Below are 69941 nucleotides of genomic sequence, written 5' to 3' on the forward strand. Positions count from 1 at the left end.
GAGTCCTCTTAACATCAACGTTAAATATTGGGGCCACTTAACATCAACATCGATTCAAAATGATCCCCCAAACAAAGTAGTCATCATTATCTATGAAAACTTTGTTGTACAGATCAACTGAATAAATATTTTCATACTGATATAAGTTAGAAAGAGCAAATTTTTATGAAATTGTCGCATCTTAAATGGTTAACAAATAACAATCCATATAAATGAAAGTTAACTCAAAATAGGAAGCAAGAGTCAGCATCTGCAACTAATAGAGACAGAAGAAACAATATGGGCACCGGATATTTAATATAATCATAGAAGAAATTTTGGGAATCCTGCTTTACCACAAGTCCTAAATATTTTTCATTTTCTGACTACAAGATGAGAAGACAAATCAGATCATCTTAATATGCAAAAAATATAACTTTTACCCAGACTTAGGTTCATTTGTTGGGACATTCTCACATATATTATTACCCATGGAGTTTATAATATTTATCAAAATGTCATTTTATATATAAAAAAATTTTCCTTCAAATTTGGTTTGGGGGGCACCCCCAGCCCCCCTAAATTCGCCTCTGACTTCAGCCTCGGATGTTCAAATCGAGTATTTTTTTTTAATTCCACGTAGCTTTTCGAGTACTGGGAGGATTGTTTTTTAGTGTTGGAAAATAAAAATAAGAATATGAATCAAATAACGTCATTAACAAAGATAAAATATAACAAACAAGACACAAGGAAGTACTTTTTCGGGGGGGAAATTTGACTAGCGTATAGATCTTGAAAAGTTATGTGAAATAAAAAAATTACCTAATTCAAACATCCGAACAAAATGTTATGACTTTCGAAAATTTTACGCTAAAATTTTGTGACACATGTCACAAAATAACGAGTTATCAAAGTCACTGTCAGTGGCCATGAGTTTGATGACCTTAGAAAATGTGCCACATGGCAAACCATACTCGCTACAACTACCAGTGAGTTTGAAACCATGGCATTTTAGTAAAATTTTTGAACTCATGACATTTCAATAATTTTTTTTTTCATAAAAATGTCACATTGCCTAATGTTCCCTTTTTTGAAATTATGTACTGAAATGCAATGAAATTGCTTTCTATTAAGTCACATCACAAATTCTCATTGTTCCATCTTCATTCCTATATAAACCATTGTCAATATATGTATGGAACTAACCCCAGGTGTAGTTCAAGCATACTGTAACTTAAGATTTGTGATTTGTGATTGATGAATTCATGAGTTCGATTTTTACAAGAAACATTTTAAGATTAGTGGTGAAAATTGTTACTCTGCAAACTATGAAGGAATTAGTTTCTTCCTATGGAGTTTTAAATTTGTGCTATCGGTGCACATTTCAATGAGTGGGCCCGAATAGAGAGGAGGAGAGAGAAAAGTGAAAAAAGAAAAATATTTTTTTTCACGAAATGTCACATTTTTAGTAAAAAACCATCGTAGGTCACGACCACATTAAATTTTTCCATGGAGGTGAGACAGGGATATATGAGTTTACTCAAAAAATATATATATATATATATTTATTGAACTTTTTACTTTTAGAATTATTTTGAAGAGATTTTTCTTGTGCGAAGACATCATCAGTAATCTCTCACAACGCATTAAAATACATATTGAAAATTAACTTTGGTGTTTCTTTCTTACATCTCCATGGAATCAAGTATAAACTTTACCAAATACATTATGAGAAAAGTGTTTATCCTTTTAAATGACACAACTTATATTCTTTCATTCTCACAAGGACGTGTGATCTACTCCTTTATTTTTTTGTCAACTCTCTTTCCTTCTTTATCTATTTCTTTCTCTCTCTTAAAATGACACAACTTTATATCCTTTAAAATGACACACATTTTTCCCCGTACATTATAATATATAATGAATCCCTTACGAGTTCCATAAAAAAGTTGCTTTTGTTAGCAATTGAATCTTCAACAGAGGAGAATGACGCATAAAAAAATTGCTACTTGACAAGTGTGGGAATAGTCTTACTACGTGCTAGATATGAGTGTCCCACAACTACTCTTCTTATCTCTTAACAGTTGAGATAACTGTCTTAGTCTTCTATAAATGGTGCGTGAAGACGAAGAGGTAGAACAAGAAGCACAATAAAAATATATATATATATATAATCCATTTTCACTCCGCACTTGTAATTTTAAAATTATTTTCCAATATTATAAAAGTGAGTTAATTTTGTTATCCACTTTTCTCTTTAATTAAGAGTACATAATAAAAATATAATCCAATATTTTCCAATATAATCTCCGCTCTTACCTTACTTTCATGTTGTTGTATATATTAGTTTTAAATTTTTCATTTTTCATTCTATCAACACAACACTGCAACTTTTATTGGGCCACATGATAAAGAAGTAATCTCGTTGGTAGTTTCAACAAGATGCAATTTACCAAACGCCCCTAACGTGGTATTACAAGAAAAATTTTCCCATCCGATCCCATAGCTTTTAGATACATGATTTCAACTTGTGCCCAGCAGTCTTGTATTTTCTTTTAGAACTGCAGGGATCCAAATTCGAAAACAACTTGCGTAGCCTATTGTTTTTCTGCTAAGCTGTCTCCATCGAAGAGCTATACTTTGCACTTCTCCTTTTCACTGATTTCCTCATGTCTTTAGTTTACCACGTGTAACAAGTATAAAATCCATTACCGTTAGAACACAAATATTTTATTCTCTTCTCTTTATATATGTTGTTGGATCTAACAGTTATCACTAGGCCGAAAGCAATAGCTGTTAGCATGTTAGTCAGGGTGCAATGCTTAAGCATCATGATTTAATTTGATTTTAATTCATACTGAGGCAGGATATTGACTTCAGCAATGATTATCTCAATATCTATCTTTCGCAAAGCGTCATATTAGGGAAATGAATTAATGATCTCGATTCTGATACCAAGTGTTGAATAAAACACTTACCACTAAATCCAATTTTTTTTTTACTTATCCTTATTAGCCGAATCGTCATAATTTAATTTTACTCCAACTCATAGCATAACTTCCTAAGACAAGGATGTTGGTCTTATCAACATATTATTTATCTATTTATATAAGGATTTTTAAACATTAATAAGTGAAAATATTATTAAACCTTTGGCTTTGAATCACTTGATAAAGAATTTTGATCGTAATTTTTGTATACATTAAAAAAATAACACAGTAATTTATTATACCTAGCTAGCTAGGAATAATAAAAAGTGGCAGCATGTATCGCCTGACATCCCAATAGACAGCCAGCTGAATCTCTGTAGTGGTTTCATGGTAAGCTAATGCGCTGAAATCTGAATCCTGGATGGATGGATTCAGGGAGTAGCAACGTAGCGTGGCCCACGCCTCCCCTCAATTTTTTTATGTACAAAAAAGTAATATTTATTTAATTCTTATCACTAATACTTATCACATGAATTTAACTTCCAATTGTAAAGCCCATATATTTTAGTATTTATATTTCGGGTTAAGATGAGAAAACACACACAATAATGATATGGGTCCCATATTCTTCTCATATAAGAAGTCTTATATTTCAACGTAATTCTACATTTCTAAATCTATTATTTAAGTTTATATACTTTCTCTCGTTTTATATTTTCTAAATCCGTCCCGGCTGAATCCCAATACTTTTTGTCAGTTGCCACTTGCCACACACTTTTTGTCCCTTCAACTGTACTTATGCTTGTTGCCCTTTGTTTGAGAAAAACAACAGGCTTTGAGAAAAAAAAGTATGTATGAAACCACTTCCTATATCCTATAAAAGAAAAAACAGCGGAGCTCAAAACATATTTTTTAACAAAATATTGTTAAAACGAGAGTGTTTGGTGATTTATCTATATTCCTCTATCATTTTGACACTATTGGGTTTAGCAACATTCTGACTCAACCAAAAACAGAGAAAAATGGCTTTCATGATTTCCAGAGCTGAATCAGAGACAGAGATGGGTAGCCTTGATCACCTCGAGGACAAGGACTCTGCAACAGTTGGTGCCATCTCAAGCCAGCTCCACTTGAAGTCTTCGTTGTCATCCAAAGACTCATCTCAAACCTTGAACAAACAGGTTGTCCTCCAACGCATTCGCCACCGTAAGTCCCTAAACAAAATCAAAAGCGCTCTTGAAGTTCTTTTGGGCAGCTCAGAAGGCAATACAGTCTCAACCCAAGAGCAGAAGTGGCTCCAACAAGATGACGCTTTCTCTGCACCTTAAGTAGAAGCAACTCACTGACTAGTATATTCCGATATGATCCATGTACCCATATGACTATTGCCTTAATGCTAAATTGCTTCTAATGTAATTTACCATTTGCATATTAAACATTTTAATACTAAACTTAGAAACTGCATCATCATTCATCAGGTTGACCCATCCTTAAACGTTAAATACATGTTTGTAATCAAATTTGAGTTTCGGATGTTATTAAAAAGATACTTCTAGGAAGAGAAATTTCAGTGTTATTCCCTCATCTAAAAGTAATTCAAGGTTTGAGGAGCGTGTTCTATGCGGCAAAGAGCACGAGTGGATAATTAACTGTAACTAACATTTAGGATATCTTTATGTTACAATTCAGTTCACAAGACCAACAGAAGCACCAAAGATAACAAGTTAAAAATAAGTATTGCAACACTAACACCTCATTCTTTTTGGTAAATATATAAAAATCCTCATTTCCGGCGTAGCACCCCTGACCTAGAGAGGAGACGCAATGCTTGGTTGGAATTGTTCAAAACTGAAGACGATCTTTGAACTGACAGTTTCCTTTTTTTTAAGAACTCTAACGCGCTCTGTAAGCATTGAGGAGGACCTACTTCGCTCAAAATAAGAGGTTCAAAACTGCAAATCACAATAGGAGTATAGTTAATTACAGGACTAAAAGCAACACGAATGGATCATTATAGAATTAGAAAGGCTGAAATCCCTAACCCTGACTTCTTTGATTTTTTCTTCCTTGAAGCGGTAGGCTTCATTTCATCTTTCTCCTCGTCACTGTCAGATAAGAACACTTGTCTGCAAATGAATTATAGCCTCTTAAATATGTGCGGAAAAACTCATGCATATTAGGACGAGATAGAGGTCATACATACTTCTCGCGAGCTGCAAGCATTTGGACAATGTTGTCGGGAAGAAACCCCGCAGCTGTATTTGATTCTTGCTGAGGTTCAGTGCCTGAAACATCTTGAGAGTTTTCATCAGCTTTGGATGGTCGAGATTGGGCCAATTTCCTCCGACGTTCTTTTCTTTCACGAACAACCCTGCCAGGAAAAGTCACATTAGGCACCACTGACTTTGATTGGTTTGCATGAGTACAAAAATAAATCCTACTGGTGATTTCAGCAAAGCTGAAGAGCATGCAATCACATCTTAACCTATGATTAAAGCACAGAAAAAAAGAGTGACATGTAGGTTGATATTTGCAAGAACAATTGAACAGATGTCAAATGTTAGCACATAGCGATCAATGCGATGAAGCAGTTGGTCTATAAATTAAGAAACTGATGACATCCTTACATAAATATGCAAACTCTCATCTTACAAACACAAATGATGTTGAGCTAAAAAGCCCTTTTTTATATACATTGAGGTGACCTAAGTTTGTTCAAATTTAATGAAACTCTTTTCAAACACATTCTTCGAAACCATTAAGCCCCTTAATCCTAATTAATTAATATAAAGCACAATGAGAAGCTCGCATTGTCGCATCTTTCAACAAAATAGTGTGTGTAATTCTACTCGGTAAATTTTTCTGTCCCTATCCCCCCACCCCACCCATCCCCTCAGTAGAACTTAGACCAACAGAATCCATATTACAATTCTGGTGAATCCTATTGCAGAGATTAAAGCAATACCTAATTAAACACAGGTTAAAGCAATACCTGGCCTTATTTTCTCTTTGAATCTTTCGAATCTCTTCGTCTTGTTGAATACCCTGCGAAGTTCACGCTGGTATTAAGTATCGATTTTCTTCCAAACAAAAAAAAAAAAAATTGATTTTGATTTGATTCATTGAATCAAAAATAAGAAAATAGAACGAGACCTGCTCAGCTGTGAATTCCTCAGGGGCGTCGGAATCGTTGTCTTCTCTATCTGACATTGTTGCGATTTCGAGTTTCCCTCAGTCTCTTTGAAATCCAATCAGTTGAGCGCGACAAACTTTAGGGTTTAAGCACCATGCCACAGTTTTTATCTCTTTTGCCATAACCACCCATGTGAAACTGGGAATGGAACACTGTCTTTGGGCCGTTGGGCTCGTGCACATTACTGAAAAAGCCCATTGGGCTTTTAAGATTGATCTAACAAGTCTAAGTCTTTTCTTTACTGAAAAAAGCGTATTGGGGTTAGTGTACTCAAAAAAAAAAAAAGGCCTATTGGCCCGCGCCTTTGGTGATCGTAAAAGTGATTTCAGATTTTCACCAAAAAAATGATTCCAAGATCACGGGAGGAAAAAAGTTAATATTTATTTTATTGACTTTTTAATAAGTACATATATTATACTTAGAACCCATTTTTTTTTTTTACAATCATATCTTAATCGTTGATTTTCGTCAATTAACAATTATCATTTATAGCTAATTAATAATTAATTAATGAGTTTTATTTGCGAAAATAATAATTGTTGATTGATGGAAGTTAACTGTTAAGATATGATTGTAAGAGATTGTAAACGAAAATAGATTGTAAGTATAACCTTACTCTATAACTATTTCTTAAACTTTAGGAATTTTGCAGATGATCTAATTTTGATTCCTTTTGAACATGAAATTTTATTGCCTACCTATAAATTTTGATTATGATAATAATTATATTAGGAAGATGTTATAGTTACTATCTTTTTTTCTTACTACTTGTTATTACCAAATTTTAACCGTTGATTTCCGTCAATCTAACGGTTACAATTTATTAGAATTAATAATTAATTAATAAATGTGACCCAATAAATTATAACCGTTAGATTGACAGAAATCAACTGTTAATGTTTGGTAGTAACAAGTAGTAAGAAAAAAAGTAGTAACTATAACTTTCCCATTATATTAACATCAAATTATTTTTAAAATTATGCAATAACACATTATTAAGTTATATACAAATTCATATTTTCTGAGAATTAAAATTAAATACTTATAAAAAATGAGTTCAAAGAGTAACGCATAGTATTATAAGTTTTGACAAGACTATAAATTCGTATCGAGGAGAGAGAAGAGATACTAATCCTATAATCATGTGACACTTATTCAACGTTTGGCGAAGAGAAAGGAGAGTGCACGTGTATTTATATCTTGACGGTGTATAAATGAAGTGGTTGTTTGATTTATTTTTCCATTTCGGTCATAGTAAATAAAAGTTGGTATGTTCAGTGAAACCGTAAATTTAGTGTGTTTTTTTTTCAAGATGAGAAATTAACCACTGAAATTGTTTTTAAAAAATATATATTAATATTCATTTGTAAGAAATTTATTTAATATTCAATCATTTCATTTTTAAAATTCGAATTAAATTCATATAAATTCGAACTTGCAGATTTTTAGCCACACCATGTGATCGCGTATGTGATCAAGCATCTTCGTCGTCATCTTCCAATTAATGGGAACGCAATGATGGAGTGGGAGAATAATCTTCATATTCCATTCCCGTAGAATCAGTACCCGCCATTTTAAGCCTAAAATATAACAACATTTCAAAGTGGGGGCCTAAAAATATTTATATCCCATTACCAAATTCTTTTTTTTTTCCTTCATTCAAACTGAAACATGAAAACAAAATATTTTTTTATTTTTTACTTTGTTATCATTGTAATTTTTCCTTACATTTTCTTATTGTATGAAAATGAAATGTCAACCTTTTTTTTTTTTTTGATAACAGAAATGTCAATCTTTAGTGTAAGATTGGACAACAACTACTAACTAGTTGTGAATAAAAGAAAAAATGGCGTTGGAGAATTCTCAGGCTTACGTAACATTTCATGAGAGACCTCCTCGCATTAATTTTCTCCGAGTTACCCCTGACTTTCTGCATCTCATTAAATGGTGATTAGCTCACATGACGATGTTATTTATACAAAGTTCCTCCAAAGTCCTTTGAATAATAGTGAATGATGATAACATGAAAATATGACATAAATATATGATCAACATGATATAAGAAGATTGGATTAGTCAATTCAAATGTCATAAAAAAAATTATATGAAAAGGAGCCTAATTTGTAATTGACCTGATGCATTGTGTTATGGCCCAATTTGTGAGTCCCATAATCTTTATAGCCCATGACAGATGATAGGGAAGAAATATAATTAAAGAATATTGCATAATAAGATATAAATCTTACCATATCACCAGTATATCTAGTATTGGGCCCCAAGTATTTATAAAAAGTCTAGAATTTCACTTCTACCAGGTAATCATCTATAAATAAAAGGTTAAACTAGTCAGATACACATTTTTATACTCTTTCTCTAACTGTCATTGTGCACATCCCCACTCTCTCACCATGCTATTTATCACAGTGCACAAAGATATGCACACTTGTCGGGTTTCGTATAACTTGCCAAGTGTGGGAAAAAGATAAACTTCAATCCCTACTTCTCGATGGTGAACACGCGAAACACCGCAAATAGCCACCAGCTGCCTCCCCAGAACCGCTGCACAGAGAACCTGCATAACAGCCCAAGCACAGAATATGAGCCCGATCACGTGGTCGAGATGAACAATGTCTACATCAACGACACCTTATTAGATTCAGCCTCCCTTCGAACCACCCGAGTCCATTTGATCAGCAGCTCAACCCCATCCAACCAAGCTTATAGCCCGACATGGACAACCGTATAATGCAAACTGCCCTCCACACAATTCCATGGCGAATGTAGAACAGATTCCTAACACAAAGCTGGGTTGACACTCAAATGATAGATGAGCTAAAAAGCCAACTCCTCAAGGCGAAAGAGATCGTGAACAAAGAAAAAAGTAGGAGAAGGAGCGATATAGAGAAACGGGTCAGAGCCGAGTTAAAGGACATACACAACTAAGGCAAAAAGGCCGATATAAAGATAGAGGCCGAACTGATGACCTCTGAACTGAATGATACACTTACGGTGACACTTTCCAACGACAGTTTTGTCGAGGCATATACAACAATAGTCCATTCACGGACAAGATTATCAATGTGCCCTACCAACTACGGTGGACATCGGCAAATGTGCCAAATTATAATGTAAGCCAAGACCCCGAGATCCATTTGGAGGGTTTTGACACAAAGATGTGTGTGAAAGGGATAGACGAGCCATCATCTCGAGGATTTTCACGTCTACTTTGACAAGGGCTATCATGACCTGATTCTCCAGGTTACCAAGAAACTTTATTGATTCATTCGAGGAGTTTGCAGACAAGTTTCTCTCCAACTTCGCAATTAGCAAGGTACATCCCATGTCAGAGCTCACCTTGGGGGCTATCCGGCAAGAACAAGACGAGCCCATTTGCAAATATCTCAATCAATTCAAATCGATCGCTCTCCGGGTCCAAGGCATGCCCGAAAGCGTGCACTTGTACATGATCATTGCGGGCCTAAATGGGAACTCCCCTTTGGCAAAGATCCCAATTCATAACCTAGAAGAATTTAGGGAAAGAACCATCAAATATTTGGCCCGGGAAGGTAGATTGGATATGAGGGCAGCCTCCTCAACGTCGTCTCTACCACTGCTGCTGCTTTGCATGGATGATGCACCTCTTCCTTCACTTAGGCCTCTCCTACTCATTTATCAGAATGCATAGAACCTAAATTATTCTTTAAAGAGAAAAACTACTAGAAACTACGAACATATACCAAAAATACCTAAGGCTACCCAGATTTCCCAGAAAATTAAAGGCAAATAACAAAAAAGCAAAACAAAGAAAGGGATGTTATGTGTTTAAGAGTACCTATTTCATCTAAGAAGAAGTGAAGGTGGAAAACTTCGTTGACGAAAAGACACCCAAAGCGCTCCTAGTGGAAATGACAAACCCAAAGGAACAACAAGAACACCCAGAAAGAAGGGGATGCAAACCAAGAAATCCTGAGCATTGAAGAGAAAATGACACACACGCTTAAGAAACTCGAAGACAAAATGATATAAGTGAGACAAAATGGTAATGGGTAGCATGTAAAAGTCACCTTTTAGGCGTGAAATTGAAGAGACAAGGGAAAAGTGGGCATTTCACATGGGACAAACAACCCTAACACAGACGTTTGCGACAAACCATCATTGAGAACAAAGCGCAAGGGCGGCATACGTTCTCCAACACACAACCACCAAAAAGGGACTTGAGAAGGCCAAAAGGTCACCATTTTGGACTAACCCCATAGGTCGACACAAGAACACATAAGGAGAGTGGGAAGGCCAAAAGGCCACCATCCTGAACAGTGTAAACAAGTTGGCACAAGAGCCTGGAAAGTGGTGTGAACTCCAGTTTAAGGCATGCTGGCTGATCTTTGAACAGGACCTCGACTAAGAGCGTCGAAGCAAGAGAAGCGCCAATAAGGCTGAAAGTAACCCGGCACAAAGGACTAAGGCTTGATGCGAAAGTTAGGCCTTGTCACGCTGATGAGGAACAACTTGCAAAGGAAGACAGATAGGACGACCCAAGAACACCAAGCAGATGCCAACTAAACGAGATCCTCAAACTGAATACACCCAGACATGGTCGAGATCCAAGAAAAATATTTAGCCCGACAGTCCAAATACTCAGGCTGTCAATCTATGGGGCAACTGTTATGGGCCCCACATTTTTTGATAGCCCATGACAGACGACAACTGAGAGGTATAATGAAATAATCTTGCCTAATAAGATATCAATCTTACCATATCACTAGTGGATCAAGTATTGGGCCATCAATATTCCTGAGAGATCCAGAATTCTACTCATATCAGGTAACCATCTATAAATAAAATGTTAAGCCAACCAGATACACATTTTTACACTCTCTTTTATTTGTCGCTATATATACATCACACTTTCTGACAACACTATTTACCATACTACACAACGATTTGCAACCTTCTAGGTTATCTCCCTCATTGATATTCGAGAACATAATAATCTTACGTAGATTCAATAATCTTTTACCGGACATCTCAATTCCTATGTATCGAACACATTAACAATTGATATCTTATTCCTTATGGGTTCTTTGGTAGGAAGAAAAATTTTAGAATACTGGGAATGTGGGATTGGGAATGTTACTTTCCCACGTTTGGTACAAGAAAAGTAAAAATTTACCCAAAAATCTTGCTTTCCTGGATTTTGGAAACATGAACAAAAATGACTAAAAATTCCAAAGAATAATCCCACCCCGCACATGGTATTCTACAAATCCCACTCTATGGGAAAATAATTGAAATTGATTCAGACAAAAATGCCCTGAGGCTTTAGCAGCGACTTGTTCCTCTTCTTCACACTTGTGCCTTCTTGTTCCTCCTTTTTCACACGACGTCGTTGAGCCTTTGTTGCTGGTGGTGGATTAGATCTACCATCTAGCTTGCCCCGTGTCTCCTGTTCATTACAAGTTCAACCCAGTCAAGACTCAAGACTAATTATTGACTCAAGAAGGCATTTGTTTTACTGTGAAGCCTGAGAGCAACAGTACCTCCAACTAAGGATGAAACTGTGGATCGCCTTCAATGGAAAGACTACAAACCTGGAAAATGTATTGTTTGCCAAATGCATAATATATTGAAGATGAAAGAAAGGGAAGAAACAATGTAGGAAAGAAGGATCCATTTGTGAGAAGTTGTTGGCTTCACCAATTGATAGATAAGAATCCTTCCTCAACTCGCCAAGTCAAAATGCAAAATGAAAAATAATGAAGGAGGATGGAGGAGTTATTTTTGTAAAATAACTCTTCATAATCAACCAAATATAGAATTAGTAATCTTCATCCAACCTTTCTAGTAATATTTTAATCTATCGAACAATTTTTTGATAATATTTCTGAAAAATTTACTTTCTCGTTACATTTCCAAAAATTGTGATTTTCGGATAATTTTTTTTTTATCCTCTAACAATCATAAATAATCTTGGCGTTGCTAGGAATACAGGCAGCGTTTTGTATAATGGAAAGACACGCACTTGTCTAATCTAACAATGCCAAAAAGCAAAAGCACGGTGACAGAAATTGAAAAAGAAGGCCAAACAAAGCGAATGCAAGTCAAGTCTCGAGAGCTGCACATGGCTATGAATTATCTGGCTGATGGCTTTATCTACCCTCTTATCTGTACACGTATTAAAAAACAGCTTTTTTGTGCTAACCTCTTTTTTATTTAAACTACTTCTCTTATAAAAAAAATTAAAAGCTTCTGTTTTTTACTCGGTGGCTCGAGGCTTTGAATTTCTATTAAGATTTATGAAATTTAACCAAACATAATTTATTATTTAGTATTAAGAGTGGATGTTTCCACAGCATATGATCGGGTTTATAACTGTGCTCACTAGTCGTACGTAGTCTTTTCACCAGTTTCGTTATTAACTTATTAAGAGTTAAGACAGTCAAATAATACTGCGTGCGTTTTAATCAATTAAAGTTTCTATCCCTAATTGCAATAACTGTCCTTAATCTCAACCCCAATCTCATCCATCCCTTGTTAGCCTAAGCAACACTATGATATTGAAAGTTAATTAATTGAAACTTCGCTATTTTACTTTTCTTTATGTGATCATATAAGGAAAAATGGAGATTAATAGCAATCAAAACTCAGAAAACTTGTCTTTCTCCATTTTTCTAGTGTTTATGTTTTAATGACTACGGATTGATTTTTCTCTTACTACTTTTTTCATTTATCCATTTTTTTTTCAATTATCTGACTTAATTTAATTTAAGTATGATCCGACCAATATAGGAATGATTCTCCCGAAACCATTTTTTAAATTAAGAAGTTTCTTGTTAAAAAACAATTTTCTTATCATTTCAATTAATAATTATTAATGTCTTTTATTATTATCTTTAAATCAAATTAGAAGACGTGAAGCATAGTCAAAGGTGGCTTGTTTATGCACATTCCACTTCCTCCCGTTACTCTGGTCAAGCCATTTTACAATGTATTGGCTGACTATAGCCACCATCTTCACCTCTACTTTTCCCTCATTAAAAAAAAAATGTCTTTTCTTTTATTCAGCTGCGTTTTTATTTTCTTAATCATTATTTAATCTTTCCTGATCTATAAATGTTATTCAAATTTCCCTTCATACCCTATTGTGCTCCTCCTTAACCAATTTTAGGTGTCTATTTAGCCGCAAATGTCGCTTCACTTAAAACTGCGCATTCAGTGATTCAGACAATGTAATAATATCTGAACAAAGTTTCTTAATGTATTTGCAGGGCAATGAATTGACAATTATATAATTTTATTAAAAAAAATTGACACAGATAAATGAATGAGATTAATTAATTTTATTATTTAATCTTAACTTGGCACAGCCGCACGTATAATATGATAGTCAATTATTTTGGCGCTAGATAAATAAACAATAGTACTATTTAAATAATATTTTAATTAATAAACAGTTGCTCGAATCTGGTCTTTGGTGTGTCGCACTTGCCATCTTGCAAAGTATCTGACAAAAATCCACCGCCACGGCGCGACGGGGTCAATCCTCATCATCACGTTCACGGCAGCTCCAATTAATTGATTAATGTTTTCAATACTTCCTTTGTAAATTTTTAAAAATAAAGAATAGAGTAAAATAAAATAATATTCTTATAATTAATAGTGAAAATACATTAACTAAAAAAAGTAAAAATAAACCAAATAGACTTTTAAATATGTCCTGTTTGAAAAAATACTTTTTAATTTTATTAATAATTATAAACACATAACATTATTTTCACTTTTTTTATTTTTTTAAAATTATATGGAAAATTAAACAATAATTTTTTTATAAATAAAGCAAATAGGTTCTTATATTTCTATTTTGGTTCACACCTTAAACCTTCTTTTGGTCTCGCAACCATATTTCTTGATTATAATCAACTCGTCATAACAGACCTAAATGAAACATGCTTTTGGTCTGGAGACATAAATAGCAAAATTTTATTTCAATAATGCAATCCCATGAATCCGGCTGTGATTCTGTGAATAGACAAACGGACATATTTCATTTTTTTTCCCAAGTTGATATGATATATGGGTGTGACATATTTTTTAATTCAACCCAGAATAATTAAGCCACTAAAAGTAAATTGATACGGTGATAAGTTAAATCTCCATTAAAAAGAAACAAATCAATGTAAAATGATTGAGTTTTTAAAAGTCTAATCATGGAATGCAGATTTAAAAAGCAAACACTGGGTAGGCCTGAAACCAGACAAGCTCTCTCCGATTAGTCAAACATTATATGATTTGCCTTGTGCTGACTAAAAACATTATGTGCAGTGCAGGTAATTTGCCGTAGAGAACAGGGGCATTTTGTGCAGAAGAAAAATCAGTGAAGGGTATATTCGCCATTTAACAAGAAAAAGAATAAAAAAAGAAAAAGAAAAAGAAAAAGAAAAAAGATGTCGACGGTCACATGTATTTTACATTCTACTTCAAGGACAGACTCACACAGATGCCACAGAACAAGTGTGAATAAACGAAGGTTCACAATACCCTTCAAGTAGCTACATATGCTTATGCGGTTATGCCACTGATTCATTATTTTGTATTCGGTTGGAGAACAACGTTAAGCTGACAAAGGAGAACTCTCTTCTTTTTCTGTTGTTGTTTTTTTTTTAATGCAAATTTATTATTCTGTCTCATCTAATTCAATTTCAAACTCGATCCTCGAGCGGTGTGGTGTGGTGTGGTGAATTACTTCTCCAACTGCTACAGGCTACAGCCATTAATTTCAACCTTTGCAGAGCCTTGAAGGTATGCATATTTATGGCTCACAATCGCAACAATTACTTTCAAGTTTTCAATTTTTATTTTATTTTTATCTTTTAAAAAAATCCTTTTCCATTGAAAACAAAATCAAAACTTTATTGTTACTGGTTCTTTTCTATGAGTGAGCATTTATTAAGATAGATGGCTACCCAACGGCATCTATCACAAGCTTTAATTTCTCATTCAATCCATCATCTGATGCTCCACAAAACATTACTGTGTATGATTTTTCTAATTTCTCAAAAGCTAAAAGGTAACAACTCAGCTTTACTTTTTTGGTTGCAGAAGGGTGATGATATTGATTACCCTGTTCCAAAAATGTTTCTTCATCACCGGACAAATTTCGCTATCGTGCTCACAATCTTCATGGCGTGGACAACAACAAGAGCACAAAACTTCGAAACATGCCAGAGCCGTTGCGGAGGAAAGTCCCTGCAGTACCCTTTAGGCTTCTCTGAAGGTTGTGGAGTTCAACTAAACTGTAACAACAACCAAGTCCAATTAGGTGGTTTTCTGGTCCAGAACGTAACCAGTAACAGTATATTCATCAATCTCCCTGCGAAATGCAACCGTAGCATGCATTCGATGATCCCTCTTTTCGGTGACAACTTTGCTCCCACATGGAACAATAGCTTTCTGGTGCAAGATTGTGCAGCTCCACTTGATGGCTGCGTTATTCCTACCTCCACTTTTATGGGGAGCCAGATTGAGCTTGGAAACTGCGATAGCAGAAGTGGTAATATCAGTTGCTTTTCGCGGCAGCCACGTAATCAAACGTTGGATGTTGTGACATACGATGAATTGAACCGAACTGGTTGCAACTACATGTTCTCAGCAGTTGCTATTGGACAGAGCAAAGATATTTCATTACAGTTTCAGGTGGTTGAGTTGGAATGGTGGCTTCAAGGGCCGTGCCAATGTTCTTCCAACGCTACCTGCACACCGGTTCTTCTCCGAGGACGGAGCTCCGGGTTCCGGTGCCAGTGTGACGATGGTTTCAGGGGAGACGGCTTCACCGGTGGCACTGGTTGCCGGCGAGGTTAGTTCAGATTAAAATTTTGTTTATCATACTTTATCGATTCTTCACAAAACGTCATTTCTTTGATTATTATACTTTTATTCTTTGTTCATGGAATAATTATAAATTTATAATGGTTTTTTAACGGGGTAATTGGGAATGTAACACCTGGTTACGGCTTTATGTGCTGGCCAACCATGTAGCGACACCTCAATTCTATCTCGTAGAAAAGGATGCTCTTGTTCAACTTGCTAGGAGCCTAGTATATGAATTTTTCAGAGTCTTACATCTGTGCACAGGACTTAAAAATTTCGTTATGTGCAGAATTATAGTCTTGAAAAATGACATGAAAGATTCGAATTTAAGACTGGGTTTTAATTGAAAAGTTTGGGAATGGTCTAAAGGTCAGTTTGTACTTTATTAAGGGGTGAATGAGGCTTATCAACTTTTCCTCTGTGAGAAGCAAAAGGCTCGTTATTTTGATTCTTGAAGACTTTGTAGACCATGAGGGCCCTCTTAAGGCTCCTTAAATTTGAAGAGATGTTGCAGTAAAGCAACTGCTTTTTTTTTTTGTTCCTGTTTAAATTTTATGCGTACTGATTTTTATGTTCCTTCTGATGAATTCATTTTAATGGGAAATGGGTATGTTCTTGTTTTCATTTTTTGTTTTGTTTTTGGTTTTCGATCTTGTTTTGAATGGTAACTTAATCAAAGAAAGAATCCTTAAAAAATCAAAAGTCAACACGTTGTGGCTGCACATGTGTGGTGGGATGGATTTGAATATTTCTTTCTGTATTCGTTGTGGTCAAAGAAGAGAGATAGGTGATGAGAGGAATTAAAATTTAGGAAATGACAAAAAGAAGAAACAAACGTGAAACAGTTGTTGCTGTGCCACGTTAATTGTAGTAAGTTATGTAATTGAGTTAAGTTCTTTTTGACTCAATCAACAAGGAACATTTCAGATGCTGCATATCCAGGTCATCCAAATCGGTTGGTTGAGTATAGCTATTAATCATCGAATGGTTATTAATATTTTGTGTGTGTTCCATCAGTAAGAATATATAATGTGTAAAATAGTCAATGGATTATATAGCCAATACAACATCCTAGTGACATTGTCACGGGCAGTGCTCACCGTTCGAGGTTTTTCTTTGATTTATTAGAAATTCTCACTATCTATTGAAGAGTTTTCATTTTATTTTATTTTTAAAATAATTTGATGGATTGTATAAATGTGGACTGTTAAAACAGTACATCTCACGAAAATTACATAGTTGTGATAGACATAGTGTAAACATTTTTTTTTTCTTAAATAGTAAAGGAAGAAATAATATATCTTTATTTACTTGTAGACATGGCTTTCCTTTTCAAAATATTGTCACTCTTCTAATTCTTTCTCTATAATTGCCTTGCAATCAGTTCCAAGTTGCAGTGCTTCAACACTAACGTCTGGGGGATGTGGGAAAGCAACCGAAATCGGTGTTATTGTTGGAGGTATAACCTTACATCTGTATCGCCTACTCTTCTTTTCGGACTAACTTATGCCAATATAGGATCCTATACATATCAGATTGCATAGATTTGTTACGTACGAGAATCTTTGTTAATGTGTTATTATACATAATATCATTGAATGCATGTTTCCCCATGATCCTGATACAAAAGTGCATAGAAAAATGTACTTCTGAAATTTTGTGATGAAGAATTTGGATTAATGCTATATGATTTTTCACACTTACAGTGATCGTAACTGGAGCTTTGGTCGTGGCTGCTTTGTTTCTTCTATGCTACTGTGTGAGGCGCCGTTCTACTTGGTTGAGAAAACATACGAGAGTAAAGCGCCTATTACGTGAAGCTGCAGGCAACTCTAGTGTACCTTTCTACCCTTACAAAGAAATAGAAAGAGCCACAAATTCTTTCTCTGAGAAGTTGAGGCTGGGAACCGGGGCATTTGGTACAGTTTATTCTGGAAAACTTCACAATGATGAATGGGTTGCTATAAAGAAGTTAAGGTATAGAGACAACAGTGTTGACCAGGTAATGAATGAGATCAAGCTCCTTTCTTCGGTGAGTCACCAAAATTTAGTTCGCCTCCTAGGTTGCTGCATAGAGGAGGGAGAGCAGATCCTTGTTTATGAATATATGCCAAATGGAACGCTATCTCAGCATTTGCAAAGAGAGAGGGGTAAAGGTCTACCATGGACTATAAGACTTACCATTGCTACTGAAACTGCTAATGCCATAGCATATCTCCACTCTGCAATTAATCCCCCAATTTACCATAGAGACATAAAATCCAGTAATATACTATTGGATTATAGCTTCAAATCCAAAGTAGCTGATTTTGGTCTTTCTAGGCTTGGCATGACCGAAACATCACATATCTCAACAGCCCCACAAGGGACTCCGGGTTATGTTGATCCCCAATACCACCAGAACTTCCATCTTTCTGATAAAAGTGATGTCTACAGTTTTGGAGTGGTTTTGGTAGAGATAATAACTGCCCAGAAAGTGGTTGATTTTTCTCGACCTCAGAGTGAGGTTAATTTAGCTGCACTTGCTGTTGATAGGATTAGGAGGGGTTCTGTAGATGAGATCATAGATCCCTTCCTTGAACCAAATAGAGATGCTTGGACTCTATATTCTATTCATAAGTTGGCTGAGCTTGCATTTAGATGCCTTGCTTTTCATAGTGACATGAGGCCTACTATGATGGAAGTGGCAGAAGAGCTAGAACACATCAGGCGCAGTGGATGGGCAACTATGGAGGAAACTTTAATGGCTTCTCCAGTTGGATCTGCAAGTTCATCGCCTCGCAACGGAAGTGAGAAGTCACTGAGTGGTATCAAGGTTAAGAGAGCAGGGCAAGGGAGTGAGAGATTGATAGTTCCAGATAAGGCCGAGATCTTTTTGGATTCTATGGAGGTCAAGGATAGCTCTCCTGTATCAGTGCAGGATCCTTGGTTAAGTGGACATAGCTCACCTTCAACAAGCAGCTTGTTGGGAAATGTCGTTCGGTGACATACACTTGCTTTGGGTGGAAAGCCTCCAGCAATGTGAATAATAAAGGCATTTAACAGTTTTTCTTTCTCTTTCGCAGTTATTGCTATAGCTTTTTTTTTTGTGTATTGTTGTAATTAGGATTCTGCTTTACTAACAACTACCATAGCTTATATGCATAAATCATCAGTAATCAATACACAGAATTCACTGTGCAGACAGAATGGAACCTACGAATATTTACTGTGTATAATTATGGCTGGAAATAATCAAAACCTATAGGCTGTAATGGTCTCTTTAGCCAGTGCAACTGAAGATGTAAATTCGCAAAATTACAGGGCTTTTGGCATCTCAGTAAACTGCGTTATGCCTTAGTAAAGGTAGCACTGGACGCCATAAGACGCTGCTTCGGTTTAGTCTTTGGTTTTGTCAGTAAGCCTAGCTCTGGTAAATTTCTTGAATACATCGGATGTACCCGTTAGGGTACGTCTTTTTTCTAAATAAAGAAATTATTTTTCCATTTAAATTCTTGTTTTTTCTTTATTTTTGCCACTAAATACCAAAAACTTTCCCTATTAGGCAAAATGTAGGTACAGCTATGTTCCAAAGGTTTTCTCGTTTCATATTTAAAGAAAGAAAGAAAGATTGTTTCTATTAAGCGGATGATGTTTTGAAACAGCATATACATCAAAAGTTTCAGCTATGTTCTGAAAGGTCATTTTAAAATAGCTGAACCTGAAGACATTGGCACCTATAACTAGATGAATGTCCAACCATAAGGAAGATAGAACATAGAAATTTTGCAGATGAGTTGTTTGTCTCTTCAGATGTTTCTCACAGACAAATCAAACGAGTTACTATAAAATAGTAAAAGAAGGCACTTTATGCTGTCATCTAACCATGACTTCTTGGATCAACAACTTGATGCACCTTCCTTGCTTCAGCACTGGAATATTGGCCTACAACACGAGCATGAGGCACAGATGCTTCTCCACGAGCAAGGGCATCCACATTTTCAAGCAGGAACTTACTTGGAAGCCTACCTACTACGTTGCCCTCCTCATTCCCTTCTTTATCAAGGAATGCAAAGTGTGGAATACCCTCCACACCAAACTCATCAAGCTCTTGCTCCCATTTTGTGTTATCAACATTCAACATTACAAAATTCACTCGATCCCTGTTTCGAGAAGTAAATGGTGTTAAGATTGTACACACCAAAAGTCACAAGCAGATCCATTTTAAGTGGTGATATTTCCCAGAACACAAGGAAACATGTGAGGAATAGAAGTGATTACTTGTACTGCTGCTCTACTTTGTAGACATCAGGAGCTAATTCTCGACATACCTCACACCAATCTGCATAAAACTCCACTACAGTAGGCTTTCCATTCGAGAGAGCCTGGAACATCCAACACCAAAGTACAATTACTATAATGAGAAAATATGGAGCAGATATGATGTAATGTAACAACCGCAAATGAAACTAAAAAACTTGGTGAGCACTAACACAGTAATTAACATAGCAAGTTCAAAGAATGGCTCTTTTTTATTTTTATTTTGTTGGAACATAACTACTTGTGTTTAGGGCATAACCTAATTATCCATGTGTGGGTGTGTGGGGAGCAAGAAAGAAGAGAAATAGTGAAAGGGGTAAGCAAGGAAAAGAAACCTCTTCGTAAGGCAATGCAATGGAAGAGAGATCCTTCAAAGAAACACCAAAATCCAATCTTGTAGATAAGAAAAGTCCCAAAGCTGCTAAGGTAGAAACAACTGCGATTTTCTTGTTGATATCTTTGCTTGGGAATTGAGGGGGTGAACTTGTTGCCTTACTGGTCTGACCATTGACCGTGCTAGGCTCAACCACCAATTTTTCTTGCTGAGACTGAGACAAGAGGTTAAGGTAGTTAAGATACAAAACAAACAACCTCGTCGAATGTTTTTGTTATCGTAAGAGCTAAGATTAGAAAGCAAAAAAGGGAAATTTACCGTAGTTGAGGTATCATTTTCGTCGAGGTTTGGATTTGTTTGGGAAAACAAGGTCTGGAATTTGCGAGTGTTGATGTTAGGATTTGCAATGAATTGCGGGGTTTGAGGAATTCGTATGAAGGGTCGGAATCTATGGAAACCGATGGGGTTTGAAGAGAGGCGAGCCATCCTCTGCTATCGTGTACCAAGCAACCGCTGCTCTCTTCTCAGCTTATTGCAACCGCTAATAAGATTTTTTGTTTTTTACCCTCTCTATCTCGCTTTGGTATAAAATTAATTAAATAAATTCTGTATCAATTTAAATTAATACTCTTGTTCACCCTCTCTATCCGTCTATGGATTTTTTTTTTATAGACAATTTTTTTAACTTCTTAAAAGAATCTAAAGAAATACCATTTTGTTAAAATCATTTTTTTACCAACATAAACCTAGTCTTCTACTTAAAAATTGTGAGAATACTGGAAGAATGACAAAAAAATAAAACAAAATAAAACTCTTTGTTCTTACGTGTTGATAAAAATCAATATTAATATTAATTTACTTTCTTTTCATTCTCAATGTTAATTTTTTTAAATTAGTAATTCAGTAAAATGTATTACTTATTTTTCATATTAATTTTCACAACTAAAGTTATCATTTTATTTTTGCATAGTTGCCTTAAATTTCCAAAAAATTGAATAGAAAGAGAAGCCGTTTAAGCTATACTTATTATTAGTAAGCAGTGTTGTTATCAAAGATTGAAAGGGAAAACTTATATTAACAGTTATTTAATAGAAAAAGTACATAGACCTCATGTGTAACCGTCACAACCAATTTTAAAATCATTCCAATTACTTTTTAAATTTAAATAACTATATTAAGGGGACGGTTATACTTACCACCAGATAAGTTTACCACCCTTACAACCAATCTTATCACCGTTAGATTTGAATTAAATCTAATGGTTCATAATTATCTATTATAATCCTAATTTTTACTCTCACATTCCCTCTTTCTCTCTCTAGATTTGGTATATGCACATCTCTCTTCAAATTCTTCTCTTTGCAGCGCTCTATAGAAATTGAAATTGAAATTGAAGGTGAGTTCCTATTATCATTATCATTCAGAGTCACTATCATTCAAATATCAAACATGGATCAAACGAAAAATTAAGGAACCGATTCTATGGAAAGAGTCAGAAAAAGAGATCGAAATGCAAAGTATTGAATTTAATTTAACTTTTATCATGGATCCTAAATCGAAATGAAAAAGAACCGATTGATTCTGTCGAGGTTTGAATAGTGTAACTTTAAAGGAAAAAGAATGGATCGAAAACACTATCCAAGAACCGATTAACTTTTATCATGAATTTAATTTAACTTTTATCACTCTGATACCATTAATTCAGCCAAACATGGATCGAAATGAAAAAGAATCGATTCAAAGATCAATGATCGATTTCCAGTTTTATTAATTGTTTGCACCTGTTAATGGTTTGCACCTGTTAATGGTTTGCACCTGTTGCAAAAAAAAAAAAGAATGGAAAGAATGAGTTCAGATGTTTGATTATTTGCTTTTGTGAGATATTTTTGCTGGAACTAAAGATCAAAGTGCTATAACGATGAAGAGAGGTGATTCCCAAACTTAGAGAGAGGTTTGCAGATACCAAACCTAGAGAGGGAGGGAATGAGAGAGTAAAAATTAGGATTATAAAGGATAATTATGAACAGTTATATTTAATTCAAATTTAACCGTGATGAGATTGGTTGTAAGGGTAGAAAACTTACCTGGTGGTAAGTATAACCGTCTCCCTATATTAATAGACAGTTTCATCCACGAGAGTTGCGTGGTTAAAAACTTAAAATCGAACCATTCAATTATTTACTTTATGTTTTGAACAATAAAATATTGACCTGTAACGAAAATAAAGTTTCTTATATTATAGAAGAAAAAAATTATATGATTAATGTTTATCATGTGCGAGATAATTTTATTTCTCACACATTATAAAAATGCGTGGGTCTCCATACTTGTAGGAAATAAAATTATCTCCTATAATATGAGAAACAAAAACTAAATATATATGTGTTTGAATACTTATTTTTAACTTATCGGACTAAGAATACTCAGTCAGTGATCAGTCCAATAATTATTGGGTTAGATCACACACAATTAAACCTGCTATTGTTGTTGAATGCTTGGGTTGAGGTGCTATCTGCGAGATAATGGAGCTAATACCAGTTCTTTGGAGTGATTTGAGGAGACTAGGGATATCTGCAAGACTCTGGTGCTTAAGTTAGTAAGGATTCAACGTGTTCAATTATTGATGGGAAGATAATCCTACCCAGGTTCAATGCCTCAGTATTTGTAGTAGATTGATGTCTTGTTTGTGTCGTCTTATTATGGTGGTGCTTATTCTTATTTGTAGAGAATGTTAGCTTCCATAGGCTACGTTGTGAGCGAGGTGCATGTGGTTAGGAAGGTACTATCCTTGAGTTAGTTCATGTAGAGATCAAGTTGTTTTGAAAATCTTATATCATTTAGTCCAATTGTTTGAACAACTAGTTGCATGTGTCATGGGATTGCGAGATCCTTACGTTACGCGAGATGGACATGTTTTTCTTTTTTCTAAACAATTATTTTTTGGGCTTATTAAGCCTTTCTTTGGTTTCGGGCTTCTATTTCGCACAAGTAAAGTCAAATCAATCAATACGTTATTTGTAGATATAATTAATGTGTTTATTGTTTCTCATGTTGTAGAAGATAAATTTATTTTCTACAGACACATAAAAAGGCAATTTTATGCAATTGATGATGGATTTCAAGGAGAAAAACTTTAATGTACCGGAAGTACTGAATTTAATAGAATTTTTTTTAAGACTTAAATAAAAACATAAAAAAAATATGGGTCAAAAGGCAATTTTTTTTTTCCTATTTTATGAAAGGAAACACCAAATTTGATGCTTCCAATGCATTGAAGTTTTTCTCGACTCAACTAAATTCTTATTTGATTGTGTGTTTTTACTAACAAAAGTGAGTGACTTTTTCAAGAAAAATAAATATGATAAAACGAAAGTTAGTGTCCTTAAAAATTATTTTACAAACTACCAAAACATTTATTATAAAATCCTTAAAAATTATGTATTTTATTTTATAAATGAGGAGAGATATTTTGATGCCGATGTAAGATTTAAAAGTCTTAATCTCTAATCCTAATAGTTGGTTTCTCAATACCACGTACACAAGGTAGTAAGCCTACATTCAAAGATCAATGGTTGAAAAGAAAAATAAGACTTTTAAATCTTATACTGAATTCAATTTTTTTTCCCTTTATAAATTTATAAATAATAAGTTTTTTTTTTGTATAGATTATAAATAATAAGTTTAACTTGTTTTATTAATGTTAGTATTTAGAGTTTACGAATATTCAATTATTTTGTAAACTTTAATATTTTGTTCAAGTTGTAAACAATGGGTAAGGATATTCTTACTGTCATATTTTTTTACTATAAACTTATTACTATTCTAATATAATTATATATTTCGAAAAATTCATTATAAATTGTTAAAGTGGAATTCAACATAATTAAAGTGATAGTAACTTGATATCCTACACAGTAAACAATATATAGGTAATCAAACTCTTTTATTAATTTTGATTAAATACCTTTTTTTTTCCTCAGCAAATTTCACGATACTCGTTTTAGTACCTAGCAAATAAAAAGGCTTATCGTGATTCCTAAGAAATTCAAAATGGACCCATTTAGTTGAAATTATGGTACCTTACAAATTCAAAAAAGATCCATATTAGTCTCTGAAAGAACTAAAATGAGTTCATTTTGAATTTCTTAGACACCACGATGGACCTTTTTATTTGCTAGGGAATAAAGCGAGCATCGTGAAATTTGCTGAGGATCAAAAATAATATTTACTCTTTAATTTTTTTTTCTAATCCTTAAAACTTTGGGACAGGTGTAAGAGTTAGAAGTCATACACTCAATCTTGACCATTGAGCCATTAGATATAAATGAAATTAACGGACAAGATTAATAATATAAGTTACACCGATGTAAAATCATCGTCACCCTACAACTTTCATAAACAAATAGATTGGAAAAAGCAAATGTTATAGCAGGAGTAGTAACAAAAGTCAAACCTAGGACTAACCCTAATCGGACAACAATAAATGTCTGGTAAGAACGAAATTAGTTTCTGGACATAAGAACAAGCCGATTGGAATAGTTACCTGATTCATTCACAATTTCACATGATATGATGACACAGCTGCAAAGCTAAACACATAAAGAAGGCACAACGTTACAGACTTACAGAGTGACAGGATAATTTTTCACACATATATATCCAATTGAATGGTGATGAAGATGATGATATGCATGGACAATAATGTACTGGACATTACATTAGTCATGAGTTATGACTTTTGAGCTTCAGGCCCCAAAATACCGTTGACCACCGCCGTTGCAATCAAAACGCCCAAAGCCTCTGCTCCACCAACCACTCCCGCCTGCGCCAAACCCCCAAAACTCACTGCAGACGATACCTCCCTCTCTGCCGTCTCTATTCCCTTCTCCGCCGCTTCCAGCCCCTTGTCCGCGGCTTCAAAGCCCTCCTTCACAATCTCCTCAGCTTCTTCCTCAACTTTCTTCAGACTCTTCCGTATCCCGAACAGGGGAATATCCTGTGCCACGGATGCCGCTTCCCTCACCGTCAACGCCGTAGACGCCGTCAGAAAGAACAGCATCTGTCTCCTCCCGGCGCTAGGGAATTCCTTTGCAGGTTTGATAGCGTTCGGCTTGCACGGAGACGGCGCCGCATTGCGCACACCGTGACGGCGAAATGAGAGAGTTGAGAACTGTGAGGAGATTGCACAAACCATGGCTCAGGTTCTGATCCTCTACGTGTGGCCACTGGCTTCAGCAAACTTTAACAAGTGTATTTAATTACGATAACACCCCTTCATTAATTAGCTGTTATTAGCTTGACACGTGTACAAAACAATACAGGTAACGGTGCGGGTAAATTGGCCCATTCGGTTTCGGGTTTGTATTTTCATTTTAACATTTTTTTGCGCCAGAATCGAAAACGTCAAAACCCAAACGCCCAAACCCTTGTCCTGTGAATTGAAGAAAACTTCCCTCTTCTCTCTTTCTCTTTGCTGAAGCGAAATTCGCCGAAGACGATAATGGCGGAAGAAGCTCCTGCATCTGAAACTTCCGTCACAGTGCCTCAACCTGAGCAAGCTGTCGCCGTCGACGGAACCCTAAACCCTGGTGAGCACGACACAAGCGGAACCTTTGTCGATGCAACCTTGGATTCCGCCGCGCGCAGCGGCGCTGAGTCGATATCCAACGCAGAAACTTCTGGTCTGGCGTCTCTGGACTTGGCGGATGAGCTGATGGATAAGGGAAACAAGGCCATGAAAGAGAACGATTTCGGAGAGGCAGCTGATAACTTTAGCCGTGCTCTCGAGATCAGGTTCCATTTTTTTTTTCTTCGTGCAATTAACTTCTGAAACGAGATTATTCATGGAAATGCTTCTCTTTCGTTTTTGCACAATGTTATTGTAGAATATTTTGTCCGTTTTACTGTTTTCGTAGTTCCCCTTACATGGAATTTGATCTTAGAGGAAAAAGATTAAGAAATAAGATGGAGAAATTCTCGCTTAGAAGTTCACGTTCTCGCTATTAGGCTATGCATAGAATGGATGCATGCTCAAGAATTTATCTCGACTGGTCGTCATTTCGCATATTCTGTGCTAGGAATGGTTAACTTGCATTGCTGCTTGGTCAGAGACGTCTTTTCTCAGCAGCGTATATGCTCAATAATCAAAAGGAGAATACAGTTATTCAGTGCGGGTTGTTAAACTCTGCATAATCAACATTCAAGAATTTTAATAGATGAAATAAAATCATATTGTCTTTTGATCTTCAAAAAATGTCAATAAATTGTATGCATTTTTATGTCAAGTTGCCCACTATGCATAGTCAGCATAGATCTTGGAAATCTCTTGGGTAGACACGATGTATTTTGTAGTTTATGCACTGGACCACTAGGAAATGATAGCTAATTTGATGTTTCCAGATTTGAGTTCCATCAGTAGATTTTGTCAAACCAACTTGATGCTCTTATTGGTCCCATACTCCCATGTACAAACTGAATATATATGCACCCAAGAATGTCTACAGAAAATTTCTGAGCCTCATTTTGCTCTATTTAGTATTTACAATGTTCTGAAAGAAATTTTTAATCAAAATAGGACTGCTCATTTCGGTGAACTTGCTCCTGAGTGTGTCCATACATACTACAAATATGGGTGTGCACTATTATACAAGGCTCAGGAAGAAGCTGATCCATTGGCAGATGTGCCCAAGAAGGAGGATGGATCACAACATGGCTCTGCTAAAGATGGGTCTGTGAAGAGTTCTTTGAATGCTGAATCTTCCACTGCATCTTTCTCAAGTAATGTTGAGCAGGATGTGACTTCAAATGACCATGGTGCAGCAGTGGATGATGGTCAGTATGTTGCTTCTAGTGTTTTTTGTTTAGTAGCTTTAACTTTTGTTCATAATTTCTTGTTCGATTTGGCCAGTGTTCCAGCAATGCCTCTTTGTGTGGTGATATATGTCTTGTAAATTTGAACTTGTTTCGCAAAGAATGAGTACACTTTGCCAAGGTTGGCTTAGAAAACATGTTTTATTTTGAATGTGCTGCCGTAATCTGCATTATTCTGCACTTCTCACCAGTCATTGCAAATAATGGAGTGTTTTGTTGTAAAAAAGAAAAAAATATGGATTAACCTTTTATTCAGGGTTAGTAGAACATTCTTTGTGTCTGCAAACGTGAGCTACCTTGATCTATATAATGCTTACTCAAAAAAATAAAACAAAAATGTTATAATCCGTTTATGCACTAATCAGATCTCTTTCTCCTTCTCTTTGACAAATGTACATGCATACCCATGGTGAGATTCAAAATGAATTGTCATCTGCTATGGACTAAGGTAGTGGGATAAAAAAGCTCATGTTTAATGAACATATTGTTCAGGAAACTTGTGAATACAGATATGTAATAAAACCTCAAATTGTTGGGAGTAACACTTTGTGTCACAATACCAACCATAGTTACCAAATTAGTGAAGCTAGCATACAACCGGTATTGTATATGAAGTGCATTATGTTGGTATTCACTATTCTGGTTAAATTCTATGATTTCGTTATTAACATTAGTAAAGCTAGCATACAATCATTACTGTATATGATTTGCATTATGTTATTATTCACTATTCTGGTTAAATTCTATGATTTCACAGTTACAGAAGTTGTAGTCTGCAGGGGAAACAGTTTCTCATTATTAGTTGTGTTGTTTGAAATACGAAACAGAGACCACTAAGAATGACCAGGAAGAAGAAGATGAAGATAGTGATGCTGAAGACTTGGCAGAAGCTGATGAGGACGAGTCTGACCTGGACCTGGCATGGAAAATGCTGGATATTGCTAGAGCCATTGTTGAAAAGCAATCTGGCAATACAATGGAACAAGTGGACATATTATCAGCCTTGGCAGATGTTGCATTGGAAAGAGGTCTTTTCATACTCTTATGTTTATTTTAAATTTGACTGATACTTTCTTTCAAACACAAAAAGGGGGATAAGATTATACTAAAAGCTGTATTATTTCTTGGCTCTTTTCTATTCAGAGGATTTTGAAACTTCGCTCTCTGACTACCAGAAGGCACTGTCCATCTTAGAACAGCTGGTTGAACCAGATGATAGAAAAATTGCTGACTTGTATCCTTGTTATAATTCTTATCTAGATGTGTGGTTTTACTGCTTTGTGTGGACTGTGATGGCTGGTTTGAATTACTGAATTCACTGATTAACAGAGTCTGCAATTTAGGATGACCAATTATGTTCTCATCCACTGCTAGATAACCTTAACTCATGAATTAAGAAACTTCCGTATATGCTTGTGTTTAGAGGTTGGTTCTAAGCCTCAAGAAGCAATTGCTTATTGCCAGAAGGCTATTTGTGTTTGTAAGGCACAATTACATCGTCTCACAAATGAAGTAAAGGGTTATTCAGATTTGACATCTGCTTCTGAGTTAGATCAAGATGTACAAACATGCCCTATATCTCAGTCTAATAACTCAATTGTGGATAAACAAGCTGAGATTGCTACCCTCACAGGTCTCTCAAGTGAGCTGGAAAAGAAGGTAGACTTGATAAACTTTTTTAAGATATCTGTTTGTGTTATGTTGTTATTTTGATATAAATGGGAATTTATGGAATTGCAGCTTGAAGATCTGCAACAGTTAGTCGTGAATCCAACATCAATTCTCTCTGAGATCCTAGGAATAGCAGCTGCCAAGGCAGGCAGTGGGAAGGAGTTATCTCTTGGAAAAGTGAGCTCCTCACAGTTGGCTACTGCCAGCAGCAGTGGAGGTTTTGACTCTCCAACTGTTTCCACTGCCCACACCAATGGAACTACTGGAGTCACACACCTTGGTGTGGTAGGAAGAGGAGTTAAACGAGCATCAAATGCCAGTGCGGCAGAAGCAAGCACACCAAAGAAACCAGCGATAGAATCAACCGAAGAAAAAGGTGATGACAATGCATGTTGATGTATCTAGGTCTTGATGCTTTTTGAAGGAGTATTTAGCTCGAACTTTGAATGCCATACATTTTGGGGTATGGATAGGATAATTTCTCGGATGTTCCATGGTAGACTGTTTTCAGGGTAATAGTGTTATGCCATATATTCTCCTTTCTGTAGGTTTATGTGCAGCTACTTTTTCTTGTCACAAGTTTCAAAATGCATCAATGTTATGCCTACAAAAAACCGTGAAATGTGCATCCATTCTGCTAAACACTGTTAATTGTCGGATGCATGTACCTTTAAGGTTTGGCGCTGATTATAGGTTTGAATATATAGTTTTGATTAGATGTTGAGGCATTTTTTTCTTGGTCTGACACAAAGAAGTTTAGGGGGGAGATATGTCTCGTTCAAATGTGGATTTGAACCCAAGACCGAAAGGTGAAATCATTTGATTTTATCTTATCAATTGAGGCAATCTTTATGGGCTAACACAACGTGTCTTTAATGTCAGGTTTATTTGGGAGTGAATTTTTTTTTTTTTGGAAATTGGAGTGAGTTTTCTTTTGTGTAATTTCTATCAGGTTATTAAATCCAGAATGGGAATAAAATAACTGTTTTAGTCATGAGTAATAACACATGATAAGATTCTTTTCCAATTTATTTACCATTTATATATTGAGAGAACCATGAGTGGAGTCAAGAGGAGCGGAGGACAGCCTCCCAGACATTGTAACAATTACATCTCTTGATCATTTGGGAAAAGAAATCATGCAAATGTATGTTTTGCACCCTTTATAAAAGAAATTAACATTGACCCTCTGGATAATTCTTGGCTCTGCCCTTGGGAAGAACGTAGTTTCTTTTTTATTTTTATTTTTGACATACAGTCATTTAATGTGATCAAAGCTAAATTTGTGGTTGACGTGGGTGGTCTCTTTCCCAAATGAAGAAACCGGATGAAAGTGTTACGGTGTTTGCATGGGATTTTCCACCCCTTGCGATCTAATATAATGTATGTTTTTGTAAAAGTTAACGTTATTTCTTGGATACTTAACATCTTTGCTAACGAATTGTTTTGGTTATGTTCTGATAAATAACAGACTGTTCTCTGTTAGTTTTGTTTTATGAAATTATTCCCCTTTAATTTCTCTATCAATTATACACTTGTGTTAAAACACGTTCCGCTATGTTCTTTCACCTTATCTACGGAAAACATTCAAGATAGAGAAACAAAGAGCTTAAAGGACATGGACTGTGACTTGAAGTGATAATGTGTAGAGTTCGAGCATTTACTTGCAGTCAATGTAAGAGACCTCAAGGACAGAAACTTGTGAGCGTGATGTTTTTCTCTAACGTTTATACCTAGGTACGTGGCAATCGTCCAATGCAATATCTTCTCGATGTTGGTTTGAAAGGGAGGTAAGAGTGGGTATCGTTGTCAAAAATTAGTTTAAAAACGTAAAAATGGCAGAAATGCAGGGTAAAAACGTGTTAAAACATAAGTAGAAATGGTCCTTCGTAAAAATGAGTAAAAACGCTGTGTAGAAATGTAAAAATGGTAGAAATGCTATTTTTTTAAATTCAATTTTCTTTTTTAATGTTTTTGGACTTATATCTTATATAGTTATGGGACTTATATCTTTTAAATATGAAATTATTTATTAAATTTTGAGTAGTGATTTATGTGAATTTTTTTTACAGGCATATATATATATATATATATATAATTTCGTATCTTGATCTTAAGTAGTAAAAATTTTATATTTCATCTCGTTTCAATGAATTACGTTTCTACTACCCATTTTGTTTTTACGTAAAAAGTCAATTTTGAATACATTGGTGGATACACACCTTTCGAGAAAATAACAGATGTGCTCACTGGTTTGCTTCTAGGCATTTTGAGAATGATAATAATCTTATTGTTTATCATTCTCCTCCTTCTCCTTTGTTAAAGCTCCTTCTTCAGGATGCTTCTGTAGATCTTTTAAGTTCTCGCGTCGTGTAATTTTTGTTTTGTTTGGGGCTTTTGCCCCTCTTTATTATAAAAAAAAAAAAAAAAATCGATTTTGAATACATTGGTGGATACTAAGGGCGCGTTTGGATGAGTTTTTTTTCTTTCAAAAGCTGTTTTTTTTAAGAAAAAAAGCACTTCTCATTTTTAGTTCGTTTGGATGTCTGCTTTTAAAAAAAGCAGAAGTCACAAAAAAGTCAAAAATTAACTTTTTCTATAATCTAAAAATTTTAACTTCTAAGAAAAGCAAAAGTCAAAAGCCAAATAATTTTTTTCAAAAATTAAATATTTTTATAAAAATATAAATAACTTTAACTATAATAAAAAACACTTCTAAAATAAAAAAGAGATAAAAATTACTTTCTTTAAAAGCCGAAACAAACGGGCTCTAAATTGAATCTCGAGAATGGAATAATGGAATAACCAAATAACTATGCAAGGCGTTATCTCCAATTGTGACCTTGCTCTGCGAGTGGGTGGCATAAGAGACAAAATAAACAAAGAAAAGGTTGATGTTAACGAAGTGGTAGCAATGATATGAATATACCTGTTATAAAATCCTTGGTTGTGTCATACTCGTACTCGTTAGGCAGCATCCAAGTTACTCAATCTTAAGGTTGAAGAGTTGGAAAAACATGTGTTATAGGGTGGACTGCAAAACCTGTGGGAAGTATACATGGGGGGGATGTGGTAAGCACTTGACCACTCTCTATGGAAGCATTGATGAGGGAAAGCACTGCATGTGCCGCTCCTGGCCTGGCGTTGTCATTCCCTCCCAGCGCACGGCTATCGCCACTGAGCAACCAACGCAATCCAATAACAACTCCCAAGGTAAAACTTTTTTGATTTGATTTTAGTGAAAGATTCAAAAAAGAAAAAAAAAAAAACTGTATTAGTTTAAAAAATCGTGATGACATTTAACCTTGACTAACAAAAACGCTAAGTGCCTAAGTGTAATAAAATGGCTTATGATGAATTGGCTTTTTTATTATGTAGTTACCAATTCGTAAATAAGATGGAATTAACCCCTTTTTTGTTGTTGTTGTAAATGTTAGTTTCTGCAGGCAATGGCAATGGGAATCCTCAAAATTCTTGAAGCTCCCTCGGATGCTGATCTGAAGCAGTTATTTTCGTTTGATGAATAGATAGAGATTGATATTGTCGGGTGCCATCTTATGTTACAAGAAAGTGTTAAGGAGGTTGATATTAATAAAATAATGTAGGGCTGGTCATGTTGTACTGACCAACATTTCCCTGCATTCTTTTCTTTGTTAATGAATGGGTCTATTAATAAAAAATAAATTCCTCTGTTCTCAAATGCTTTAAATTGGACATTTAAGTTTTGGATTTAGGCAATTTATTTTCTATTATTTGTCATGGTTGTGTGCTCCCTTCTTTAACCCATACTTGGCAAATGTGCGTGTCCTCGAGTAGGATGTTCGCAGTCTGAATTGGATCGGTTTTGGAAGCAAAAATCATCTGATCGAATCCCTTAAGTTTGATCATGTAATCATCCATTCTGTTTGGATTTTTTTTCAAATCCGAACCGATCCAATCCAAATTTTTTTGGTTTGGATTGGATCGGTTTTCGATTTTTTAAAAATTCAAAAATTTATTTCATGATTATTGTGAAAATAACATTTTTGGTGTATATTGGCTTTGTAATATTTTTTTTTAAAATACAAAAGCATCAGATAATATTTTTTTATGTTTTTAGACTATAAGATATGAAGCTCTACATAGATGAAATTTTGTTGATGAGATGTGACTACGTTTTTTCTTGCGTTTAGTTGATGGGTTAATGGGTCGTGAGTTTAGAAATTTTTGGGCTATGATTGAAGAAAGACTCAAGTAGGTATAGGAAAATTAATATATTGGATCGGTTTTCATCTATCAATTCAAAAACTGATCCAATCCAATTAAAATTTGCGGTTTTTATTAGGTTTTCGGTTTATTCGGTTTTCGATTTTTCGGTTCGGTCACCGTGGTTTGAATCGGTTTGGATCGGTTGATGAACACCTCTATCATCGAGCGAGACTGAGAGGTAATTTGGTGAAAGAGACATTTGAAAATTTTGGATATAATGATATTGAAATAACCTCTAAAAAATGTTCATACAAAACTAACCTAAAAACCTTTAGGGGGTGTTTGGTATAAGGGAAAAGTTTAGATTTATGGGAAAGTTACATTGGCATTCTTGTATTTCCACGTTTGGTAGAAAGAAGTGGAATTTTTTTCCTGAAAATCTTGGTTTTCTAGGATTTTTAAATGTGAACAAAAATGAAACAAAATCCTAACGAATTATTCCGCTGAATATGTGGTATTCGACGAATCTCACACACGGGGAAAATTTTCGATAATTATTCAGACCAAAATACCCTTCCTAGCTTTCCTTTGTGCATCGATTTGCTCAATTTGTTCGTCCCAGCTGAAACGCTCTTTGGTTCAAGGTTCTTTCATTTTCTGTCTTTGTGCCGCTCGTAGACTGAGTTTTTGGGTTTCTTTGGTGTTTGTAAAGATTGACACAATGCTTCTTTGAAAGCTAAACATAAATCTTTCGACATGGTTCAATGTTCTTCTTTTGCCCCTTTTCCAGAACAAAAATAGAGCTTCCAAGCTGTCATTTCACATAACTATCTGACCATATTGCAACATTTTCATCTGTTCCCAATTCAATATAAATTATTATTTACAAAACCCACTTCAGATTTTTTATTTTTAATCAGTGCTTGAAAGGTTCATATTGTGGAAGTTAATTTCGTAAATTGACCACATATTATCAGTAATATTTTATCATCAACCAAATATAGATTTAGTAAATTTAACCCAATATTCTAGGTAATATTTTGACCTACCAAACAACTTTTAGGTCATATTCCTGGAAAACTCACTTTGCCACTATATTCTCAGGAATCATGATTTCCAGATAATTTTTTTTTTCTCCTCTACCAAACACCCTCTTAAGGATTAGGATTAAATATAAGGATTACATGCAAATTTCATATAAAAGAGATAACCTACAAATACCTAGGGATTAAGATTACATATAAGGGTTACACCCAAATTTCATATAAAAGAAATAACCTACGAATACCTAGGGATTAGGATTACATATACCAAATATATAATGGGTTCACTTTTTCTACAGTCAATGTAGATAACTTATCTACAGTGAGCCTTAAACGACGTCGTTTTGAGGTAGAAATCAATGTATTTTTGTAATTAATTTATTTCAGGGTTATAATAGTCTTTTTCATTATAGTTTTTTAATTTTTTAACCCAAAACGACGTCATTTTGGGAGAGAGTGTAGATAACTTATCTACATTCACTTTAGAAACATTAAAGCCATATATAATTATCTAAAGATAAGGACTACACGCAACAAAATTCATTTAAAAGATAACTTACGATCTCCTAAGGATTAAGATTACATATACCAAATATATAACTACTTAAAGATAAGGACTACATGCAACAAATTTCATTTAAAAGATAACCTACGATTTCCTAGGGATTAGGATTACATATACCAAATTTCATATATAAAGAAAATAACCAAAGGGAACCTAGGAATTCCAAATTTCATATACACTAATAACATAAGAGAACTTTAGGGATTAAGATTACCTGATTTCCGTTTTCGCTAACTTCTAGAAGGAAAAATAATTTGGGGCAGATCAACGGTTGGTAACTAGAAGAATATAAAAATAAAATAAAATAAGCTTTTGAAGTAAGAAGAGAGAGAAGTAGAGGAGAAGAGGAGTAGAAGAGAAATACTGAAGGTTAGCTAGGGTTAGGCTAGGCCTCTATTTATAGCTTAAGTTTAGGGCTCAGACACGAGTTGAGTTTCGCACAATTATTTTTTTTCTTCTTTTTAATTTCTTTTTATTTCGACTATCGTCGACTCATTCTTATTAATTACAAAAATATTGAATACCAATATTACTAAAATTTTAATTTTATTATTACAATAATATATTATTATTATTATTTTATTATTAATAATCTGGGGTATTACAGTTATCCCTCCACAATTTTTTTATTTATTAAAATAATTAAAAATTTGCATATAGAACCTAAAGTTCATGATAAAATTTCAGTTGAATTTTTTTATTATTGATCTTGGGAGCCTTGGCGTTTTTGTTCTACGTAGTGAGAGTTTTTTGTAACCATATGTATATTTTTATTGAGTATTGTAAAAAAAATTTGAATCTGAAATTTTGCGTTTTATTACATACAAGTTTAGAAAATTTCTCAATATATATTCAATCGATACACTGAAACTTTAAATTGCTTTGGGGCTTTTGAAAAACAAGTTTTTAGTGATCTATTGTCACAAAAGTTATTTGAAATTATTTTCTATAGCAAAGAAATTTCGTTCATAAATGTGTTGTTATGAAACATATTTTTCATATTATGAAAATTTCAATTTTTCTTTAAATCGATCTCGTTTCATTGATGTAAAATGAAAATTGATTTAATAAAAAAATCACATATTTTTGTGCCAAGAAAAATTGCGACTCATAACTCGATTTTTTTTTTTAATTTTCAAAAGGTCTAAAAAATGCTAAAAAATATGCTATTTTCAAGATGGATTAGATTAGAATATTGTTGGGATGTTGTTTATGTTATTTTGTGAGAAAAATCGTTCAAAAATCTGTTATTTTTGAACTTTGACACAAACCTCCCATGGCGGAACTTAGTTTTGAGCCAGTCTACTCGCCAATGGAAAGAAGATAGAGAAATCTCTAGAAATCATAGTGGTTAGGGGTGAGATTATGAAAGATGTATGCTATTTATACTTCTCACTAAATTTTTTCAGGAAATCCACTCAAATAGAAAATCCACCAAACTCTTCATATTTTAAAATACCAAACTCTTCATATTTTAAAATACCACAGATTATTTTAAGCTTCGGATTAATTTCGTGAGATAATTATGGTAGGCTAACAATTTTCTTTATTAGGCCCATGGGCAATGTTTGGCCCAATTAGTGTGGGTCTAGGCTATTAAGCCCTAATGTTAACACAAACCCTAAAGCCTCGTAACGGAACCGGTGACCTATAAAGTGAAGCTGTAGCCACCGTTTCTCTCTACCAAAATTCTGGTTCTGTGCTTCTCTATTTGCGTATCTTTTAGGCAGACATGTTTTTCTCATTGTTGTTGTTATTTTTTTTTGTCTTATGTTTTCGATTTGATTATTGTTGTTTTGGAATAAATTTTGATGAAGGAACAGGAAGGATTTAAGGTGTGGTTTTCTCTGTGATGATGAAACAATGATGACGAGTCCGATCTATTTTCCATTCTTAACAATTGTGACGACAAATCGAGGCATTTGTCTGAGAGGATTCCACTCTTCCTTCCGTCCATGCCTTCTTCTTGTTAATTTTCTGCTTGTTGATTGTTATTGGAATTTTTTTTTTTTTTTTTTTTTTTGGGGATTGCATCTTGGCATGGTGATGATATTTAACAATATTTTCATATGATGTTTCATATGATGAATACAATCCTCCTACTCATTCTGAATGCCTATTTTATTATCATTTTATTTTATTTTATTTTTTATGTCCTAGTTCTTTACATACAAACATGAGAGAGAAAGACGGTAAGGTGGCAGTGATGAGAGTTACATTATCTTTCTGTTGAGTTTTTTCGATGATGGTTTTTCAAGCACTTTTGAGCCACCCTCTTTCTCTCTTCCAACTTTCTTACTGAAATGTTTTAGTTGAAGTTCAAATTCCAGTTTGTTTCCAAGTGTTGCCAATTGTCTATGAACTTTTAGCTGCTTATACCATGCTTGTGTTATAATTTGGTATTGAACATAATTTTGGTGGGGAAACGAAAAAATAATTTTTCCTCGTTTCTGTTGCAAAACTTATTTTGGATTGGATAAAGTAAAATCACTTTAACTCGAGATATTTGCATATAATTTAAAACAAAAATAACTGGGACGTATATTTTAAAGGTATCGCATATATTACGGATATCAACTATATGACATTGCGGTCATTATAAACATTTTGTCAAAGGATTAGCATCGGTTTTGTTCATTGAAGTCATTCATTTTTTAAATGTTAAAATTTCACACATGAAAGCTGCGTTTGAAGGAATCAAGCAAACAGAAGTCTGATTGTGCTTTAGTTTTTTTTCTTCTTAAAATTATTTTGTAGGTTTTTTATTTTTATTTTTAAATTAAAAGTCAAAACACAAATAAAAACAACTCATTATATTCTCTAAATTTGATTTTAAAAACAAAAAAATAGTTATATTTTTTAATTATGTTTTTTTAACAGAGTAGGCTTTATCAAACTTTTTTTTTTTTGAAAATCAAAAAATTATTTTTCCTAGGTGTTTTCTTAATCATTTTAGATTTAACAATGGAAGAAGTCTGTATCATTTTAAAGGACTTAAGACTTAAAGTTGTGTCATTTTAAGTGAGAGAAAGAGGTAGATAAAGGAGGAGAGAGAGGACAAAAAATATAAAGGTATCAGTCTCGTCTCTTTGTGAGAGTGAAAGAATATAAGTTGTGTTAAAAGGACAACATTTTTTTCCTTTAACAATTGTAAAAAATTTAATTTATATAGTTATACATGAAAAAATAATCATCGCAGATAAGAATAAATTATTAATATGGTGAAAACAGATTAAGAAATATAGGTTCAAGTTCAACTATTTTTATTTATTGCAAAGGATTCCAACACTTATAATAATTTATTTTAATAATAAAATATTGAAAGCAAAATTAATTTGTTGAATAGCAATCCCTAGAAGATTAACCGCATGCAAGGAACTGCATACCGTAAAAAATTCAGGTACTTTAATTCTAATTTTTTTTTTCCTCATACAATATTGACACAAATATGGTTTAGTAAGTTTCATTCATTTGTGGATTTTTGACATGTCATGTCTTATTTTTAATTTTTCTTTTCCTAGCAAAATTTTAACTAAATATAATTTTATAAAAGTTCTTATTATAAAGATATTTTTTTATTATGAACAAAAAGTTAATCAACAAATATTGTTTGTGCCTGACAAGTTGAGCATATTTTGACTCGTTAACACCTATACACAAAACTCGAATCCTTTATTACATAGTGTCAGGTGGAATCGAGAATTGGTTTCCAAATAATCAACAAAGAGTATAAAACTCTGCTAATCTCAATAGTTCACCAATTCATTCTTTTGATATAAATTTCCCCTCTTGAAAACTTCTATAATTTCATAGGATTGGAGGTTTTAATATTCGAGATTTATATTTTAGGACTGGTGCAATTGGAAATTTACATTGAGCTACCAATTAGGCAGTTACTTATGGAAAGTTTGATTATTTGATCACTCTAATGTTTTTTAAAATATTATTAATAATCCAGTTTTTTGAATCAATGAAAATATGATTATTCCTCTAATTATTTTTTAAAATAAAAATAAAAATATTGGCAGGCCTATTTCTGTGCTTGGGTGTGATTATTAATAGGGAAATAATTTTATTATGTTGTTGAAAAATAGTTATTTTATGTTGTAGAAACAAGATTACAAGTGAGACCATAAATAAGTGGAGAGAGAAAAAAGAATTAGGACTCACCTATTTTTTTGTGTAAAGAATTTAATTATCTCATGTAAAATGAGATAAATATAATCTTTAGAAAAAACTTCAAAAACCCCCCTATAACTTTTCTTATAATCATTTATCTCCTCTCCAAAATTTTGAATCATTTACTCCCTGATTTAAAGTTTCTTTATCGTTTACCTCTTCCGATAACCATCTTTCGACTAACTTAGCCTCCTCCGTCTCTCCGGAGGTAAATGATAAAGAAACTTTAAATCAAGGAATAAGTGATAACAAAAATTTAAATAAGAGTGTAAATGATTCAAAAATTTTATGAGAAAGTAAGTGATAATTGAAAAAACTTATAGGAGTTTTTTGAAGTTTTCCCCAATCATTATTGGGTTTTATGTTTATCATTTAACATAATATAACTTCACTTTCCTACACACACATTAAAGAGGTGGAGTTCACATGTTTTTCTTTCTCTTTCATCATTCTACTTTCTCTCTTCCTTTTGATGTAAGAGTTGGAAACAACACTTACATTATGTTATATAGCACTAATAAAACCCATCATTATTAATAGGGAGTATTATTTGTGACTGAATATAATTGTCCCAATTGAGAAGCTTCCAGCGTGGCAAACAACGAAACAATTGACATTAGCTTGAATCATCCAATAAGAGATAGCCTTATCCTATCGGAAATCTTACTCACACCATAACCACCAAATAGTTGTACTCTGTCAATTCTCCACCAACACAAAAAGACAAAAAAAAAAAAAAACACTTACAAAGTTGTTAGTTTGAGAGAAATTAAAAAAACATCAACAATGGCAGCCTCACTACAAGCAGCTGCTACCTTCATGCAACCCACCAAGGTTGGCATCACTGCTCGCAGCAACACTCTACAGCTCAAGTCCACACAATCCATTTCTAAGGTTTTCGGCTTTGAATCCTCTGCATCTAAGCTCACATGCTCTCTTCATGCTGATCTCAAAGACTTGGCTCAAAAATGCGTCGATGCTACCAAAATTGCAGGATTGGCTCTTGCCACCTCAGCTCTCGTTGTCTCTGTATGTTTTGCTTTGCCTTTCTTTTATTGTATTCTACTTTTTATTCAAATTAAAACATTACAACTTTATCAGAATTTACATTCATTCACTTCATAAATCATAATATAAGAAACCGGCTATCTTCTGTTTAACAACATAGTTTCATAATTATTTCACGATCTTAAACATCAATATATTGTCCATACCAAACTGGAGTGAGATACTAATTTATCCAACAGCTTCATGCATAGGGTTTAATTGTTAAAATTGAGACGTCTTTGCTAGTTCTTCTACTTAAATTTGTTATGGTTCTTGATAAACAACCGTAAGGTTAAGACCTTAAGTGATTTTATAATATATCTTTCTAAGAACAATGCACAAACATGTGCTAACTTAATTGCACTAGAAAGTGGGGGGATGAGGATCAAATTTTGTGACCCTATGGTCACGGAAGCTTTGGTGTTATGATAACTTAAGGTATTAAGTGACGGGACTTTAATGATTTTATATTGTATCTTGTTGGATGGGGATTGATGTCACACATGAATAACTAAGAATCTTGTTGAATCTTCAGGGAGCAAGTGCAGAAGGTGTTCCAAAGCGGCTAACCTACGATGAAATCCAGAGCAAGACTTACATGGAAGTTAAGGGAACTGGAACTGCAAACCAGTGTCCGACCATTGATGGTGGAGTAGACTCATTTTCCTTCAAGCCAGGGAAATACAATGCTAAGAAGTTGTGTCTTGAGCCAACTTCATTTACAGTGAAGGCTGAGGGTGTAACCAAGAACTCTCCCCTTGAATTTCAAAACACCAAGCTCATGACTCGTTTGACCTACACTCTTGATGAGATTGAGGGACCCTTTGAAGTTTCATCAGATGGCACTATCAAATTTGAGGAGAAAGATGGGATTGATTATGCTGCTGTAACAGTTCAGCTTCCTGGTGGTGAGCGTGTGCCATTCCTCTTCACAGTCAAACAGTTGGTGGCATCTGGGAAACCAGAGAGCTTTAGTGGGGAGTTCTTAGTACCATCGTACCGTGGTTCATCTTTCTTGGACCCAAAGGGAAGGGGTGCTTCAACTGGTTATGACAATGCTGTTGCATTGCCTGCTGGTGGCAGAGGAGATGAGGAAGAACTTGCTAAGGAAAACATCAAAAGTGCTTCATCATCCAAAGGGAAAATCACATTGAGTGTAACCAAGAGCAAGCCTGAAACTGGAGAGGTTATTGGTGTGTTCGAGAGCCTTCAGCCATCTGATACTGATTTAGGGGCTAAAGCTCCGAAGGATGTGAAGATCCAAGGCGTCTGGTATGCTCAGCTTGAGTAATAGATCTTTCTTTCTTTTTCTTTTTAATGCTGTAATTGTATTTTGTTGGTTTAGATTTTGTTGTAACTCGACGGTGTTGCTGCATCATCTTGTGATCCCAACTGGCGAAGCACTGAGAGCATTGTCATGTGTGTATATTATAATGACTTCGATTCTATAATGCTTAATATGTCTAAGTTACGTTTTGGAGCATGCATTTTTTACTTGGTGCAATGCAATACCAACGTACACACATGTTCCTCAATCCTGATTGTCCATAAGATTATAGTAACTAGGTCAATCCAAACATTGACATTTTGTAGAAAACTGCCAATGAAACCCCAAAGTGAGCTGTGTTTGGTGGATTGACAATCCTAGATATTTGAATATGGTTTTTATTACTTGATTTACTTCCTTCTTGGTATGCATTCGGTGGATAGGCACCAAAAGAAAATAAATGCAATTACATCCTCTGCTCTGGTTCACAAAAAATGTGGAGGAAAAAAGAGCTCAAACTTCTTCATTTAATCTAAACTCTTAAGCCCATTGTACTATATTTTTAACTAAAATGCTGACAATGGGTATGAACTACCACACTCATCGATAAACTTCTTATTAGTCATGCAGACCATTTTGGAACAGAATTTTCAAAATTTATGGTACGTTTAATAGATGTTTAAATGCAATGCTTATTGTTTAAGCGTATGATTAATGAAAGTACAACGCCGTACAGTTTTGTAAACATATATACCGCTAGTTGTGGGGATTTTGAGTAATTCCCATAAAGTCATGAGATTGCAATAATGAAGTATTTTTATAATTGATGTTAATTATTTTTCAATAAAATTTAATTTTAAAATAAAAAGAGAGATTGCAATAAATCTGGTATAATGTGCCTAAATATATAAATCGGGGAGTATAAAACAACAGAACTCCAACACACCCCAACACACACACACAAAACGAATTTAATAAAATTAGACAGGCAAAGTGTATATTTGACCTTAAAAGTTTAAAATTTTACTACAATAACTAATGAATTCAAATTACTTATTCAAAACCAAAATAAGGTATTTGCAAATTAAATCTTCTTTCTTTATTCCCTATCTTGTAATTAAATAAGTTATTTACCACAACCCTAAAATTTCATCATTTTGAAAAGTTTAAAAAATTAATGGAGGATATTTTAAAAAATTTATTTATTATTTTTTTTAGTATATAAATTTTATTAAAGCACTATTCATTAATTCTTTCAACCCTAAAAATAATGTAATTTTAAAGTTGATGTTAATAACTTTATTATCTGTAGCAGAAAAAAAATGATAAATCCATTAATTAATATGTTAAATTAGAATAAAAAGAAAGAGATAAGAGAACAAAGAATGGGTATATAAAAATGGTAGCAAACAAAATAGCTTCGTGGCACAATTATTGTGGGCAAACCGATGAAGAAACACAACATTTTTTATTTTTTTTGGTTTTGTTAATTTTTATTTTGTATGATGCAATTTGTACAGTTTGATTTGATTGAATGACTAAGACGGACGTATCCGAATCAACACGGTATTGCGCCAACGGAACACATTCTACGTAGAAAGACAAGCTTACCAAATCCATCCCTGTCTCTAAACTTTTTGTGTATTCGGAAGAAGATTGCATTTTCTTTTGCAATCCACCCTAAACGGAAAAGCAAAAATAAAATAAACTTTACTATTAGTGTCTGTATCACTTTGTGTTATGCTCTTCCTCTATTTCCATATTTATATTTTATGGTTCAATTTCACATACATACATACATATTCCCAGTTTAATCTTATTTATTTCCATTTTTTTTTATAATTTCTTTGCCAAAATTATTTCTGCTAACCACTCTCTGTGATTGATTTTGATGTTACCAAAAAAATTGAGGAGGATTAAATTGGCATGATAAGGATCAAGGAGGTGCATGCTATGTTATGTGATGATGGAGGAACTGCCAGGGGCGTTTGGCAGCAGCGGAAGCTTCGCTCTTCGTTTGGGTCAGACCGTGTTCTCCTCTGCTTCCCTTTTCTTCATGTGCTTGGACGTCAGTTTCTACTCCTACACTGCTTTCTGGTATGCTATCCCCCTCTTTGTTTATTTCTGTATCTTCATCTTTCTCTTCACTAACCTATTTCTCGTTTCTCATTATTTTTACCCAATTCTTGTCACTTGTCTATGAAAGATTCGAACCTCATAAATTTCTTGACTTTTTATCTTCTTCTTTTATTTTTTATTTTTTTCCTTCTGCCCCTCCGTTTTGTAGAACATGCTACAATAAAATAATGGTACCCATCTTTCATAAGTTAGTTGTAAAGACACTAGGTTGGAAGTAGAATCCATTTTGCAAACTACAAAAATTGAGCTAGTTATACAAGAAATCAAACAAATCAAGGGTTGCCCTGCCTGTGTTTCTCTAGTTATTGTAGTGAAAATTAAAATTTGGAAAGGTGAATCCATATTGGTATGTTACAGATTCATTCTTTTTACTTTCTAGAGAAATGTAGCAGTAATCTATTATATTATACACTGCTGAAATTGTAGGCAGGAATACATTACAGTTTTACTGGCCTTGAAATTGCTATTTTGCCATTGTAAGGAGGGTTCTTGGAAACATTATGTGCTATTAGGTTCCTGCTTTTTGGTCATGGAAAGTTTATATTCCTGAATGGTGAGGAGAAATGATATTGAAGTAGCCTGTGGTCACTTTGGAATCATATCAGGACTTAGGAAAACTGAGAACGAATGCTTTCTAATTTTTTCACTTAATTTTAACCTTTCATTAATGGGTTTTATAATTCTCATGTTGAAAGAGAATAGAAATCTTATGTTATAGAGACAAAAATCATGTGGAACCATATGTTAGAAAAAATTATATGTAGGACCCATGTCAGTATGGAAATCGAAGGGTGTATAGAAAAATTTCAATTCTTATGTTAAATGAGAATTATAAAACCCTTCATTAATTGAGGTTAATACAAAGTTGGAGTTGCCAACATCTTTCACGTTCTCCAATTCATCATCGAAGTGGAGTTGTTGGTATGATGGCAAACAAAGACACGGGTTTCAACTTTCAATTTTTTCGGCGTTGCTAGAATCTTATTCTGACATGGTTTGGCTGTGATAAGAGAGCACAATTCATTTTTTATGCGGTTCATATAGAAAGTACGTAGTTTAAAACCTACAGAAGGAAAAAGGGATGCATGTCATTAGAGTTTCAAACGTTATATTGGCATGTCTTGCAGTTTATCCTGTTAAGCTTATCCTCTATGCATATGCTTCACTTGGGGAATTTTAACTTGTATCTTTATACGTTCTATTCCACAGCTTTTTGGTAATAGTCATGGGTTTGGTAATTCCATGGAGCATAACATTGTTAGTGATAGATGGCTACACCGTCTTCATACAAAAGTTACCGATTCAACGAAGGCTCATAACGACAATCATTTCGGGAGACATAGTACGTACAGTTTATTTCCAAGAATAAAAGGCCTCATTTTCCCCATACTGCAACTGCACTGAACTAAGGATATTGAGTTTTTCTGAACTCCAGGTTTTGTCATATCTTTCACTGGCTGCAGCAAGTTCTACAGAAGGTGTCACCAATCTTCTGCTTGAAAGTGGATCCCATTGCCCGGCAAAGTTATGTGCTAGATTTCAATTCTCTGCTGCTATGGCCTTCTTGTCTTGGTTTCTTACATCAGCTTCCTGTCTTTTTAATTTTTGGCTTGTCTGCTGTGTGTAAAATATATAGCTCGTTGTTGATATCTACATGAATTAAAAGGGGGCAAATGACCGAAGCCATTTGCTCTTCAGGCAAATATTTTCTGTTTCCCCCTCATAAATTTTGATTGCTGTAGTCAACAATGTTTCATCTCGACAATGTTTCACAATGATAGCAAAACTACGGGATTATTGGGAGATAATCTCCAAAAAAATAATAATAATGAAATTGAAAAAACTGGAAAATGAAAATAAAAATGAAAAACTATTTTTTTTTTATATACATAAAACTAAACTGTTTTGATTGGATTAGATTGGTACTTAGTTATTAGTTTAAAAATTAATTTAATCCGAACCAAATCAAACCTATAGTATATATAATTCTATTGGTTGATTTATCCTTACTTAATTTTTTTTTTTTATCAAATTATACCACTTTTACAAAAGTGAATCACTTTTGATTAATTTTGATGACCTGGATTTCGAGTGCTTTTTCGGTATTATAGTAGTACCAACATCCTTTTCAAGCAGGGACCAAAAATTAGGATTTAAAAAGAAATAGAAAACTTTTTTTCTCAAATTAGAAAAATTTTATTTTATTTGAATCCATGCCTTTAATCATATTCCCCTTCAAATACTGATATTTTACTCTTTTTAAATATGATATAGGTAATACAGTAGTAGCAAAAAAGCTCTCCCAATCCAGTAGCCATTCTAGATCAGAATGAATTAAATAAGATTTAAATTTAATATTAAATCAATTAGATGGTAAAAAATAAAATAAAATCAATAGATTGATTAGATGAGTTATCTCTTCTATGGTAGAGGAGAGTGGATCCTCTCATGTGAAAAAGTGGTCATGTGGTCATGTTATTTGATCACAATCACTCATTTAAAAATTATACACTTTTATATTTACAAAAAAAAAAAAAAAAAAATTATACACTTTTCTCTCTCTTATCTCATATAACAGAGATAAGAGAGAGAAAAGTGTATAATTTTTAAATGAGTGATTGTGATCAAATAACATGACCACATGACCACATGACCACTTTTTCACATGAAGGATCCACTCCCATGGCAGAGACACTCATATTTCTTCTTAACACGGTTAACAACTTTATATTTTTCTCCGGTGATTGATAATTGTGCCTCTGTATTTAAAGTAATTTGCCACTTTGGCCTTTATTAAAATTACAGATTAATTTTAACTTTTTATTTAAACTATATATCAATCTGTTTTAGTTTAACCGTCAGTTACTCACTAGTTACTCGAGTAAACCAGAGAAGTGGATAACTCAAATTTAGATTCACAAATATTTTTTATTGAAACAGAGTTTTAATATCTTGTGCGTGTATAAATGAACATGGGGTGGGTGTTTGTGGATCATTTACAATTGAGGGCAGTTTCCATTCAAATAAAGGTGTCAAAAGTTGATTTTTTGTTTGATTTTCAATATAATTTGTTACATTTTGTTCTTTTTTTATCAATCCATGCTTATTATATCATGCACACACATATTTGGACTTCATATATGGGTTCAAGGTTCAAAATAATTGTTGAGATATATAGTTCCACATTGATTGTGTGGGTAACTAATGTGGCCTTTATAAGGCCTTAGGCACTCCCACTCTTTGAGCTAGCTTTTGGGGTAGTGTATCCCAAGGTTCTTTACATGGTATCAGAGCTTGAGTGACTATAAGGTCACGAGTTCGATCCGAGTTCGATCCTCATGACCCCCAACTTTAAAGTGGAATTAAAATAAAAAGCACAAAAAGGTAAACCAAAAATTGGGCCTCTGCAATTTCACGCTTCTCGCCCAAAGGGCTCTTGCGTGAGGGGGTGTGTTGAGATATATAGTCTCACATTGATTGTGTGAGCAACTAATGTGGCCTTTATAAGGCCTTGAGCACTCCCAACTAATGTGGCCTTTATAAGGCCTTGGACACTCTCACCCTTTATAAGGCCAAGCCAGTCTCCACACCATCCACTCCTTCTTCTAAACTCAGTCGTGATCAAGGAATCCCATATTCTGATCCTGCTGCCTACCGTCGATTAATTGGGAGATTATTGTATCTCACTACCACGAGACCAGACATCACACATTCAGTTCAACAATTAAGCCAATTCATGGCTTCTCCTACACAAGAGCATTATGTTGCAGCCTGTCGTGTGCTTCGGTACCTCAAGGCCTCTCCAAGTAAAGGACTTTTCTTTCCTACTAAGAACTCTATTTCCTTATCTGCATTCGCTGACAGTGATTGGGCCTGCTGCCCAGACACTAGGAAATCTGTCACTGGTATGTGTGTCTTTCTCGGTTCTTCATTAATCAGTTGGCGTTCTAAGAAACAGAACACGGTTTCCCGTTCTTCATCTGAAGCGGAGTATCGTGCTTTGACAAATCTGACTTGTGAGATACAATGGATTGCTTATCTATTTCGGTATCTTGGTATTCCTTTACCTCAACCCGTTTCAGTTTACTGTGATAAGCAATCCGCTGTTTATCTTGCTCAGAATCCCAGCTTCCATGAACGCAGCAAACATATTGACATCGATTGCCATATCACAAGAGAAAAGATCAACACTGGTCTTTTGAGATTACTTCCCATAGCTTCCCAACACCAACTTGCTGATGTCTTCACCAAATCCTTGCATCCTGCCCCTTTTCATAACAACGTTTCCAAGTTGGGATTGGTTGATATAACACTCCCAACTTGAGGGGGGATATTGGGAACTATAATTAGTTAGGAAGTAGTTATTAGTTAATTCTGTTACTGTTAATAGATTAAGTTAGTTGATTCTGTTATTAACTGTAAGTTAAGTAGCTGTTAGTTTATTTCAGTTATTGTTAACTGATATAAATATATCAGTACAACTTGTAATCTGTACAGTTTTTCGTTCTATCAAGATAATGAAGTATTCTTCTCAATCTTTCTTTCTTCCGCAACTAATATGGTATCAGAGCCACACCGTCCCCCGCTTTAAAAAGTGGAATTAAAATAAAATAAAAAGCACAAAAAGGTAAACCAAAAATGGGCCTTTGCAATTTTCACCCTTCTAGCCTAAATGGCTCTTGCGTGAGGGGGCGTGTTGAGATATATAGTTCCACATTGATTGTGTGGGTAACTAATGTGGCCTTTATATGGCCTTAGGCACTTCCACTCTTTGAGCTAGCTTTTGGGGTGGTGTATCCCAAGGTTCTTTACAATAATTGAAGACAATCTCCGTCCAAACTCATTATACCCTAAAACAGTGTAAACTTTGAAAGGGTATAACTTTCGGCTCGGTTATTCGAATCAGATTTTCTTTTTGTTTCATGTAACTTTTTGAAATTTACACGATAGCAAATATTCGGAGGGATTTGGTAAAAAAAAATTTGAAAAAAATGCTTCCTTAATGGGTTTTGGGAATGATTAAGGAATTTCATGTGGCGTTGCTTTTAAAGATTTATGTCTGTTTGACACATTTTATTTCTATTATTGAACTTGACGATAACTGATGAGACTTAATGGAGTGGCCGTATATAAAAAATATGTACAACATAGTTTATACTCACTTACTCGAGTAAGTGGATTACTTACGGGAGTAACTGACTTACTTGAGTAACTTCCTCAAGTAAATAGTGGTCAATTGATCAAAATAGGAACAAATTGATATATAGTCTGGGAAGAAAGGTAAAGTGATTTTTTAAAAAATTTGGTACATGTCATCTTGAAATATTGCTAGGCATTTGAAAGTGGGTAAGTAGTATATCTATGTTTGGAAGAGATTATTTAAAAATTTGTCTAGCTAACCCATTTGTCTAGCAATTAAACTTTGTATGCAAAATTGGACCAAAAATATGGTACTCAAATCCTACTTGGAGGGTGGTATTTGAGTGATAGCTAACTAAGTGAAAGAAGTGAACATAGGAGATGTCAAAACTACCCTTTGATGACTTCAACATTAGTTCGCATTAGAGTTATTTTGTATAGAGTTATTTTATAATTTCAGCCTGGTTTCCCATCAATATTTTATTTTCAACCAAACATAGATTCAGGAATTTCACTCAATTTTCTCAGTAATATTTTGCCCAACCAAACAACTTTTTTTTTTTAACTTTTCTATCTAACTCATTTTTCCTGCAGATTCCTAATAATTATATTTTCCTGATAAAAAAAAATTCACCAGTACCAAACGTCCTGTAAGGGCAAAATGGTCGATCAACTATTTTTCTTTCATTTTGTCCTTCCTTCGTCAGGTTGAATCTTGTCGAAAAGCTTTGTTTAATTAAGGACAACAATGAAAGAAAAACATAAAGGTGTTAACATTATTAAGAAGAGATATGAGTGTTTTTATCATAGGATCATTATTAATAAAAAAATAAGGATATTTTTTATTCTAAAGCCGTTAGAGATATTATTAATGTTTTTCCTTCTATCAATTTTAACGTAGATTATATCATATAAATAATGTCACTCAGTTAATGATAGATCGATAATAATTAATTGAAATATTTTTTATGAGCTATGTCAATAAAATTATAATCCTTGATCAGTTAGTGTGATAAGTGATTCATCATATAACATAATAATGTTAAAATTAGACAATGAAACAAGAGTAGTGTTTGGAAGTTTTAAATTAGTGACAAGTGGGAGGGGTGATTTACTATAAAACATGCATAGCATGGATTTTCTAGATTTAATGATTATAATAATGAGTTTTTTATATGATAAATAAATATTTAACATATATATTTCTTAATAATTTTAAAAAGTTTATATTTAAAATTTAAAGTTATAGTTAAAAAATTTAATACAAATTAAAGAAATAATATAAATATTCTTATAATATTACGAAACATACCAGAAAGATTTACATTCAAAATATAAAAATTATATGTTTTAATTTTGCATTATTTTTTGTGATAATATTTAAATATGGTTTTTTAATTATGAAAACATGTAAGTCATCATATTTATTTCTATATATTAGATAAATTTTTTAAAGTAACTTTTTTATAATTATTAATCTATATTTGTTTGCTATTTATTAAGTTTTAAATCAAATTTACATTTTTTTTTGAAAATATGCATTTTTCAATTTATTAAAAATTAATACACCTTTATTTTTTTGAAAAAAAATTAACTGTAGAAAAAATAAAACATAAAATTTGAAATGTTGAAAATATGAAAAATTAAGAAAAAAAAATAAACGACAGAAATAAAAAATTAATAAAAGAGAAAATAAATGAGTTTTTATATTAAATATAGGTGCTAGATAAATAGACAAATAGGAGCTCATTTTCGATACAATGAGAATATTCTCCCTTTCCTAAAATAGAAAAATATGGCATATGAATGAAAATAAATATAAAGATAAGAGTAATGTAAAAATATTAATTTTTATCATATTTGATAAAACATATACCGAATACTCAATAAAAGTACTGAGAATATTTGCGACAAATACATACATATTCTTAAAGGCTAATATTTTTCTCATTTAATATGAGAGAATTTTTTTTTCTTACACTAATAAAAAATGTGAAGCCCACAAATTAAAAAAAAAAAATACAAGCACGTCGTTTTATATATAGTTATTTATCTGCTATGGAGAAAACAATTTCCCATTCTTAAATGTCATTTTTTTTTAATTGAAATGAGATTCTAAGGTGGTTCGTAATAGTTTTTTAATTAACACCAGAAAAAATTGAATAAATTGGATTAGAACAAGAAAGTTATGTATGTAGTTGGATTTGATGTTCTCCACTCTGAAACCGAAAGCCGCGAGCGTTGGTTCCTGCCAGTTTATCGTTGGGTGCTTACACACACAAACACAAATAAGCAAAACCTTTTGGCACTCACCCATTCACCAAACCCTTCACTCTCTCCTCGACCAATGTTGCTCCATGAAACAACTCAAGCGTGTCCACGCCCAGATCATCCTGCATGGACTTGCTGGTCATGTGCTCACACTAGGCAAGCTAGTCTCTTTCTGCGCCACTCCTCAAGTGGGAGATCTTCGTTACGCACAGCTCCTGTTTGATCAAATTCCCCAACCAAATAAATTCATGTACAATCATTTAATTAGGGGTTATTCAAATAGCCATGACCCAATAAAGTCTTTGTTGCTTTACCGCCAAATGATGAGTGCTGGCCTTATACCAAACCAGTTCACCATCCCCTTTGTTGTCAAAGCTTGTGCTTTCAATCCCTCCTTTTGGGAAGCTGTTGTCGTTCATGCTCAGGCCATTAAGCTCGGAATGGGTTCTCATGTTTGTGTTCAAAATGCATTCTTGAGTGCCTATGTTGCTTGTCGTTTGATGCCAAGTGCACGACAAGTGTTTGATGATATTTCTGACAGGACGCTTGTCTCCTGGAATTCCATGATTGCTGGATATTCTAAAATGGGCTGTTGCAAAGAAGCCATTTTGTTGTTTCGAGAAATGCGACACCTGGGATTGGATCCTGATGTGTTCACCTTGGTTAGCTTGCTTTCTGTTTCCTCAAAGCTTGGTGATTTGGATTTGGGGAGATTTGTGCATTTTTATATCGTTGTTACCGGAATTGAAATTGATTCAATCGTGACAAATGCCCTCATAGATATGTATGCCAAGTGCGGGCATTTGCAAAATGCTACAAGGGTTTTTGATCGGATGCATGATAAAGATGTAGTTTCATGGACTTGTATGGTTAATGCTTATGCAAATCATGGGCTTATTGATTATGCTCTGAAAATTTTCAATCAGATGCCGGTGAAGAATGTGGTTTCGTGGAATTCAATTATTTGGTGTCATGTTCAAGAAGGACAGTACACGGAAGCTGTGGAACTTTTCTGCAGGATGATTGTTTCAGGTGTGATGCCTGACGATGCTACTCTTGTTAGCATTCTTTCATCCTGCAGTCACATGGGTGATCTGGCATTGGGAAAACAAGCTCACAATTACGTTTGTGATAATAATATTACAGTGAGTGTGACGCTTTGTAACTCTCTAATAGACATGTATGCAAAATGCGGGGCTCTTCAGACTGCCATGGACATCTTCTTTGGGATGCCCGAGAAGAATGTGGTGTCATGGAACGTTATTATTGGGGCACTTGCTCTTCATGGTTTTGGAGAAGAAGCTGTTGAGATGTTCGAGAAGATGCAAGCAAGTGGGCTCAGTCCTGATGAGATTACCTTCACAGGGTTACTTTCTGCTTGTAGCCACAGTGGTTTTGTGGACTTGGGGCGACATTACTTTGACACAATGAGTTCTACTTTTGGGATTTCTCCTGATGTTGAACATTATGCATGCATGGTTGATCTTTTAGGTCGTGGGGGATTCTTAGGAGAAGCAATGGCCCTGATACAAAAGATGCCCATTAAACCGGATGTTGTGGTTTGGGGTGCTTTGCTTGGTGCTTGTAGAACCTATGGGAATCTCGAGATTGGTAAGCAAATCATGAAGCAGTTGTTGGAATTGGGACGACATGATTCTGGGCTTTATGTCCTTCTCTCAAACATGTATTCAGAATCTCAAAGATGGGATGACATGAACAAGATCAGGAAAATAATGGATGAAAGTGGGATAAAAAAGTGTAGGGCAATTAGCTTCATTGAAATCGATGGCTCTTGCCATCAATTTATGGTGGATGACAAAAGTCATGGAGCTTCAACCAGTATATCCTCCTTGCTGGATCAATTAATGGACCATCTAAAGTTTATTGAATATCCATGTAAACCTTCGGATGCAGAGGAAATATACTACTCTGGTAATACTTAATTCAGCAACAAGCTTGATGGATGGAATGATGATTTCAGAAAATGAAATGATCATTCCTCTTCAAAGTTTTTCAAGTCTATACATGAAATCAAAATTAATTTAAATGACTTAAATGCCACCTTCTATTAAAAGAAAAAAAAAAGTTTTAACTTTTTTCGTGTATATAATCCAATATGGACATTGTCTCGGTTCTTTCGGATTCATTATCTGAAATTGATGAAACGTTGATCGACGCAGCAAATGGAAGCCTGAAAGTGTTGCCCCTAGTAACTTACTCAACCTTTGCACTAAATAAAAAACTTTAATATAATATTAATAGAACATGTTTTAATACGTTTCATGAATCCAATGCGTGCTTCCTTTGGCATGTAGAGTATATTATATAATTTCTTGAAATTAATTCGAATACAAACATTCTACCTCTTCATAAAGGAGCTTAACGCCTCCGAGTTTCAAACTTCTACACTTTAGGCATTATGTATGGCATTATTGTATGATTTAGTCATAAATTAATGATTATTTCAATCAGCATATGTGCGTGCATCAAGCCTTCAACATTCATTTGCTGATCTTGGCAAAGATTCACGATTGCTTGTGGAGGAACCTTCCCTAATGAAAATCCTCGTGCCCAATAATAGAGTTCATAATCTTGCAGTATGTGGATGTATCTTGGCTAAATAAATTGGATTAGGAAGCACGCAAGAGTTGGTGAAGGAAACAAATCATCTCCACCAACCGGCAATAACACATTGAACGTAATAACGTATTTCGTATTTAGACTTAAAACATAGTAGCAAACATCCTAATCTTTGTTATCTCAGTCTATTAGATTTTCATGTCCCATGACATTTCCAATATGATTTTTTGTATCATTGATCAAATCGGATATTTGATTGTAAAGTCGAGCAGTGTCATAACCGTGAAGCTTCCTTCCTCATCAACACTTTTTGCCAGCTAGGTTGGCATGCCCATCTTTTGACCTCTCAAAATACAGGACCCTTGAATGGTCAATTGAACAGTACAGAATGAGTACCATTGCCATAACTTCCATCTATAACATATCAGCGGTGCCATGGAATATATTCTTGAGTTCAATGCATCGTGTGCGCACATGTCTAATCAGATCGAAAAAAATAATAAGTAATCCTATAGATTTCTTAATGAACTCCCTTTCAGAAATCCCTACCCAAAATTATAAAATAAAAATAAAAACAAAAATTATAGAGTGATGTATTTTGGTTACTCATGGTTAATAAATATATTACGACAAAAAAAATACTGTGATTTTCTAGTAGAAGCACATTTTAAAAAACAGAATAAGAATGAGAAGTTTCTTCCAATTTAGGTAACACTATAATATTTTCTCTGTCATACTTTTAAGGGGAATCATACTTTTATTTTTAGGTTGCTGAAAAAAAGTTCTTATGTCACCCATTATAACTATGTACTACAAGGATTATATAGTTATAATATAAAACTTTGTATAATATACGCACTCATTAATTAATTATTAATTCACAATAAATGATAACCGTTGATTGACGGAAATCAACAGTGTTAAGATATGGTTGTAAGAGGTTGTAAAAAAAAGGTTGTACGACGTATAACCTAACTATATATATATATATATATATATATATATATATATATATATATATATGGGGCAGGATATTCTTACACCGGTGTAAGAGTTAGAAGTCTTACACTCAATCTTGACCATTGATCCACTTATATCTAATGGCTCACATTACTAAAAAATTAGAGCCCTTAAATATAAATGAGATCAACAGACAAGATTAAGAGTGTAACTTACACTGGTGTAAAATGATCCTTACCCTATATATATATATATATATATATATATATATATATATATCCCTAATTAATTTATTGATTATTCGATTTATTTCAATTCAAACTGCACAGGACTACAGGAGTGTCTAAATGAATAACATGAATTTTTTTTATATGTTATTGGATTGCCAGTCTAAATTTTTTATATTATTATGAAATTTGTGTTGATACTTTAGTTAATAAATTTGATTGTATTTTGCTTACAAAAAAAAATTGATTGTATTTATAATTGTACAACAGGTCAAGATTACTAAATAATATATCAACACATTAAATAATTTGTTAATTTATTAAATACAAGTATATATTGTACCCAAAAAATTTAAAAAAATACAAGTGTATAATATTTTTACCCTTAAAAAACATTAAGTGTTCACGCTGATTATTGACTATATATTTCCTTGCGGACATTACAAACTAGTTTCAAGTAGTTTGTGTAGAAGAATATTGGATAGAATATGTTCGGCAAGAATGTGTCAATGATTCTTTTACATTGAGAGTATAGAAAATAATTTACCAATAAAAAGTAAATATTTTCACAATTGTTTTTAATATCTTTACATCTTTTGAGCATAAAATTAATTTTTTATACGTGAAATAATACTATTATTGTTGGACTCAAACTGTTGTCCTTTTCAAAATTACAGTTCGCCTGTGGTTCTCTATTCATGATAGAAACAAGTCAAAATACTTCCAATTTAACCTTCAAACTTTGTAAACGACAAAAAAAAAAAAAAAAGGAGTGAAAACATTTTGGTCAAATATGTAGTTATAGTAATTATTTACCATGCAAAAAGGCAAATCGCTTTCTTTTAAGATTTGAATTTATCAGACTATTAAATTGAAATATATTGTTACATGTTCTAAAATTAAAGAGTTGAATCTAATTAAATACGATGTAGTCTTGAGTAAAAAGGAAAAAAGGTATTAGTACCCCAAAAAAAGAAGGAAAAAGGTATAGACAAAATACAATTTGTAAATTCACCAAATAAGCAGTGAATTTATAAAACTATTAATCTAATTAATTTATTCTAACATAACAGTTTAAGTTCGATTTGGGCTCAAGTGTAATGATAAATAAGTATAAAAGTAAAAGTATTTTGAAAAAAGAAAGAAAGAAAGAAGCGAAAAAATAATTGTCAGGTGGTCCTTGTTATATGATGACCATGATTAAGTGGGGAAGGGAATTAGTTAAGAAGCTTCGTGCGAAGGTTTGAGGGGTGGGTCAGGACAATCATTATTCATTATTCATTATTCATTCATGAGAACCAAATATTTTAAAGGAAGAGAAAGACATGTCTTTTTAATCAATATCATGAACCGCGAATTTAAATACATAAACAAAAAAGTGCTTCACTTTAGTTCCCCACCCTCCCTGAACCCCCACCGAGGGCCACATAAAAGGAGGCATTAATGTACCTTCCCTTTACTTCGCAGGGAAGAATTTCTTACATCATGCTAAGTAGTGTAGAGTGAAATGGATGGAGGGTAGGTGTTAAATTCTTAAGCCTTATAGTATGTTTGCTTTTACTAGTACTGTGGCCTTGAGTCCCCAACCTTGTTGCATTATTGGAAAGTAAAAAATGCAAAAGATATAAATTTTTAGTAACATAGTTTATGCAATGGGTTGTGGCTGCAGGGTTGAGGCCTGGGGGTTCAACCCAGATCACCTTACGCAAGTTTCTGTCGGAGTGTTTCTGCTTCTATATCTTATTTAATTATTTATCAAAAATCAATTATTATTAGTGTTTTATTTGTCCAGTTTACTTTTCCAAAGTCCTTTTAATGGACGTGGCTTCTCATCTACCTTGCAGCGAAGCACCATCGACGTCTCTCGTTGCCACGTACGTCCTCTTCTCTCGCGCCACTCTCCACACACTCATTACCAATCTCCATTTGCTGTGTAGTTTTGTTTCCTAGATAAATAAATAACGACACACAGAATTTGGTGTGCTCAATGATTAAATTTTCCACACCCGGAGAAGTAACCTTATTCAAGAATGGTAGACCGTAGACCTCTATCTCTTTATGCATAAATCAAAATGCATGCACAATGTGAAAGAGTTAGATGTTGTTTGGGTGAGCTTTTTTTCTTTCAAAAACTGTTTTTTTTAAGAAGAAAAAAACAGTTTTTGAAAAAAAATTGTTTGGATGTCTGTTTTTAAAAAAAACATAAGTCATAAAAAAAGTCAAAAATCTATTTTTTTCGAAAGTTAAAAATTTTAGCTTTTAAAAAAAACAGAAGTCAAAAGTTAAATATTTTTTTAAAAAATCAAATATTTTTAAAAAAATCTAAATAGCTGTAACTTTTATAAAAAATACTTTTAAAATAAAGAAGTGATAAAAAAGATTTTCTTAAAAAGACAATAGAAACGAGCCCTTAAACTGTTTGATTTGCCATCACTAATAATGATTATTGAGGTTACCCCTCATTAATTTTCTATATGATATCACAAAAAGCGGGATCTCTTACCTTTTAGCATGTACTTTTCTTTTAATTAAAAAAACAAAAAAACAAACACTGAAGTCAGTACCGAGATTGGCTTTATTGTCTGGCAAATAACTCGCCATCGTTATGTATCCAAAAAATAAAAATAACTCGTCATCGTTATGAAAATAAAATTCTCATTTTTTAAAAAAAATATTCTAATTGGTTCATTATTTCATGACTAGTTTGATTTAAGATTAAAATTTTAAATTCTTCCAAAAAATAATATGAAAGAAAATTAAATACATACTCTTATTCCTACCTACTCAGCTTTCACACGTAAAATGTATTTGATTTATAAAATTCTCGTTACTTAAAAGTGTATATGCATAAAGAGATAGAGAGATATTTTCACGTGTTAGAAGAAACTAAACGACAAAAAGAAAAAGAGGCATAGTTTTATTTTTATATGCTAGTATTGCTATTCATTGATTGATGTTTATCTTTTAGTAGAATGCAATGGCGTGATATTCAAAAATAAATAAATAAATATAAATTTGTTTGAGCATTTTAATCTACTTTTTATGATTTAGAATTCAAGATATATAAAGGTTTCCAACGTAATATTTTCAACATTTACCCTCTTGATTAAAAGAAACAAAACAGAAAGGGGGAAAGGTGAATCCGCAATGACCCGAGTGTGTACTAGCCATTTAAGAATTTGAGTAGTTCCATTTCCATCTCATGGAAGAAATTGATACTCGCAAAGGTTGTTGCCAGTGTGCTTCCCAAATTTTGCAAACTTTACCATTCAACTTTATTACTTGCAACTTTAAATCCTACACTTAATTTGGAAGAAGAAGAAGAAGATCCACCATCGCCCATAACCATTGATGCTACGGTGCAAGGTTAGGTATTACCACGGTTAAAAAAGAGAGAGAGAGAGACACCACGACTCCCACGAGACTTCACGTGATTTGCTTGCTTCCCACATTTTCACCATTAAGTGGCAGAAACCGTAAATATATATGAACCTCGAAAATAGGGTCAGAGTTCGCACACTAATGCGAGTAATACAACCTGTCAACAACAACTTACAGCCTGGAAAGCCTTTCCCACTGTTTCAAATTATAGAATTTTAAATAAATCGAAATTCCGACGTGGCTAACAGCTCCAAATCCTTCCTTGCTATATATATTCTCCGCGTCATATTCCTTTCTTCTCCAACGAATTTCCCTTCTTTCACTGCTACCGAGTCACAAGCCCATCGGACTCACTGAGTCTCGAGATCAATAATGGGAAATTGCAGCTCCTCCGATTCCGACGTTGCCACGGCCAAGCTTGTTCTTCAAGATGGGAGGTTGCAGGAGTTCTCTTACCCGGTTAAGGTTTCCTACCTATTGCAGAAGTATCCCGCGTCCTTCATATGCGACTCCGACGAAATGGATTTCGACGACGTCGTTACGGCCATCGACGAAGACCAAGAGTTGCAACCAGGTCAGCTTTATTTCGCTCTGCCGTTGAGTCGGTTGAGGCACCCCTTGCAAGCCGAGGAGCTGGCTGCATTGGCCGTCAAGGCAAACTCCGCGCTCATGAAAAGCGCCGCCGCCGCCGATAAATGTGGCTGCCGCCGTAGACAGATTTTGTTCTCCGCCGAATATGACTCCAAGCGTTTGTCTTCGTCAGTCGGTGGCGGTGGTGGTTCTGTACGTAGGTCAAGGAGAGGAACGACCTTGAGTGTTGGCGGTGGCGTTGGTGGTGGTAGAGGGAAGTTTACGGCGTTGTTGAGTGCGATACCGGAGTAGGGGTAGTTTTGGGAAGAAAATTTGCGCCGGTGATTTTTTTCTCTTGTATATATGTATAAATAATTTTTTTTAAAAGATGAAAATGAAATTTTGATTATTATAGAGCTGTTTCAGGGAACAATGAAATAAATTAGATTCTTCGAGAGAGTTAAGACCAAGTCCTAAACGGTCCTTGCTGTATCCCTTTTAACCTATTGCATTTTAAAGTTTTGACAGCAGATTTGTTGTCAAAAAAAATTAAAATATTATTATTTTAATAAATAATTATGAATATATAATTATTTCAAAATTATTTATTAATTTATTGTACTCAATCATGTTCAAATTGGACGTGACAATTCACATCTAAGTTATGCATGACCATTCATGCCTAATTAATTAGGTGACTCGTCTGGAGTTGACCCGTGACACAAAAAAAAATCAATTTACGAACCGTAAAATTTTGAAAGGCCATAACTTTTGACTGAGGTATTCGAATCAGATAATTTTTTTTTATTCCACATAACATTGGAATGCCATAACTTTTGGCATATTTTATTTCTCACAAACACAATTCGAATCTGCATCAATGATATTATAAGAGCATTTAAATAAAAAAATCTCTAAGTTCTTTTCGAACCAACAACAAACATAGTCTTCTTTTTAAAAATCTTGAAATTGTAAAATTTATTACAAAAAACAAACATCTAACTTTGTTAATGTTGAGAAGTAAAAAATTAAACAACTTCATTCACAAAGATAATAACTTTGTTTGTGATTCAAATTAACAAAAATAAAAAATTATTATTAATAAGGAAAAGAAAATAAAGATTTCATTTGTGATTTAAACTCAAAAATCAATCTGAAAAATCGGTATTAATAAAGAAAATAATTAAATAAATATTCTAAATCTCTAAGGAAGAAATATTTTATTTTTGAAAACCATTCAAAAACAATAAGCTTCCAACGAATCCAGCCATAAAAACCCGGCCATTGTTTCATATCAGAGACGTTTTCCAACTTCAGAAGGATGTGACTTACGATACGATTCGATAAAAGTCATAAAAAAGCAGTTTTGTTAAACCTGATCCGAGCATCGATCCGGTCGGGGTACTGGGTCACTGGTCGAACTGGTGGGTCACTAGTCGAACCGGTTGACCCGGATATATAAAAATATATATAAATGTGAACATATAAATTTAATTATATTCTCCATATTTAAAATGAATTAAACAAGGTTCATTAGATAAGCTCAAAAACATGAAGCATAAATAAATAAAAATGCACGCTATTACTATGCCAATTTAAATTGCAACTCAGAATCCCCATAAACATATTTCTCAATGACATTAAACTCATATTTTTTAAATTCAACTACATTAAAATGACATATGTCACATTCTCTAATTTATTATTTCGTAAATCGCTTCAGTATTGGAAATTAAAATTTGAGGTCATTGTAGAAGAGTATACTAGCAAATAAAATTACAAAAAGTTTTTAAAATGAGTTCTACATTTTTTTCTGATAAGACGAAACAATTTTGGTTTTTTGATTTTTTTTTTCTTCTAAAAATGCATGACCTGACTAGGTCACCGGTTTTGACCGGGTTTGGCTAGTTTTGTCCGAGTTTTGACAGGATTTGACCGGGTTGATGCATGAGCGGTCCAATGCTTGACCCAAACCGGTCTGATGATCGGTTCGTTGGGTCCCGGGTCGGGCCGGGTTTACAACAGTGTAAAAAAGTTATATTTTTTTTATTTTTTTACGATTCCATACGACTCACGATACAAAAAATTGGTCAAACGATACATAATACGTATTGCGATTCAATAACCTTGTGTATTATTTTTTGTTTTTCAAACACTTGGTAGAAAGTATATATTTTAATATTGACCAATCCACTTTGGTGCCATCTTTAATTTCAAACTATGACTTAAAAGATAAAGTGTCAATTCATAGTAATAAGAATATAGCCATATGATAGGGATATGGAGGTTCTAGTAGGCAGGAGACTGTGTATGGTGTTGATTCGAAAAGAACTCAAAAGCTTCTGAGTTGAAACGCCCGTATAGTATCGTTGTTGCAAATTCGAACCATGTTTGTGAGAAATACAATATTCCAAATATAGGTGTCATTGCATAGATTTCGAAAAGTCATGTGGAATAATAAAAAAAAAATTACCTGATTTGGATACTCCAATCCAAAGTTATGGCCTTCCAAAGTTTTACGATTAAACTATTAATTTTTAGTGCTATATGTCAACACCAGATGAGTCACGTATAAGTTAGGCGTGAATATCTACTGAGTCACGCCTAACTTAGGGGTGAATGGTCACTCCCAATTTAGAAATGAATGAATGCAATAGATTTGTAAATAATTTCAAAATAGCTATATATTAGTAATTATTTATTAAAATAATAATATTTTAATTTTGTTTTTTCCCGAGATTTCTTATATCCTTTAAAATTGGGGCATTGTTTAGTATGATATTTTTTTTTTTTGTTTTTTATTCTTAGTAGCACATCAAACTAATTCCTATTGATATTACTAGCCTTTGCAATTGGTCAGTTGTGTCCGTCACATAAACTACGTAATGAAAGTAAAAAATAATTATGTAGAGTTATAAATTTAATATAAGTTCATGGAAAAGATATATAATTAATGTAAGAAAAAATTAAGACTGCCTGGTGCTGCGCCAAACGTTGAATGTAGTAGAAGACAGCATAAAAAACAGAAACTAAGCATGAGGTGAAATATAAAATTGATGGAACAGATTTCGAATGGATTATTCAAGGGTTAAATTAACAAGCAAGCTTATATTTATGGAGATTATTTCTCTCATGTTAAGAGACAAATAAAGTGGGATCCACCAAATTTTTTTATTTAAAAATAAAGATACATTTTTTGATATGAGTGTGACATGAAAAAATAATCTCATGTAACATGAGAATGTGATTTCCTTATATTTGTATCATATAATAAAATGTATCGAGGAACATAACCCTGGACCTTATCCTGAAGGCATTTAGTAATAGTCAAAGACCAAGAAATCCAAAACGTTTTCCCCCCGTTTTCGACATTTCTAATTCAATTCATGCATAGTTGACAGCTGAGACTATTATATTTCGTACTATATATAATAAAAAAGATCCATAGCAAATAATAATTTAGTTGGACGGGTACGACTATGACCTGGGTGATATAGAGATCTCAAATGTGTGAATTTGACGAGATTGAACAACTGGAGAGGACCGGTATGGTAGAGGACGATAATTGACGAAATGAAGAGAAATTTTGGTTAAACCAATGAAAAGTCACCATTTTGATGTACAATGTGGCCATGTGGGTACCCGAAAAAATTCTCCCAACTTGAGAGTTGAGAGAGTGGTTAAGGAGTACGTAAGGCGCAGAATTTGTCATAGAGATTACTGGCATTACCGGCGAAATTTCTAATATACTATCATCTTATCTACGTTTGCTCAGTAAAAATACAATAGTTATATTCACATATTTCTTAAAGACAGAGAAAAAAATTATATTTATATATTTTTCTAAAGTACATAATTTATAATTGGCAAAAGGAATTATTATGTTACAGGAATTCCTACAATAAAAAAATAACTATATATTACAGGTAGTATATAATTATAAATTTTTATAAAAATAATAATTATATACTATAAGTAACATTTAGTTATAAATTAAAGTTTTATTTATTTATTATTTTTTGCAGAAATTTCTATAACATTGAGAAAAAAAAAGGACCCTTTATAATTTTATTTTAAACGAAGGTAGTCCCCATTACCGGACCCAACAAAACAAGAATGGGTTTATTAGGTGGAGTGGCAATATATGTATGTGAAGGAATTGTTTACAGCTGTAACAAAGGCCGTGGTCGATCGTACGGTTAATAATACAATCGAATCATATAAATTTTGGCTTGTAATGACTAATGAATGTTGAGTATGGGTCCTCAGAGTGATCCAGTAAAACTGAAACATAAATTGTACTGTCGAAATTTGCAGTTGCAGGCAGATAGGTTGCAAGAATTCATTTCAATTTAAGTTGAATGGGCGTAGTGCCCAAACAACGTGCATGCATATTCAAAGAGTTGCATAAATTGTTGTGTCGTGAGTGGCTACTTGTTGGTAACACGACAATTGCAAATGTGACGACTCAGTATGTACTGCACTTACCAAACCTGATTATGGTTGGTCTGGGGCCTCTGGGCCATCATGGCATATTGCTTTCGTCCATTCTAACCTGTGGAGTAGGATGACTCAGTATTTGTGAGAATGAGGTCAGAAAGTTTGGTAAATTATCATTAGGTTGATACTAATTAATATGATCTCAAGTTTCGAGCATGGATTATGGCATTCTATGCATTGTACAGCTGTTGCGATGTGATGATTTATGATTCTGGTACGGGGATGCCTAAATTACTAAATAATAATAATAGCGTGTTACGTCACAGATTTTATTTTAAAAAATTACTAAATTATATGAACAAATTATAAGATTAACTAAATATTACATACTAAATTCAAAACTTTTATTTCTTTACTATTTAACCTTATAATATAAATCTAATTTTTTTTAATTGATATTATAATTTTTGAAATAATTTTTTTAATTATTATATTACATTTTTTTTTTACAAAACAGCATCGAAACACCCCGCCAAAATTAGTGTCCATGCTGTGCAGCACGCGTGTATAAATATATAAAGCAGGTAGGTGTGTATATACCAAAAAAATTAAAATCCCTTTTAATTTGTGTATGAGATTCTTTCCAATTGAAGGTGTGGGAATCAGATTATTTGGCGAACACTAATGGTCCTCTTCCAATCATGCCAAATAAAGGTCATATATAATTTGAAGGATTTGTAAGGAGATTATCTAAAAAGAAATTCAACTATGAACATCATCATGTCAAACTTTCACACTGCGAATATATGAATATGTCAGTTACATATTTAAAACCAAAGTGAAATTGACGCAGAAGTGGCATGCATTTGCTACTTTGAATAAAAGGAAATAAAAAAAGCAGATTAATTAAAACAACCAGGCAGAAACGCTCAATAAAAACAAACTAACCAACTGTTAAACAATCATAAACAGCCCCAATAGAAATTGCCATAGAGGGAACACAAATAGAGGAGAGGGATAGAAGGAAGAAAGACAGGACAACTTGACCAAGCCTAGTCAAACCATAAGATTTGGCTAACGAAACAAATTGAAGTCAAATTGTTAATTTAGTATTTAATAAACATCTTTATATACTTTGTGTGGTTTTTTTTGATCTTTTTGATCCTCGTTAATTAATTAATAATCAATTTGTCTCTCATTCAGAACTATCCACCAACTTGTCCCTCTTTAATCGACTAGCTTGAAGATTTAGTCGATTAAATGGCCAAAATTCAGAAACTGCATTGACGCGAAATTTAATTGATTAAAAATCCACCTTGATCGATTAAATTTCAGGATGTTTAATCGACTAAGACACAATATTTAATCGATTAAATGTCGTATTTTGCAATTTCTCGGTCTCATTTCAAATATTAACGTTGTGTAAATCAATATCTCTCTTGTTTGTCATGTGTAATCCTTGCAATCACATTCTATTTCATCCCACCATCCCTAAAGCCTTAATATTGTGAAATCACTGTCATTGCACAACTCCAAACCCCCAAAATCCGAACCTAAACCCCAAATTTCAGAACCCTACTTCCAAATTCGTGTGAAACATGAGCACAAGTCCAAACATGTATGTAACAATGATCTTACTTTTGCCCTTAGTCGATTAAACATCCCGAAATTTAATCGATCAAAGTGGATTTTTAATCGATTAAATTTCACGTCAATGCAGTTTTTGAATTTTGACCATTTAATCGACTAAGAGCCTGTTTGGATCCTCTTATTTTTAAGCTAGAAGCTACTTATAAGCTAAAGTTAAAAAAAGAGCTTAAAAAAATAAGATAAAAGCTGTTTGGAAATTACATAAAAGTTTTAGCTTAAAAATTAAGCACATATTTCAAGAAAATTATCTTTCTATCTTTATCACTCTTCATTTTAAAAAAAAGCACACAATTCAAGAAAAACAGATAAGAGCTTAAAAAAAAAGCTCCTCCTAGGAGCTTTTAGTTTTCAGCTTTTTTCTTCATTATAAAAAAAAGAGCTTTTCGTTATAAGAGCTTTTTCCAAAACCTGTTTGGCCTAGCTTATGCTTATAAGTAGCTTGTAGCTTAAAAAAAAGAGGATCCAAACATGCACTAAACCTTCAAGTTAGTCGATTAAAGAGGGGCAGGTTGGTGGATAGTTCTTGGTGAGGGGCAAATTGGTTATTAATTAATTAACGAGGGACAAATGGATCAAAAAGCCTTGTGTGTGTGCTATTTATAAACTTTTAATTTTTATCTTATAAAATTTTGAGTTTGACTCATCTATATTAAATAATTTAAATTTAAGCTTAAACAGGGATCTTTCAAAATAAAAAAATAAAAAAATTTAAGCTTAAACTTACTTGTTAAGTTAGGTGAACAAGTTCAGAGAGTTTGATTACCAGATCCTTTTTACGGTGAAAGTTTTATTTTTATTATTTGCAGTTTATCTTTCAGTCAACGAACTAATTTAAAATTTAGCGCAATATAAAAGATCGGACTTTCGTTCTTTCAGCAAAAGTTTTTATAATTATAGGGTTTAACTTTTTTGCTGTCCGTCATTTTCTCCGAAAAAAAAAAAGTGGGCTCCACAAAAAATTGAGTGGGTCCTCTGCAATATAGTTTGTGGGAAAAAAAACTAATTTAATGCTATTTAATAAAATAATTACGTATTTATTACAGTTTTGAGAAAAATTACGGATCTATTGTACACTGTGGCGCCTCTTTTGGGCGTCACATGTGACGCCCCAGTGAAGCGTCTCAGCCTAAAGGGAAGAAGCCCCAATGGGGCGTCTCTCATGTGGTGCTGTCACGTGTCATTTTTTTTTTCAAAAAAAATTAATTTAATCATAAAACTTTTGAAGGTCATAACTTTTGACTCGAGTATCCAAATCAAGTAGTTCTCTTTTTGATTCCACATAGCTTTTCGAGATCTACGCAATGACATCTCATTTGACATATTTTATTTCTCACAAACACAATTTTAATTTGCAAGAATGGTATTATAAGAGCAGTTAAACCCAGAAGCCTCTGAGTTCTGAATTTGTGATTTAATATAAAAATAAAATAAAATTTTGATTTGTGATTTAATTTTTTTTTATAATTTTTTTTTATTATGACAAAAATTTGGTTTGTGATTTAAATTAAAAATAAAAATAAAAATTATTATTAATAAGAAAAACAAAATAAAGATTTGATTTGTGATTTAGACGTGATTGATGACGTGTTAGGTTTTGACACGTGTTGACACATGTCACATCTTTAAACTCAGAAGCCTATGAGTTATGCGTTTGTGATTTAATACAAAAAATAAATCAAGATTTGATGTGTGATTTAAATTAAAAATCAATTTTTCGAGAAATAAAATATATCAAATGAGATGTCATTGCGTAGATCTCGAAAAGTTACGTGGAATCAAAAAAAGAATTACCTGATTTGGATACCCGAGTCAAAAATTATGGTCTTCAGAAGTTTTATGATTAAATTAATTTTTTTTTGAAAAACAAAATGACACATGTCAGCACCACACGAGAGACGCCCCATTGGGGCTTCTTCCCTTTAGGGTGAGACGCCGAAAGGGGCGTCACAGTGTGCAATAAATCCGTAATTATTCCTAAAACTGCAATAAATACGTAATTATTTAATTAAAATGAAATAATTAAATTTTTTTGCCATAGTTTGTGTCAAAAAAATTGCCTCTCCTAAATATAAACTGTGTGGCAGATAAAAACTTTTACAGTAACTACAGAAATATTTTTCCCATAATTATAATAGATATTTGTTGGTTAACAAAAGCCCGTCAGGGGAGTTCGAAATATGTGTTTAAATAAAGGAAAATTATTTTCTCATATAATAGGAGATAATTTTCTCATATTATGAGACATCCAAAATCATGTTATTCTTTTGTTTTTTGTTTTTTTAATAAGTGGTGGCTTCACCACTTGTTTTGTTTATGACATGAAAGATGTTATCTCATGTTATTGGAAATCGACAATCGCCAACACATTAATCGAAAACAAAAATAATAAATGGAGAGAGAAAATTGATATGGTAATTTATCGTGGTTCAACCATTGTAGGTTATATTCAGCTTGTCTGTACTGTATTCAACTCAATAAATAAGATTTTGTAAACCTAACAGCAGCAATTTATGGGTCTAAGCCCAAACTACTAAGAAAAAAAAATTACAATAAGTCATAGGCTATACCAGACCTCTACAGTGCCGGGGGAGTTGCCCCGTTCATCTCCTGGAACGGCTCCCTCGAACCTCGCCCGCTCACCTAAGCGGGATTGCAGTTGCCTTTTTATTTACCTTGTCAATAAGAACTCTAAATATACGAAGTATGAACGATACTTTAACACATGTGATATGAGAAAAAGGCTCTTGAATAAAATGCCTTACATCGATCTAGTTATAATTTTGGGATTGCATTATGTGAGGAAGCAAGTTAATTGCTCTTTCTGTGGGCTGATCGATATTCGCCCACCACAGCCAGTAAATCTAGAATAACACGGTATGGAGCACCTTACTTTTTTTTTTTCCCCTTGGAATCAGTAAATGGGATTAGATAATGGATTTATTAGTGTTATGTAACATAATGTAAGTATTGTTTCCAACTCTTATATCAAAAGAGAGAGAAAGTGAAATGATGAAAGAGAAAGAAAAATATGTAGACCCACCTCTTTAATGTGTGCGTAAGAAAGTGAAGTTATATTATGTTAAATGATAAACATAAAACTCATAGATAATTACCCAACATTTTATAATTATAGCTTCCTATTTGATGGATGGATCTCTCGCTTATGTGATGATATTACTTTATGTATGTATCAAGCAATTCGAGAAAGTCATTGATGAACATTGAATACAAATAATGAAGCATCTTTTATAATTATTGAGAAATTACTTCTCTTGGAATTAATATATCGTCGTTGTTGAATTAATTGTGAATGACTATAATTTTATTAATTGATATTATATTGATTTCCTTCTTATATATATATAAATGATAGACTAGCGAAAAATAATAAAAATAAGTGTTTTATTTGAGAGAATACGAAGAAACGTTTAATGTGTGAGAAATAATGAGAGTACGTATATGAGTTTTTTTGCTATAAAATCAAAGGATTGTTAAACTCAAGGGGGAGACAGCTGGTAAGCGAGTTGTGCCCAAAGAGTCAACTGATAGGACTGAAAGATCTCTGATTCGATTCCTAAGCAATTAAACAATTTAGGATCAGTGGCAAATCTAATAAATGGAACTCACGCCATATTTTAACTTAAAATATTAAGATATTGAATTGATGTGTTATTTCACCTATATAATTCTTAATTATTCCACTATTAACCAATGTTAAATTTTATAACTTACATTTGAATTTCTTATATTATTTGTGGTACTCTGAAGAGTTATCGACCATGTGTAACATCTTAGGCGCTGACGAGGGCGAAAAGTAGATAGTCCTTTGATACGAGGGTTGTGACAGTATGCTCATGGCAGGTTTGCAGCTGGGGAGATATATGAATGAATCAAATTAACACCTGAACGAGAGGGATTCAGAGGCTGTGCATGTATGAAATCGTACAATTGAGGATGACTTAAAGGAATTAATATATATTACCTATACTAACAAGATGCATATACTTTTTGGTAGCCCATAACTTAAGAACTCCATAGTTAAGCATGCTTGACTTAGAGCAATTCTTGGATGGGTGGCCTCCTAGGAAGTTTTCTCAGGAAATGTGTAAGTGAGGACAAAACATGCTAAAAAGTCTCGTGTTAATTTGTGGGGACAATCATTGATCTTGCAAGTAACTAGACGTTACAACCATGGGTCTTTATTCCTCACACTATTTCTTGTGAAGCATGTTAAAAAGCCTCATGTTGGTTTGTTTGTGAGGACAATAATTGATCCTACAAGTAGCCAGGCGTGACAACCATGAGTATTTTTTCCTTAAACTATTTCTTGTGAATTTAGTGGCTCTTCATTATTTTTTTATTTATTTTTGGTAAATTTCTCTTCATTATTTTTTCTTTATCGAAGTAAAAAATTTCGGAAAAAATCATACATTAGAATTTATAATTTCACTCAAAAAGTTACCAAGAAAAACAACCTGATTAAACGATATTTACTATTTATTTATTTTTCCCTGCTTAGGAAACCTATTTCTGGATACATGAAACTATCAAGTGAGTTCAAATATAAGTTTGGTTTTTATTTTTTAAGAAAAATTTTGGGAAATGAAAAAATACCCACTTTAATGTAAGTCTTGACAGAAAAATGTAACAGCATTTGCAAATAATTTAACAATGAAAAACCCATGGTCAAGGAAGATGGTACAGGGTTGAGAAAACTTCTATGTATTGGCATTCAACAGTAAGTCTAAATGGGCATGCGTTCACTTTTCCACAACCTTTATTCGATGTAATATTGAAGCAAGCACGTACCAAACATATATATAGAGAGAGAGAGAGGGAGGGGAGAGGAGGCAGAGGGTTTTGAAGGAGGATCCCGTTTCGTTTCAACTGGGCTGAGGTATGACTCTATTGTGGGTGAATTATCCTTCGATGGTCAAGTTGGCCGTGCTTTGGCAATTAGGTCCAAACTGTACATTCCTAAAACAAGAGAAATGTGTTTTATAAGATTTTAATTTTCTTATGCAGTAGAAAATTTTTTTCTCATGTTATAGACGGCGGGAGCCCATGTCCATTAAAAAAAAAAAAATGCTGCACAAAAATTGAAACATCACTAATAAGAGAAAATAATTTTTCTATAATATGAGAAAATGTTTTC

General features: G+C 33.5%; 10 protein-coding genes and 2 non-coding genes across 12 annotated transcripts; 9 read left to right on the forward strand and 3 right to left on the reverse strand.

Annotated features, from left to right (window-relative positions):
- The first annotated feature begins 3931 nt into the window (after positions 1 to 3931).
- On the forward strand, positions 3932 to 4237 carry LOC133316681 (uncharacterized). The gene has a single exon (XM_061518458.1). It carries the CDS (start codon positions 3932 to 3934, stop codon positions 4235 to 4237), a length of 306 nt encoding a protein of 101 aa, XP_061374442.1.
- Positions 4238 to 4506: 269 nt separating this feature from the next.
- On the reverse strand, positions 4507 to 6202 carry LOC133316723 (uncharacterized). The gene is made up of 5 exons (XM_061518505.1): positions 6063 to 6202; positions 5902 to 5954; positions 5113 to 5280; positions 4952 to 5035; positions 4507 to 4861 (listed from the first exon to the last, which is right to left on the reverse strand). Exons 1-5 carry the CDS (start codon positions 6117 to 6119, stop codon positions 4693 to 4695), a joined length of 531 nt encoding a protein of 176 aa, XP_061374489.1. The 5' UTR covers positions 6120 to 6202; the 3' UTR covers positions 4507 to 4692.
- Positions 6203 to 14611: 8409 nt separating this feature from the next.
- On the forward strand, positions 14612 to 19366 carry LOC133316690 (wall-associated receptor kinase-like 14). Its single transcript, XM_061518468.1, has 4 exons — positions 14612 to 14898; positions 15199 to 15952; positions 17351 to 17425; positions 17673 to 19366. Exons 2-4 carry the CDS (start codon positions 15232 to 15234, stop codon positions 18950 to 18952), a joined length of 2076 nt encoding a protein of 691 aa, XP_061374452.1. The 5' UTR covers positions 14612 to 14898; positions 15199 to 15231; the 3' UTR covers positions 18953 to 19366.
- Positions 19367 to 19559: 193 nt separating this feature from the next.
- On the reverse strand, positions 19560 to 21160 carry LOC133316701 (thioredoxin-like protein HCF164, chloroplastic). Its single transcript, XM_061518483.1, has 4 exons — positions 20918 to 21160; positions 20601 to 20813; positions 20227 to 20330; positions 19560 to 20108 (listed from the first exon to the last, which is right to left on the reverse strand). Exons 1-4 carry the CDS (start codon positions 21083 to 21085, stop codon positions 19826 to 19828), a joined length of 768 nt encoding a protein of 255 aa, XP_061374467.1. The 5' UTR covers positions 21086 to 21160; the 3' UTR covers positions 19560 to 19825.
- Positions 21161 to 24937: 3777 nt separating this feature from the next.
- On the reverse strand, positions 24938 to 25815 carry LOC133316716 (uncharacterized). Its single transcript, XM_061518499.1, has one exon. It carries the CDS (start codon positions 25791 to 25793, stop codon positions 25329 to 25331), a length of 465 nt encoding a protein of 154 aa, XP_061374483.1. The 5' UTR covers positions 25794 to 25815; the 3' UTR covers positions 24938 to 25328.
- A 199-nt stretch (positions 25816 to 26014) lies between these two features.
- On the forward strand, positions 26015 to 30100 carry LOC133316697 (uncharacterized). The gene is made up of 6 exons (XM_061518476.1): positions 26015 to 26392; positions 27174 to 27430; positions 28297 to 28497; positions 28613 to 28703; positions 28867 to 29128; positions 29210 to 30100. The coding sequence occupies exons 1-6, from the start codon at positions 26100 to 26102 to the stop codon at positions 29534 to 29536; spliced, it is 1431 nt and encodes a 476-aa protein (XP_061374460.1). The 5' UTR covers positions 26015 to 26099; the 3' UTR covers positions 29537 to 30100.
- A 6680-nt stretch (positions 30101 to 36780) lies between these two features.
- LOC133316731 (small nucleolar RNA SNOR75) lies at positions 36781 to 36871 on the forward strand. Its single transcript, XR_009752241.1, has one exon. It is a non-coding gene; the product is annotated as a small nucleolar RNA SNOR75 (small nucleolar RNA).
- A 100-nt stretch (positions 36872 to 36971) lies between these two features.
- LOC133316730 (small nucleolar RNA Z105) lies at positions 36972 to 37048 on the forward strand. Its single transcript, XR_009752240.1, has one exon. It is a non-coding gene; the product is annotated as a small nucleolar RNA Z105 (small nucleolar RNA).
- Positions 37049 to 39861: 2813 nt separating this feature from the next.
- On the forward strand, positions 39862 to 41638 carry LOC133316687 (oxygen-evolving enhancer protein 1, chloroplastic). The gene is made up of 2 exons (XM_061518465.1): positions 39862 to 40144; positions 40698 to 41638. The coding sequence occupies exons 1-2, from the start codon at positions 39902 to 39904 to the stop codon at positions 41451 to 41453; spliced, it is 999 nt and encodes a 332-aa protein (XP_061374449.1). The 5' UTR covers positions 39862 to 39901; the 3' UTR covers positions 41454 to 41638.
- A 1123-nt stretch (positions 41639 to 42761) lies between these two features.
- On the forward strand, positions 42762 to 45330 carry LOC133316714 (CASP-like protein 5C2). Its single transcript, XM_061518497.1, has 3 exons — positions 42762 to 43526; positions 44778 to 44910; positions 45004 to 45330. Exons 1-3 carry the CDS (start codon positions 43378 to 43380, stop codon positions 45193 to 45195), a joined length of 474 nt encoding a protein of 157 aa, XP_061374481.1. The 5' UTR covers positions 42762 to 43377; the 3' UTR covers positions 45196 to 45330.
- Positions 45331 to 50914: 5584 nt separating this feature from the next.
- LOC133316702 (pentatricopeptide repeat-containing protein At2g22410, mitochondrial-like) lies at positions 50915 to 53602 on the forward strand. The gene is made up of 2 exons (XM_061518484.1): positions 50915 to 52910; positions 53451 to 53602. The coding sequence occupies exons 1-2, from the start codon at positions 50915 to 50917 to the stop codon at positions 53600 to 53602; spliced, it is 2148 nt and encodes a 715-aa protein (XP_061374468.1).
- A 4896-nt stretch (positions 53603 to 58498) lies between these two features.
- LOC133316729 (uncharacterized) lies at positions 58499 to 59008 on the forward strand. Its single transcript, XM_061518510.1, has one exon. The coding sequence runs from the start codon at positions 58499 to 58501 to the stop codon at positions 59006 to 59008; it is 510 nt and encodes a 169-aa protein (XP_061374494.1).
- The last annotated feature ends 10933 nt before the right edge of the window (positions 59009 to 69941 follow it).

Source organism: Gastrolobium bilobum, unplaced genomic scaffold (assembly GCF_033153095.1).
Source record: "Gastrolobium bilobum isolate Gb01-03AN ecotype WA unplaced genomic scaffold, APGP_CSIRO_Gbil_v1 utg7803, whole genome shotgun sequence".
NCBI classification, from domain to species: Eukaryota; Viridiplantae; Streptophyta; class Magnoliopsida; order Fabales; family Fabaceae; genus Gastrolobium; species Gastrolobium bilobum.

What these genes read in the sequence shown, in the direction of transcription:
- LOC133316687 (XM_061518465.1), top strand. Translation starts at nt 39,902, where the DNA reads ATGGCAGCCTCACTACAAGCAGCTGCTACCTTCATGCAACCCACCAAG. An exon ending in CCTCAGCTCTCGTTGTCTCT is followed by an intron (nt 40,145 to 40,697) that starts GTATGTTTTGCT and finishes TTGAATCTTCAG; the next exon opens with GGAGCAAGTGCAGAAGGTGT.
- LOC133316729 (XM_061518510.1), top strand. Translation starts at nt 58,499, where the DNA reads ATGGGAAATTGCAGCTCCTCCGATTCCGACGTTGCCACGGCCAAGCTT.
- LOC133316701 (XM_061518483.1), bottom strand. Translation starts at nt 21,085, where the DNA reads ATGGCTCGCCTCTCTTCAAACCCCATCGGTTTCCATAGATTCCGACCC. An exon ending in AAAATGATACCTCAACTACG is followed by an intron (nt 20,814 to 20,917) that starts GTAAATTTCCCT and finishes CTCTTGTCTCAG; the next exon opens with TCTCAGCAAGAAAAATTGGT. An exon ending in AAAGTAGAGCAGCAGTACAA is followed by an intron (nt 20,109 to 20,226) that starts GTAATCACTTCT and finishes TTCTCGAAACAG; the next exon opens with GGATCGAGTGAATTTTGTAA.
- LOC133316723 (XM_061518505.1), bottom strand. Translation starts at nt 6,119, where the DNA reads ATGTCAGATAGAGAAGACAACGATTCCGACGCCCCTGAGGAATTCACA. An exon ending in ATGCTTGCAGCTCGCGAGAA is followed by an intron (nt 5,036 to 5,112) that starts GTATGTATGACC and finishes ATTCATTTGCAG; the next exon opens with ACAAGTGTTCTTATCTGACA. An exon ending in AAAAAATCAAAGAAGTCAGG is followed by an intron (nt 4,862 to 4,951) that starts GTTAGGGATTTC and finishes TGTGATTTGCAG; the next exon opens with TTTTGAACCTCTTATTTTGA.
- LOC133316714 (XM_061518497.1), top strand. Translation starts at nt 43,378, where the DNA reads ATGCTATGTTATGTGATGATGGAGGAACTGCCAGGGGCGTTTGGCAGC. An exon ending in TACTCCTACACTGCTTTCTG is followed by an intron (nt 43,527 to 44,777) that starts GTATGCTATCCC and finishes TCTATTCCACAG; the next exon opens with CTTTTTGGTAATAGTCATGG. An exon ending in CAATCATTTCGGGAGACATA is followed by an intron (nt 44,911 to 45,003) that starts GTACGTACAGTT and finishes TCTGAACTCCAG; the next exon opens with GTTTTGTCATATCTTTCACT.
- LOC133316697 (XM_061518476.1), top strand. Translation starts at nt 26,100, where the DNA reads ATGGCGGAAGAAGCTCCTGCATCTGAAACTTCCGTCACAGTGCCTCAA. An exon ending in AGCCGTGCTCTCGAGATCAG is followed by an intron (nt 26,393 to 27,173) that starts GTTCCATTTTTT and finishes TAATCAAAATAG; the next exon opens with GACTGCTCATTTCGGTGAAC. An exon ending in CAAGTGAGCTGGAAAAGAAG is followed by an intron (nt 29,129 to 29,209) that starts GTAGACTTGATA and finishes ATGGAATTGCAG; the next exon opens with CTTGAAGATCTGCAACAGTT.
- LOC133316716 (XM_061518499.1), bottom strand. Translation starts at nt 25,793, where the DNA reads ATGGTTTGTGCAATCTCCTCACAGTTCTCAACTCTCTCATTTCGCCGT.
- LOC133316681 (XM_061518458.1), top strand. Translation starts at nt 3,932, where the DNA reads ATGGCTTTCATGATTTCCAGAGCTGAATCAGAGACAGAGATGGGTAGC.
- LOC133316702 (XM_061518484.1), top strand. Translation starts at nt 50,915, where the DNA reads ATGTTCTCCACTCTGAAACCGAAAGCCGCGAGCGTTGGTTCCTGCCAG. An exon ending in AGAGGAAATATACTACTCTG is followed by an intron (nt 52,911 to 53,450) that starts GTAATACTTAAT and finishes TATTTCAATCAG; the next exon opens with CATATGTGCGTGCATCAAGC.
- LOC133316690 (XM_061518468.1), top strand. Translation starts at nt 15,232, where the DNA reads ATGTTTCTTCATCACCGGACAAATTTCGCTATCGTGCTCACAATCTTC. An exon ending in TGGCACTGGTTGCCGGCGAG is followed by an intron (nt 15,953 to 17,350) that starts GTTAGTTCAGAT and finishes CCTTGCAATCAG; the next exon opens with TTCCAAGTTGCAGTGCTTCA. An exon ending in AATCGGTGTTATTGTTGGAG is followed by an intron (nt 17,426 to 17,672) that starts GTATAACCTTAC and finishes TCACACTTACAG; the next exon opens with TGATCGTAACTGGAGCTTTG.